Raw genomic sequence first — 67,980 nt, 5'->3', positions numbered from 1 at the left:
TCTTTCCCTCTCTCTCTCTCTCTCTCTCTCTCTCCCTCAGACCATTGGGAACGTGCTGCTGTCCTATGCCGACATCATCTCGAAAGACTTCCACAATCACGTCAACAAGGAGAAAGTGGTAAGTGTTTGAGATGGAGTCAATCCTGACTGCCACAGCCTTGTTTTCAGCCTCTGTACTCGTGATTGTGGATTGTCTTTTTAACAGCAGCTCCCCAGGTCTGCAATCAGGGAAAGATATCAAAGACGGTCATTATTACATTTTGTATTTGAAATACGCAGGGCTAAAAAGCAATTAAGCGATGCGGATATGTTTTATATTTTTCCTGGACTCACCTCGTGTTCCCCGGGTGTCTAAGTGGTTCACAGTGTTATGATTAGCAGAATTTGCAGCTGCAGAGGCCGCCAGGTGAGGGCCAAACACCCAGGAGACCGGAGCGATTAGCATTAATCCATTATCTCCCCGCCTCCAGAGCAGTACAACAACTGTAGCCAATGCCCTTCTCTGCCCTTCCCTCAGCCCTGCATCATCATCAACAACATCCAGCAGCTCAGAGTTCAACTGGAGAAGATGTTCGAGGCCATGGGAGGCAAAGATGTAAGCTTTCTAAACCTTTATGCATATAGGGCTTAAGGACTTCGGGACTTCACATTGCAATGACTGCCTCCATTTTGTGGGCTTAGGTGCATTGGAACTTCAGTAATTATGTTGGTGTTCATGGTAATCTGGTCTTTTTTTTTATAATAACTCGTGAAATTATTCTGCATTATGGGGATGTTGATTCAGGATTTTACAGTCGTACAACTCTCTTGAGTCCACTCCATATGGCGGAGTATCCCCAACCAAGACTCCCATGATGCATTTTGATGAACAAGCCCCATGATGTATATATATATATATATATTTATATGTATTTATATACACATACACATATATGTTTTGATGACCTGATGCAGCTACCTATCCTCACTCACTTTCAGCTGAATCTGGAGGCCAGTGACTTCCTGAAGGAGCTGCAGAACAAGCTGAATGTCGTCATGGACGACCTCAGCCACATCTTCGCCATCAGGTGAGCATGTTAGCGTGTAGCATCGCAACACGTTACCTTCGTCATGTGCTCATGAGTCAGTTTTCTGATAGCGAAAAGGGTTACAATAGGCCTTTATCATTGTGTGTGTGTGTCTCCATGCAGTTTCCAGCCCCAGATTGAGGACAACGTGCGGCAGATGGGGGACATCCTGGCCCAGGTCAAAGGTCAGACAGTGCCAGCTAACGGCAATGTTATCCAGGAGGCTGACAATGTCCTCCAACCCATCATGGATTTCCTGGACACCAAGTGAGACACACACTCTCACACACACACACACACACACACACACACACACACACACACACACACACACACACACACACACACACACACACACACACACACACACACACACACACACACACACACACACACACACACACACACACTGTGACATTTGCATGAGTGTGATTCTATTGATAGTACGTTCTTTGAAATGATCAATCATGTGTTAAGATGTTGTGTGTGCGTGTTTGTGTGTGTGTGTGTGTGTGTGTGTGTGTGTGTGTGTGTGTGCGTGTGTCCCAGCCTCTCACTGTTCGCTAAGATCTGTGAGAAGACGGTGTTGAAGCGTGTGCTGAAGGAGCTGTGGAAGCTGGTGATGAACACCATGGAGAAGACCGTCGTGCTTCCCACACTCACCGACCAGACGGTAAACAACACACACACAGACACACACACACACACACACACACAAATGCACACACATTATCCAATCTCCCACATCTTATTTTGTCTTGTTCGAGGTTGGTCTCCCTAAGCCTTTCTTGCAGGAGTTCATTCAGCCTGTGAAACGTATTTTCGTTGTGATAATGCATACAGTAGAGCGCTACTATCTTCTGTGGATCATCTCCATCACGCCATGCTTTTGCTTTTTCTTCCTTTTCTTTTTTAGGTGATTGTAAGTATCATAGTGTTTATTTGTGTGTGCGTGTGTCTGTGTGTCTTGTGTGTCTGTGTGTTGGTATGTGTCTTTGCGTTTTTTGCGCGTGTTTCCCCATGTATGATAGAAGCATGAACGAATGCTGTGTTTCGCTGGTTACGGTGGTTACGGTCTCTCTTTCTTTCTATCTCCCTCTCTTTCTATCTCTCTCTCTATCCCTCTTTCTCTTTCTCTCTGTCTCTCTCTCCCTGCCACCACAGAGTTAACCAGCCAGCCCCTTCCTGTGTCGCATATACTCCCCCCCCCCCTCCTCCTTCACTCTCTCCAGAGGTCCCCTACCCAGCATAACCTGCTGTCCGCATGGTGCACGAGAGACTGCATACCTGACCTGTCTGTGGGCCCCATCTCCCTCCCCCTGTATACATTACAGCCCAATAGAGATCCCAGATACGCTCCCAATATCTGTGTCATCTGAGGAACCGAGACAGCATCTACCCATAAGACACAGTAGCCATCTCTAGGTGATATCCAGCCCAAGTGTTGATGTTCTTGTATGTCATCTTTATGTTGGTATGCCCCTCTCCCTCCGCCCTGCAACACACACACAGCACACAGGATCCTGATCTCTTCTGGTCTTTGTTCCTACAACACCCTTAAGTTCCCAATCCGCTCTGAGAGGTCTGCTCCTCCCTACCCCGTCCCCGTCCCCGTCCCTCCGTCCCCACACCCTGCGTTCTGCCCATCTCTCTGTCTCCCGCCCCTTAACTCCTGTGTTCACTCACTCACTTCTCTCCTCCCCCCCCCCCTCCTCCCACAGGGCACACAGATGATCTTCAACGCAGCCAAGGAGCTGGGACAGTTGTCCAAGCTCAAGGTAGGACCCGGTCTAGTACTGTGGCCACAATATCCCAAAGGCCTGGTCTTTACAACCATGATGCTGTTCAATCAAGGGCGTGTTTGTGTTCACTTGGACTGACCTCCGGGGTGTGGTCTGGCTTTGCAGGAGCACATGGGGCGAGAGGAGGCGAAGGCTCTGAGCCCCAAACAGTGTGCGGTGATAGAGCTGGCTCTGGACACCATTAAGGTACAGTGGGTGGACACATGCACACACACGCAGACACACACGCATAAAAACACACACACACACACAAACATGCATTTACATATACACACATAAAATATATACACACACATACACATGCATACACACTGACACACACACACAGACACACATACATAACCGGTGCATGATTTTAGATGATGACTACTGTAGCCTGTGTTTTTAACAGTGTGGGATTCTGAATAACAATGGACAATTTCAGCACATTGACAAATATGGTTTGAAACTGAACCTATTTCTTTGATTCACGTTACAAGTAGACCGTAGCACATCAAGAACAATACAAGAAGAAAGTATATCTTCATGAGAACAACCAATACTGTGGTGTTCATACTGAAGCCGTCCTTCCAGTTGGGTAGCTTCCGCTGCGGCTGTTCCCCACCTCAGCACACAAGGACACAAGGCCCCAGGGCTGTATAAACCCCATGCTGTGAAGATGGGCTCATTTTGGTACCTCTGTTGTTCCAACGCACCTTAAACGCTTCAACCCAGCAGGTTACTTCTACAGCGTCACTATACTTTAGCTTGGTCACCAACTTCCCCTGAACCCACATGGTTCTTACCTGTGTTGTCCTTCCTGTCTGCCCTCCTTGCCCCTTGTTCCTGTATCACAGCAATACTTCCATGCGGGTGGTGTGGGCCTGAAGAAGACGTTCTTAGAGAAGAGTCCCGACCTGCAGTCCCTGCGCTACGCCCTGTCCCTCTACACCCAGGCCACGGACAAGCTCATCAGGAAGTTTGTCCTCTCACAGGGTGCTCAGGGTAGGAGATCAGTGAGATCACAGAGAGAGGATCTCTCTCTCTCTCTCTCTCTCTCTCTCTCTGTCTCTCTCTCCCTCTCTTTCTCGCTCTCTCTATCCCTCTTTTTGTCTCGCTCTCTATGTCTTTCTCCCTCTTACTCGACAACCAAATAAACAAAACAAATAAAAGTACTCTGAGTTAGTACTCACCTGTTGAAAAGAAGATAATTGATAACTTTTACAATGTCCCTTCATCATAACATGTTCAGATTTAGAAGACGGTTATAGTCCAGATTGTAATTCCTGACCCAATAGCCGTCAGCCTGGACAGAAATACAATCTTATATAATATACTTCGGGAAAGCTGCCACCATGGTACCATCTAGAACCGTTTAATGTTACATTCTTGCAGTCCTTTTCATGTTAAAACGCTCATGTGCTGTTCTTTTCTCCTCAGTCCATTCAGGGAAGGGGATGAGGTTCACGGCCAATGAAGACACTGTGCCAGAGAAAGGTACCCGCCCATTTCCTCCACCTGCTTTAGTTCATAGTCGGCTTCGCTGTAATGTGCTTCACAGCTCTGCTGCTCCTCCTACGCTGCTGTGTTCCACGGGACACAAGTGACCGCCATGGTTCACACACACAGGCAGCGGGGATGCTCTGCAGTTTGTCCCCGTTGACACACGCTCCTGTCTCTGTCCTTCAGCCTCAGGGGTGGACGCTGTGGGCGAGGTGCTCATGCAGGTAGACGTCCAGCCGCAGCCCAACGGAGAGTACAAGATCAACGTCAAAGGTACCGCATCAACAACCAAAACGCTTTTCTTCACTTAGTTTGGAACTTTGTTCTCCCTTTCCCTTGAAATGACCTGTCCTTGACGCCTTGCTTCCTTGTCCCCCCTCGCTGCCTTCCTCCTTCAGTGGTGTCTGCTAACGACCTCAAGTGGAAGGCGCAGGGCTTCCGGCCATTCGTGGAGGTCTACATCATCGGGCCGCACCTCAGCGATAAGAAGAGGAAGTTCGCCACCAAGTCCAAGAACAACGCCTGGTCTCCCAAGTTCAGCGAGAGCTTCCAGTAGTGAGTGATCCCTCTGACGTCCTAGAGTTCACTCCTAGTGATCAGCACCCATTAGAACCGTTTCTAAAGGTTTTCTAGGTTTATATTTGAATGGGGTTTAACCCCTCTATGGTGGGGATGGAGACAGAGAGAGGCACGGGCGTGTGCTGGGTGGAGAGGGTGAATGACGTTGCGTAGAGCTACCAGTCAGTGTGAGTGGAGCCTTGGGAGGGAGGCTGGCTGGCTCCGGCCCTGCAGCGAGCCAGCCTCCATCCACACTACGGCCCTCCGCTGGATGTCGTTCGCCCTCTCCTTCAACCCGCTTGCTGTCCCTCTTCACTGTCCTGCCAACAAAGGCTACAAAAAAGCTCATCAAATAAATATCCTTTAAGGGTCCTGGTTGGCTAGGCTATCTGGCAAGACTAAATAATCATACACATTATTTCCATATCTTTGTGGATAAACAAAAGACATGCAGTTTCAAAACATAATCTCGAACACATAATGCAAAGTGTGTACAGTGTCAACCGAACGATGCCCTGTAGTCCTTCCAGGGGATCTCTAGAGCCGTTGCTATACATAGGATGACATACAGCCAGCGCTTCACCAGCACCATTAGCCAGCACAGCTCTGCTGTCCATCACTGCCATAACCCTTTCATCAACCGTAGACAAACTACCCCCCCACCCCGAGTCTCTGTGACCTTTCCTTTGATCTCCCCCCCCACCCCCCCTGCAGCTCCCTGGGCACGGAGGTGGGGCCTGAGAGCTACGAGCTGCAGGTGTGCGTGAAGGACTACTGCTTCGCCCGCGAGGACCGCACGGTGGGCGTGGCCGTGCTGCAGGTGAAGGAGGTGGCCAGCAGGGGCAGCGTGGCGTGCTGGCTGCCGCTGGGCCACCGCGTGCACATGGACGAGACGGGCCTGACCGTGCTGCGCATCCTGTCGCAGCGCAACAACGACGAGGTGGCCAAGGAGTTCGTCAAGCTGAAGTCGGACCAGCGCTCGGCCGAGGAGGGCCGCAGCTGAGGGGGGCACCGGGGGGGAGTCGAGGATCGCAGGGGAGGGTGGGGGTGGTGCGGGAAAAGAAATAAATGATGTGTGCACAAAAAAAAGACATTTGAGGACAAAATCCCGCCGATTGGTTTGGGAGTATGCATCTATGCAAGGGCGTACATTTACGTGTTGAGTGGGGGGGGGGGAGTTGTTACACCACCCACCCACCCACAGACAAACCCTCCCCCTCGACCCTCCCCTCTCCCGCCCACAAACAAAAATGATGTGAGGGCGGAGTCGATCATGTAGAACGCCATCCATACAGCGTTCCATTGAGTGGAAGATGAGTCCCTGATGCCCCCTTGATTTACAGATGACCGCCCTTGCACTGATGTATACCCTGATGTATACGCTGACGTATACACTGCCGCCACGCATTCACAAACGTGACGACCGCGGTTGCAATACACACACACACGCGCGAGACAACGCTATAGTGTACAAAGTCTATCTGCATACATTATGCAACAAACCCACTCGCAGTGTTCTCACAGGAACGCGCAGAGAGACAGAAGCATCACATGTTCCCTCCTCTTTGAGTTAGTGGTAGTTAGCCATAGATCAGCGAGCACCTGTCCATATGCACCCAATCCTACACAAAAACAAACGCACACACAAGCGTCATTATATCATACCCTAACTTTTATAAGCTGTACATTTTCAACAATGATGTATTATAATAAAAGACGATCGAGACAACGCACCACATTCATAGTTTGATAAAGACTACTTTGCACTTTTGCTTCTCTGACTCCGTAAGGGGACTCAGTACTTAACTAGCTATGCTGTGTCTATACGTCTGCCTGTCTGCCCCAGACTGATGGCTTCCCATAAGTCTTCCTCTCTGCCTCTCTCTTACTCTCTCTCTCTCTCTCTCTCTCTCTCTCTCTCTCTCTCTCTCTCTCTCTCTCATTGTGCCGCTCTCGTTCGCTTGCGCTCTGCCACTCTAAATCTCTCTCAGCATCACTCTCTATCTGTCTCTCTCACTCTGCCTCTTTCTCTCTGTCTCTCTCAATCCCATCTCCCCCCCTCCCTCTCTCTCTCACTCTCTGCATCCATCCAACATGTCTTTGTGTTGCTTGGTCATTTCCCCGATGTGCTGGGGTGGTCTTGTATCATAAGGACACACATTTCCAGATCCCCTTCCCTCTCCCCCTGAACTGTACAATAGACATCTACAGAGCGGACACCCTAGACCCCCCTGTGACCCCGGCACCAGCCCTGTGCCGCTCCCCGCCTGCATGTTGATCCCAAGAACACTGTGATTCACTGGCCAACACCGGGCCACCGATGTACAGACTCGCCGCCACCGCCGTCACTCTCAACGGCAGCCCCTCGTGTTCGTGTACATTGTGCATATATTCACTCGCTATAACAGGAGGTGTACTAGCAATGCTATAGCCCTCACAGCCATGGATCAACAAGGCAGGGGAACAGTGGTCTGGGGTGCAATGCTTTACATTTAGTTGTTGGGAGGTAACAAAGGGAGGTTTATGTTACGGCCATATTGTGTGTATAGACAGATTCTTTGGTGGGCCCTTTCTTTTTTTCTTTTTACGCCAACAGAGCAATATCACAGAGTGCCCCTAAACGACGGCATCCCCCTTGCTTGCTGCCATCCTCTATTACCCCCCTGAATGCACATTTTCTTCAAAAGGGCTACTACAGAATCAGTAGACTTGATGTCCGACGCCACCCGCTGGTTTATACTGACCATGGTTATGGTTGGAAAATCACTGCAAATTGTTGTCGATGTGTGTCCTCCTTAGACGCTACCTTTATCGAGATACAAAAACACATTGACCGTCTGCAGACGATAAAAGAGTTTAGCCAAGTGACTCAAGTGAGTGGTGGCAAGAAAGCCTTTTGTAGAAATATTAACATTTGCCGATGGTAAACATTGGGGGAATTCTGCGCTCCCTTCTCGAGGGGGTGTCTTGGCTGTGGCCCTTCAGTTGCTGGGCTCAGGGCCAGTGTTCGTGCGCCAACAAGCGGGGGCGTTCACCAACACAAGCAATACAGAGATACTAGCCCGACTAATGCTTTCTGGAGGGACACATCAAATGTGTTGTTTGTCCTGAAAACTGTCTCCACACTCCCAAATCTAAAGCCACTTCTCAAGGCAATAGCTGCATTTGTCTGTAAGTTCACCCAAGCTGTCGAGCCAATCCTCTGTGAGAATTGTTGTGTTGTTTGACATTGAGTGTGTGTGTGTGTGTGTGTGTTTGTGTGTATATAGGGCTGATTGTAAAATATGTGGGGGAAAAAAATGGCTCTGAGATTGGGAGCAATATATGGTACTTACGTAAACAAGTGTATGCTACGCCTATGGAGCATCAACTGCAATATTCAGATCCGTGAGAACTTTTTTAGATTGGTTTTGGTTCAAACGTTTTTCTTCCATGAACGGGTTGACATCACATTCCTGCAGTATTTTTGTCAGCCTGTTTCATTTCAGAGGTACGGGGCCATATCTTAGATGATCAGATCTTAGCTTTTTTAATCACCTAGCTGGAGTGGACCAGAACTTCTTACTGAATTATATTTAGAGAAAGGAGAGAAATAAAATAACTCATTATCCTTGCATCTTATTATGCACAGTGGTGAAACACGACCCACTGCGTCAATGAAGTGAACCAAACTGCATCGTTTTTAACGCCATCTTAGCACCTATTCAAAAAGATATGTTATGAGACAATTTAGGTGCGCAACGGTGCATTGTGTTTAAAGTATTCATCCGTTGGAAAATGTTTTTCTTTTGTTTTAACTGTACCCAAATAGAGTAGGCCTAGTAGTGTCTAAACTTCACTGAACTAAGTTGGGTTTGGACTGCTAGGATTTGTTGTACCTTTGGCTCGCTGAAAACTATTGAGTTTGACCAAATAACCAAGGATGAATGTTGGTGAGCCTTTTCTCTCAGATCTGAAAGAGGTCCCCACTCAGAGATTTCTAGCCATGCCATAGTCACATGGGTCTTACGTTTGTTCAATTCTGGGTTTTCTGGCAGATGAACCTGGCCCTTTAAGTGGATGCAACGGGTTCATGTTCCTCTAACATTGAAAACTCCAGGACACCCTCATCCTCCACCCACCCCCGATGAGCAGACGTACCGTCTCAACACAATCCCACCATGTCATCTGAGTTCCCCAAGAGGCACACTCGGTTTTGTTTTGTACACACCAAACTAAATGTCAAAACCCCATAATGTATCAATCTCAACCCTCATAGGCCTATTGCATACGTGGACCACTGCACAGGCCACGGCAATCACACACGTGCGTGTGCACACACACACATACACACACCAATCTTTATTCAAGCACAAAAGGGCACATGTAAGACCAGACGCATGCATGCACGCATGCCGACTCATCTCTACTGAGCCCATGCAGCGACGCCCACCCTGTGAATAGAAATAACTACAACTGCATGACGGTGAGTCTTTATTGTGCCAGCACGTGTCTCTTTGATGTTACAAGTCCCGTTTGTCCCGTTTCTTTTTTTAAGATTCAAAGACTATGTATTGACTACTCATTGAACTTTATTTTTGAACAGCTTGTGTTACATCTGCAACCAATATGAATGTAGTGAGAACACAGAATTTGCATGAGAGAGTTATTTTCTACCGAGGTTGTTTCTTATCATTAATTGTACTAAATGAGGAATACGTGGAGCTGGAATGCAGCCTGATTGTGACCGGCTTCCTAATAAAAGGACATATCTGCCACAAACCGTCTGACCACGTCATTCTCACTGCTCATTTTTGTGTGGTATCTGAGAATTTGGATAAATCATGAGACTATTTCGATGTCAACCTATTTTGTAGCAGGGCATAAATGTATATAAATATATACATAAGAAAAATATTAAAACAAAACTAATTAAATTCAATAAAGTGAACAGTGTATAGAATTTAGGGGCATCTAATAGGGGAATATAATATTTATAAGTATTTTTTAATAAGTATAATCCGATGCAAATCGTTACCTTAGAATGAGCCGTTGATAATTACATATGGAACGGTTCTCACTCCCTGGACCGCCATGTTTCTACAGTAGCCCAGAGCGAAATAACGGCTGTGGAGAGGACATGTTTTTAATTTAAAATCATAATCGTTTTTCAACTTGTAAACTATGACCTAGAGTTAAGGGCCTTTGTGACAAGTAAAAAAACGAGTATCCACAGTCTCAATATAAATTATAAATCCATCAACATCACTTGACACTTGACAACTTACTGGCCCCAGAGGTCAGGCCACCGCCCACCCTAGCTTTAAATGTATCGTCGGAAGAGGGGGGGGGGGGGGGGGATTCAGTTGGTTGCAATACCCAGACCCACGACTAGAGGCCACTAAACACTGCGCCTTAAGAGGGCTGCCTGCTGTGCTGCTTAAGGGGCTTACGAATAACAGACTTTTTGGAGACGAAAGCATTGCCGTTTTAACTTGATTTTTTTCTGTCTCTTAGAAGCCTGAAGTTCTGGATGGTTCAAGGTCTATGGGTTAGTCGCTGAAAAGGTTAAAAAATTATAGTTTGTATCATCCAAATGAGATCAACTTTTTGCAAGTTGGTTTCAGGTCATGTTCGGCAAGCCACATTATTCAGAATTATGGATTTATTTAATATTCAAAAGGTAATTCAGCTACAATGAGCTGCAAATATATGCTAATTTCATCAACAAAGAAGTAAATGTAAAGGTCCAATTCAGTTGCCAAGTCATATGGCTCTAGGTAGAATATTTTCATCAAGCCAAAAATGTAATCTGTGCCTCAAGTCTTTTTCACATTCAGCCTAGGACATGATTTATAAAATGCTAATGCTGTGCTCACTTCGAGAGGAAGGCATAGTAGGTCACCCTTCAATGGGGTGCTTCCAAGATGCTCATATACTGCCATCGTGTGGTGATATGAAGTACTGTAGCAGTGCAGGGCTGACTATTTACATTTTCTTTACACCCAGTACGAAATAAAAGACAGACGCTTTGGTTATTGTTTTACAGTAAAAAATGAAACCAAAAACAAGACTTTATTAAAGAAGCATAAAAAATAAAACTCTTGATACATTTCTTATAACCGTCAAGTCAGCTCAAATCATATGATTATACAATTTTTCCAGCTCACGGTTAAAAGGTCCATAAACTTTCAAATAAAATATATTTCAATTTTAAAATTTCTTCAATAATTTTTTCTCATTTTGTTATAAATTGCCTATAGGTTGTACACAGAAATAAGGAAAATAAAAAATGAAAAATAAAAATAAATTTGAAGTAATAAAAAGGGTCACATTATTGTCTGGGATATTCAGGTAAGCAAATAAATTGTAAAAATAAAATGTGTAAAAAGTTTTTTTTTTCTTAAAAATCATTTGCCAACGCCTGGTGGCTTTAAGACATGCAGATGGTTAACTTACAAATAATGATACATGTTCTTTAAAAACTACACTTATCGTCAATTAAGTCCTTTAACCTTTCCAAAAATGAGATCCCAATGATTGTATTCAGGGTATATACACAACGCAGGTCAGGCCTGAAATCTAGTTTGCTAACATGTACATTTTGGTAATCTGCATACAAAAAGAATTAAAGCAAAAAGGAGCGTGACGGGGGGAAGGGGGGGGGAAGAGTGTATTGCCCCTCACTGGCATGGCTCTCTCTCTGCATCTTTCTCTTTCATGAAGAGAGAAAGACAAAGGTTAGAGGTCGCTAGTTAGCATGCCTCAGGAAACCCTGTTTTCAAACCTTCGGGAAGGGGGAGGGGATACTTTCAGTTAAGATAATAAACCAATAAAGAAACAGCCATCAATATGAGAATATTTGTACCTTTTTAAAAACAAGTAAGGCTCTGTACATAACCAAAACATTCTCCCATTGGCCAAAAGAGATCCAGGTGCAACAACAGAATTTACATTAGACCCCACACGGCGCTAAAACAAAACGGTCTCTCGACAACGCTCCGCTGGGGACTTCTCGGAGAAGAAGGCCTGACAAAAGGCCTCAACACAGACACATACAACAGTCATTATTTGCCTGTTTGTGTAGACACATCACACCCCCCGCCCCAACCCCTCCCCTAAATCCTGTCTAAATAAGTAGTGAGAAGAAAAAGATGCCAGAGTTTAACATTGGACCCCGTTTGTGGGAAAAGGGTTGTCGGTTGTAAAACATACGAGCGCTGCCGGGCACGAGGGCGGCCGCCGAGAGGAAGGAGAAGGCACCAGCGCTGCAGTGCAGTGAAGAAAAAAAAGACGCTGGTGGACCTACACCCCTCCCCTCCCTCCCTCCCGGATGTGGAACTACAAGTGTTCCCCTCATTCTTAATGCGTTTCAGTAGGGCGGCACACACCCCGAGCACCATAGGCTAATCTCGAGCGCGACACTAGTACAGCTGCAGGGACCACCACCACCCCCCCACCCCACCCCTGGACAAACGAGAACCCATTCAAGTCAAAGCACGCCTCGGTCGCTGTAAAAAACCCCTGGACAGTAGGCTGATGGGATTATTGTTGGGGCCGCCGCGAGTCCTCCGTGTCATAGTAGTAGTGTAGAAGTAAACCGCCGGGGAGCGTTCCAGAGCCGGCACGCAGCGGCAACGCCTGTAACATCTGGGCTGCCGCTGCGTGCGCGTCGACCCCCGGCCAGCACTGCACGTTACGGTGTGTGGCGGCTCACACTGCCCCGGGACGGCCGGGGACAGTGTCCCGCCTGGAGGAGTGGCTGGAGGAGGAGAGGGGAGATGAGGACCCGCCCGTTTGATCCATCGTTACATCGACGCAGTAGAAGTTACATTAGTACATGGCCCCGTGCGTTCTGGGGGGACTGCAATGCCTCCTGTGTTTCCAGGGCATGGCAGGGATCGTCCAGTAAGGAAGTACGATTTAAAAAAACGACAAAAGCAAATAAACAGAATCTGCAGCTGTTGGCTTTTTTTTTTCTTTTAACACGCCGGTGTCTGGAAGCCCTGGATGACCTAGCTACTAGCTGCCGGTTTAGAAGGGTTAGCGGGTGGTCGTTCCTTCTGATGCGTGAGCCTCAATACAAGGCTGGACGCAGCTGCAGAGTCCCGTCTGGAAGCCCTTTTGCATTTGCTTGATTCACTTTTGCGTCTGCGTCATGGCTTGTCTCGCTCGGCGGGCTGATTCTCAGGTCGTTTGAGTGACAGGTGTCAGCAACACAGAAAACACTTTTGGAGGCGGTTACTATGAATTCACAGTAAACACAGGAAAATAACATATACAAACAGAAACGGAGACAACTGCCCTTTAAGGTGTTGCTCAATAACGTTGTTTAAAGTACAAATGTCAAAGGAAATGATACGCCATTTAGTGCATAAAACTTGGCCATGGAGCTCTATACCGGAGTCATAACGGAGTCATTTCAGAGTGCCATACAGCTTTGCTGCTCAAGTGGGGGTGGAAGACCAAAACATAAAAAAGGAACTCAACTGTATGAGCCGTGGTTTTCCTTTTTCTCTGGTTTTTGTTTTTATTTAGAGGGGCTAGGCGTCGCAGTGCATCAGTCTAACTATATCCCCTTTTTACTAGTCTAAGTGGGCGGGGCACTCGCCTCCACCGAGGCCCCTATTGGACAAGTCAATCAATGGATGTGACATCACAAAAAGCCCTATCTAAAATCCTATTATTTAAAAAATACGCCTTGCATACAGCCTGACAAGTCAATAGTCACAAAAAATATTATAAAGAACACTAAACACCCCGATCTTGTTGTAACAGAGAAGAGGGTCTGAGCGAGAGGACTGGCGAACATGGATGGATATCACGGATAACTTCACTACGTTCCGAGGGTCAAGGATTGGTGAAACAGGCCAAAAAAACAGACTTCTTAAAAAGCCATAAGAAAGAGTTTGACGGTGGAAAGAAAGCCCAAAACACAACCCATGGATGAGACCTCGTTCGCATCTACTCTGAACCACATTGAGAGAGAAGAGAGATCTATCATCAGGCACAACAAAGGACATAAATGGAGCTGGGACACATTCTTCAGTGCCAATATGACTTTCTCTAAAGGGGACTTATGTCATATTGCCGTATACATGGTAAAAATGGGGACACGTACAAAATAAAGTGGCATTCATTTAAGTTAATTACGGTAACGCTTAACATTAACGTTCAGTCATTAGTTATCTACAAGCCTTAAGTTAATGACAAACGTATCATGATCAAAACATTAATATCAATTAGATGGTTACTAATTGCTATGTTAAAAGATAATGTTGACTAGCCCTTATAAGCCATATCAAAATTGACCCTTTAGTGACATCACAAGTGGGAGTGTCCTCAGAGGTGAGATCAGCCTAAAACTTGGAGCAGTAAACCGCATAGACTGTTAGGTTGATCTATCCATAGCACCCATCAACAAATCAATATTAATGTTTTGTTAAAGGCTAATAAATGATTTATGACTGAACGTTATATAAAGTGTTAGCTAATTCTGTTTTGAGAATGAGTAAATTCATTCAGAGTCAACAATGCATCATTTTGAGGGTTTTTGTGCTGATTAAGAGGGGGAGTTTCATTCGGGTTTAAAAGGGTTCTGTAGCTGCGTTGGTCGAGTTAGTGCCCGACTACATGCAAGCTTTCTAAAACAAGCTCTGAGGAACCACATCCCATAATGACACAAACACTATGGATGAGAGCGCAGCAGCGAACCAGAGAGGAAAATATTGAGTCTTTTGTTTCAAAGAAGCTCGCGTCCCATTCAGGAGCACGAAGAGGGGGAGGGGGGGGGAAAGACTAGAAAAAGTGTTGACAGCTTCCTCATAAAATATCTTGCGTATAAAAAGTGTCAAAATAAAGGCTGTGAGAAGCAGGCAAAATAGAGATCTTAAGAAGCGGGCATGAGGAGACGTAGGGACGAGGAGCAGACGGCAGAGACCCTGAACTATGGCAGCGCTTCAGGGACTGCTCACAAATGAAGGCCTGAAGAAAGATAAGACACTGGTTTCCTCCCACCTGTTCCCACTGGGAGGCGGTCCGAGGCCTGGCTGGCCGCCACCACCCAGACCGCCCGCAGTTCGCCTCACGCAGACAAAATAAGTCTCTTTAAAATTATTATTATTATTATTATTGTAGTCGTTATTATTATTCATCTTGACAAAGAGTTATCAGCAATAAATCAAATCCTTATATTATGGTTGTCTATGAATGCAGTTGTCCATCCTGGTCCATCCTATGTGTGCGAAGATCCTTAAGAGTGACTCCTCCTCCTCCTCGCTCCTCCTGCAGTTTGTCCATTTTTTTTTGTATTTTTTTAAGATAGTAAGACAACTTGAGTTATGCTCCCACCCCATACAGTAGCCCTACCCGCCCCCCCCCCCGGGACCCTCTTCTCGCTGCTTCCCAGGCCCTCTAGGAGAAGATGCGGATGCACTGTGTGGTGGGCGTGTGGCAGACGGGGCACTCGGGGTCGGCCGACTGGCAGATCTGCCCGGCGCACTCCATGCAGAACAGGTTGTGTCCGCACGGCACCAGCGCCGCCGTCACCTCGCTCTCGAAGCACACGAAGCAGTCCCTGTTGGCCCCGGGGCCCAGGGCCACCAGCCCCGCCACCCCGGGGCCCGGCGTGGCCTTCAGCCGGCTCAGCATGCCGGCGCTGAGGCCGCTGCCGCCCTCCGACTCGGTGGGCGAGCCCCCCGGCAGGGAGGAGGCCGAGCAGGAGGAGTAGCCCGTGGACGAGCCCCCCGAGCTGGAGCTGGACGCGCCCGAGAAGGAGCCCGCGCCCGCGCCGCCCGACTGCAGCCAGGACAGCGTGCTGAGGGGGTCGCTCTGGGCGCGGCGGGCCAGCGGGTGGTCCATGGGGCCTGCCGCGGCGTCCTGGGGCAGCGTGGGGGACAGCCGGGGGGTCACCGCCCCGCCGCTGAGCCCGCTGCTGTTCCGACGCAGAGGCTGCTGCTGCTGCTGGGCGGAGCCGGAGGACTTGCCGCCGCCGCCGCCGTTGACGAAGGGCGCCCAGATGTTGGCGGAGCTGAACTCAAAGCCCAGCTCCTCTGAGGTGGGCATGGTGGCGTCCCCGCCGAAGGTGAAGCCCCCGGCACTGCTGGAGCCGGTGCTGAAGGGGCTGGTGGGGCTTCCCCCGTCCTTGGCCTTGCGGGCGGCGCTGTAGCCGTCGGAGCTCCCGCTGCCGCCGGGCCCGTGGTAGGACGCCGTGGAGGACATCTTGCGGTTGGAGGAGGACGAGGACGAGTGCGGGCCGGACATGGGCGGGGGCGGCGGCGGCGGCGGCGGCGGCCCGCCGTGGTGCCCGGTGGCCTTGGACCACAGGGCCGCCCCCAGGCCGGCGCTGAGGGCGCCCAGGCCCTCCAGGCTGACGTCGGTGCCATTGGTGTGGAAGTCGTTGTCCCCCTGGAGGTCCACGAAGGCGCCGGTCCGCAGGGTGATGTGGGTCTCGATCTCCTCGCGGGCGCGGTCCACGTTCTCCGGCATGCCCGTCACCTCGAACACGGGGTCCTTCTCCCGGCTGGGCGTCACGATGTAGGTGTGGGTCTGCTGCTGGATGCGCTTGATGGTGGCGCCCTTGGGGCCCACGACCAGACCCACCACCCTGTAGGGAACCCGCACCTGCGCCACAACCACCACATGTTACCATCACGCTCACACTCAAATCAATCAAGACAGCTTTCATGCTGGATGGAGGCGATGGAAGGCGACGACGGCGGCGGTGAAGGCGGGCTGACCTGTATAGTGGTCTGCCCGGGCAGGTGAGGGGGCCCGGGGAGGGTGCCTCCCCCGGTCCCGGTGCCGGCCTTGCAGCGGGACGCCCGGATCATGGAGAAGTGCTCGGCGGCTGATACGATCTCTCGCTTGGCCATCTCCACGTCCTCGCGGCGGCCCGTCACGATGAACACAGGCTCCTCCCCGCGCACGGGGGTCTTGATGTAGGTGTTGGTCTTGGCACGCAGGGCCTTGATCTTACAGCCTGGACGCAGTAAGAGAGGACTGGTTACTAATGAGAACTTAGGTAAAAAATGTATAAAGAAATGAAATAATTTAAATGATTGCAACCATCATGTCAAATGATATCAATGTTTGCTTATTTGATCAAAAAGAAATAACTAAGACATGTTATATTTGTCATTATATTTTGGATGCACAATTAAAAATGTGTTGGTCCACATCATCCTTTAATCAGTAGACTGGTTTTATTTGCTTATCTACCATCACCAACATCAATTTTGTAGCGCTGTTGCTTTAAATGTAGACGGTATATCGGTCACAACCAATAGGGCGCACGGTGCGTGATGTCATTCTGGGAAGCAGAAAGCATGGCTTTTTCAAACAAAGAGAACAATGCCATAACGATAAACATAATCTTTCTTGGCTGCACCAAATTTACCAATTGAGTTTACTATATAATATGTATTTCAACCAACTAAGAGAATTAAAAAATAAAAACTCGAAATAGAAAAATGAAATATTAAGAGACCCTGGCAGACGGAGCTGGGCGCAGGGCGTAACACCGCCCAGCCCCGTGTTTGCTCGCCTGCCCCGTCTTAGCCTCAAATTGGCTACCAAAATAAATTAATACAACCCTCAAAACAATAAATGGCCACACAAAACTTAAAGAGGTTCACGGTGATTATTTTAAAAAACGCGGTGGGTTACACACAATTTCTTCGGTACGTTTCTTTTGTTTGGTGCAGCCTGCTAGACATGTCCAGACTCCGACAATCTGCCGCTTTGTCTGACCCTCTCCTACCCCTCCCCCCTCCCTCCTACTTATGATCCACATACACAGAAGCTCTGCCAAGCCATTGTCTAAATACGGGTCTAAACCACATGCAAATATGATAAACATGTTACTTCAGCGCTGTACATCTTGCGGGAGCAAATTAAGGCAGCGACATTGATTGCAGTCACCAGCGCGAACTCCCTTCATTCACACCTGGTGGGCTGTAAAACTTATGACACCCATCAGTCACCCAAACAAAGAGCCGCCTGCATGCTTCTTACGGAGGCCGTTTATATAATCAATAAAAACGACCGCCTTGGTCATAAAATAAACAAGGCTCTTACCTTGTCGTCCCACGATCTCGGCCACATGTTCGGAGCTGGGGACGGGCACGCACTCGGTCATGTTGACACTTCTCTTTCGGTTACAGAGGACGCTGCTTTGTTCCCCGTGGAGCATGGAGTGGGAAGCGGCCATGTGGTACCCGCCTGAGCCGTAGTACTCTGGGGACGGGGAGCAGGACGTCGGACTGTCCCGTGAACCATTGGGGTGTTCCATCATTTGTAGGTCCACGTAACCTCCCCCGTTACAGTTCTCGGAGCCCGGTCCCTGGGTCCCGTCGAGCGGGTCCACCAGTCCCCCTCCGTTGCCACCACAGTCCACCTTCTCCAGGGCCATCAGTGACAGCTGGTCTAGGGCGTACCGGAGCGCTTCTTGGTGATCCTCATCCCGGGATTCTTGGTCCGTTTCTCGGGGCAGACCAACCCCGTTGTGCTGACTGCTGACTACCATGTCGTGGTCCATAATCTCGGGGTGGAATAATGGGCTAGGCATCTTCCCGTGGAAATCACATCAGATCCCAAATGGACCAAGAAATGAGTTGAGCGCGCACTATAAGAAAAAAACATAAATAATATAAGTGCAAATTGTATTACATAAACGGGCAAGTGATAAACCATTTATGGTTTGTTTGTTTCACACAAGGAAGACCCCTTAACAGTCATGTTTTGTGAGTCTTGCTTTGTCTGCTGTTTCTTTTTGTCTGGCAATCCAAGTTGGATGTTGTTGTCTCCCCAGGACGGAGTGCAGCCCATGGAACGCCGTTCAAAATGTAAATGTAATCTCGCTATAGACCATTCACCTATAAATCGTCACATGTGTAAATCAATTTAAATAGATAAGAGCTGTTGGTTGCTTTTGCCAGCCACGCTAGCTAGTCCCACACAGTAGGTTCTCAGTCACGTTGCCGACCCCTTTGTTTGGGAGTACTAATGCTAGCTGGTTAGCTCTGGGCTGATAGTCGAGCTAAAACCAAGTTCTTGTCAAATTCTAGTCAGACAGCACTTAACAATTACAAACATGAGAACGGCATTAACTTATTTACCTTGAGCGTCTTGCCCTTTCGCTTTGATCCCTCTTGCGTCTGGTTATTTCTTGAAGGAAAGATGAGAAGAGCCAGGAGGCGACCAGTTTGTCCTGTGAGCTAGCAAGCTAGCTAGCACGCTAAATTGGGGGCGTTGAAGAAAATGTTTAAAAATGAAAAGAGGACTAACTGTGCACAAGATCTCAATGAGGTCGTACGCCAAAGCATGCAGGTGTCCCCCGCAAAGCAAACCGGTTAGGTGACAATCATTTGAATTCCATGCAGATAAATTACCTTTGAGTAAGACCCAGTTTCTTGCTCCTTCTCCCTCCTGTTCCCTGACCCTGGTCCACCGCCTTTGTCTCGCCGAGCGCACGCCGCTCAGACTGTCTCCTCCACACGGGACTGACGTCACCCGCGACACAACAATGGGTTCAAAGGCCATGGAATACACGGAGCGCATCACAGCTAAGCTTATTTTGTTTTTGTCGCTCGATATTGTTTGTGCGATTTTTAACACATGTTTTTAGATTGCAAAATTAATACCATTTTGTGAGGTATTGATTGTTACGTAATATGATGTATTCTATTTTGTCATGGTAGGGTGTGTTCATCATGGCTTCGCGAGGAACGGTTTTTTTTGGGTGGACCCACAAAAGAATGATGCTCATGATGTAGGTCGTGGTTTATTTTGATAAAAAAATAACAGGTTGGCTATGTAAATGGTTAGTACTTAAGACATGTACTGAGATAAATGCACAAAGATTCAACCAAGACGAGTTAGGAAAAAGGTTACATTTATTGGAGTGGCATAACGTGGTACAGAAAATATTTGTGAAAACAAATCTTGGGGGGGGGGGGGAAGGGAAAAAAAAGGTGGTGGGAGGTTCAATCAAAAATAATATCAGTCTTCTCGGTACACATACAAATTATAAATCCCTGTTTAATTTATACAGGGACGATGATCGTACATTTACAAACATGTTTGGTTTATCCCATAAAAATGAACAACAGTAATACATTTTGAACACAAAATAAAACCGTGTAAACAGGTTTTGGGGCACAACGAAAAGAAAGGGAAAAAACATAAAGAAAAACAACTTCTTCCCGTGTAAACATGTTAAACAATCATCACATCAAAACACTTATTCACAGTAACTGGAGTGCTATACGCACGTAAACATACCAGTTAAACACTTCAAGGGCACTTACACTTGCCGGAGAAGGTTGTAAAACAGCAAGACATTCGGAGAGAGAACAGTTAAACAAGCTTTTCAGCTCACACTTAACTGAAACATTCACATACAATGCAAAGTCTCCCCCCACATAACTCGTTTTAGCTTGAGTTCCCCAAGAAAGCATCAAGTTGAGCACCATCTGTAACTGCCACCATTCTGAAACATGAATAGAGGTAAACGGAATAAAATGGGACTGGCAAAAAACATTGAACTGCAACTATCCGGTCAAGGATAAATTATCTATTGTCAAAATAAAATTAAAAAGGAATAATAAATTGAACATAAAAACGGAATATCTTGAATAAAATGTCAGCTTCACCGTTACAAAAGTCTGAGGTAAATCTTGATGGTTGCAGTCGTTTGAAGTCCTTTCTACGCAAGAGAATGGCCCTTTCTATGCAACTCCTTGGGAAAAAAAATCCTGGAATTAAATAATGTTATTACTGTGGTTATTCATTATACATTTCTTCTGATAAATCTCATTCACCAACAGGTACATCAGTATTTGATCCGAGCAGCTTTCGGCTGGGAGTCAAACACCATCTCCACGAGGCTTCCCTCACCCGAATAAAGACTATGAACATGCAATGCTGTCGCACATCATATGCACGTGTAAAGCAGTACCCGATTTGAATGCTTACCTGTTTCATGGGAATTTCATCTGAAGGCGTGCTATTCGTCCACATCCATGGTGGTACTGGTGGTTAATGATTTTGATTCAGCCGTTTTGTCCTCCAAGTGAGCCAGCATGTCCGCCATCAAGGCCTTTTCCAATCTCCTCCTCACGTTGTGCACCATGTCCTCCTGTTTCCTGTCACAGTAGAGAAGATGATGGATGGTTCTCTGTTCTTTATTTGACAGTTTACAGGTACAGGCACTTGATGGCAACCATCAATGCTTTGAATGTATCCCCCTCACAGGAAGTGGTTCCAACTGAACCAAAACAGCTGTTTTGGTTCTGGACACTGGACACAGTATAAATTCAATCAATGGTTACATCGCACATCTATCACAAGTATCTAGCAGTGCTGTGGAGGCGTTGATATATGGCGTGTGGATGGTGCCAGACATACCCTTCCTCAAGCAGCAGGCTAACCCCACTCTGCTAGACACCTTTACATTTGAGTCTGAATGGATAGGACTGATGGAGCACTGGGAAAGCCTTCCTTTCAACTTTGCCAACTTTGGCACCGCAGCATTACATAAATAGAGTATACATAGCTCATTGTACAGCATATTGGACCTTTACTGTCATCTGGTAGTTGTTATTACACATTTAATAATCTGTTAAAGGGTTTCCTAACCCGGCATCTGCCTCAATGAAGGCTAAGAGGGGCCTAATTTCTAAAATACAAAGATTGATGGGTGCACATTTTACACTGAAATATGCTCAACAATTCTGTCAGAGTTGTATGAACAATATAGTATTGTGCTTAAAGCTATGGTGAGCAATACATTAAGAGGTTTTTTCTGTCATTTACTTGTGAACATAACCGGACCGTTCCTCAAGACAATGCAAACCAATTGCTAAGCTAGTGGGATGATTTTTCAGAAATGGCCTACCCTAATTTTAACTCTGTAATTCTCATGTTACAATTGGTATTTAAAAAAATAGCGCCAGTCTGGTAAAGGTCTTCAATGCTCAAAATCCAACACCAATCTGCTTTGACAGGGAATCCATGGCCAAATTAACATCCCACATTTCAGGAGTCAATGCGTATCCTACCTGATATCGTCATCAGTCACCATGAAGGCCTTGCAGAGTGGCTGTGTGGTGTTCAGCCACACCCCTGGATTCTTCTCTACTGCGGATGTGTGCTGTCCTGTGACAGGCTTAGGACTGGTGTGAAGTGCACTGGTAATGGCGGAAATTAGGGACCTGTCTGAACACACAGGGCCAACACCTGGGGAGAACAAAGAACAGGCCCGGATCAAGCCAAGGGAAATTACACGTTACCTAATTGTATCAAGTGCAACAGAGGAATGTATTCCCCGTCTCACCCTGTAAGCCCTTGGGAAGATCCATGGACTTCACTAGCTCCTCTGCAATGTCGAAGGCATTGAGACCACTCAACTTTTTCTCCCAGAATAACTAAGGAAAAAACAATTAGAAAGGGAGTGAACAGTTTTCTTCAACACAAAAGCTCATAGTTTGAGGAACCTTCCATGAAGGACATATTCCACATAAATATCCCCAATTAAATAAAGACACAACTGAACAGATCTTCACACGTCATTGAAAAATGTATTGCTCTGTATCCGTTACTGCACTCATCTTTATAACTATCTTTATTCATAATCGCCCTTTCACATATGCACTGTAAGACAGACATTCTCTAGATTACACCCGGAGGGGCTGTGTGTGTGACGCAAATGTCCGAATCCACGCCTCAAGAGTTTACCTGGCCAGGCCCCTAGTGTAAAATCCAGGGCATCGGAGCGCCAGAGAATTCCCAACGAGCGAGTGGGTGTGTTTGCGGACATGTTGATGACGTTTCTATCATGTGGCTGGCGCGAAACCAGGAGCATGGAGTGTAGCTGCTTCCTACTTTTCTCTTGTCTGCATTTTGCCTTCTAACTTCTTTCTCCTTTCCACTATTCTGTTGATATTTCATTTAGGTCTTAATAAATTCAGTGTTGATATCACTGCAGCATTTCCAAGTTGGAAGCCTCACCCGCAATCGTTGCTGTGTTGTAAACAAAACACTGCGATTATCAATGCATACTTTTGCGTCACATCCTGCCTCCTACACACTCTGCCCAAGCGCCGCCCCTCGCCTAAAGTATCCAGAGTATCTTCAATATGCATGAACACGTCTGTGCGGCTTATCTCCGGCTGTGCGTTTCATATGTGCAAGGGCAACTCCGGATCATCCCTCGACCCGATTCTCCAGAGATTATACAGAGTTCATGTGTCAAAGGCCTATAGTATTCATGAGCTAAACTTTGAGTTTAGCTCATGAATACATTCCAAAAAGGACTGCCAGGCTTGCCACTCTATGAACTTACAGTAGACAATGCACTGGACTGTCTGGTATTGCTGGAAAATATTACAATTCACTTTGTCTATGTCAGCTATATCCTTCCAATTGCAGCAAGTTGCATTCAGTAAATACAAGCTCATTATTAAACCGTAGAAATGTGAGTGCAACATGTAGCATTTTGACTCACCTGTTTTGGCTGATCAAGAGCCTTATGCGGATCTGTCTTCACCTTGTTGGTTGGATGATTTGTCACCTTGGTTACAGGCTGTTTAAAGATTGAAGCTGTCTGTCTGACTGGCAGGGTTGTGTTAAGGTCAGGCTTGGACTTCAATGAAAAGGTGACAAAGAATATGGTTAAGAGGTTGGCATTGATCCATTTCTTCAAAGCCAATACATTTTACAAAATAAAAAATGATCCAGAAGAAAATTACTGCATCCACCAGTTAATTATATATAGTATCTATAAAGGATATAACCTCCTAATAAATTATAATTGTTTTACAATACGGCAATAGTTTCACAACACTATTAATAGTCTCAATTTGAGAAATATCTTCCAAACACAGGTTGACACAAAATTATGACATAACAAAGGGCGTTCTCCGTTAACATTGTCCTTCATAAATATTCACCTTAATATGACTGCTGTGAGGAGGATGCTTATGCCGGTTGTGCTGGAGTTTGGCCGTGAGCATTCTTCCTGTGGTGGGGTCGATGGCATGCACGCCCGTGCTGTTGCCCAGACACCGGGCGATGTGTGGCTTATTCAGGAATCGCTTCGTAGGTATACTGTGGAGGCAGCAAACAGATCACCTTACTATCATTCAGCATGCTCCCTGCAGCGTCGTAATCGACTGTTGTGCGCGTTCGTTTATTCGTGTATTTAAGTAAACATCAACAATGGTCGGTGGTCTTTGACCGTCAATGCGTTGCAAAGGTCACGTATCCGTGTTAAGGCCTATCAAGTCAAACATTTGTAAACAATGAAAGTTAACTTGCTAGTCAAACTAGCCGACATTAGCTACAACTACCGGGACGTTAAGAGTTAAACAACTATTCGAAGCATGACTTTGCCTGCGCCTTCCGTCAAACAACACACATTAAGACATTAGAGACGTAGATTCGCTAACAAAGCTGCACTACTTAGCCCTTGAGCGGTGTCAGTGTAAGGACCAGGCAATGTGTTTGTTAGCTAGGCTAGCTGGTAGGTCCTGAATCTGCATAAAGTAGCCGATGCGTTCGTGCATTTATTGAAACAACAAAAACTCAAAGTATAACTTTTTACCCCTTTCTCTCCATCCTTTCAGTCTTTGTAGAAGATGTTTTTCTGATATAAAAAGTTGAGGTAGCGTAACTTAGCAAGATCCGGATTAGCTAGTGTTTAGGGTTTCCCGTGTTGTCAGCTGTCCTGCTTTCTCCCGTCTAGACTTTATTAGATCACTCCGCAACCACTAACGAGCCATCCGTCGGCAGCGCCTCTAAAAACTAGTCCCACGATTACAAAGGATTTTGCTAGATTGTGTGCAATGAACAGAAATGAATTGGCATGCATGTTTGTAAACATTATGGTAACGTTTATGAAATGCTGAAACTAAATACAATGCATTAATTGATAATGTATTAAGAAACTATGGGAAAATACTGTGCATTAAACAAATGTGTATAGCTTTAACCATAGGTTAAATACTCATAAGCGGACTTTGTTTAACACTACACAAATGCACAAAATATCCATAAAGATGAAATATAGACGAATGCTAAAGATATTCCTCAGCTTTTGCCAAAAAATAAATATGAATAGCCTAAATTAAATATAATAAAATATATACAATATCTTAACGTTTTATTTTAATTACTTTTTGAAGCCAATGTACCAATAAACAATGAAGACCAATTGTTTCTGTATTTTGGTCATTGCCTTTCAAAATGTTCGATTTTACTGTACAGGATATAAGCATTTTATGGAAGATTTAACCAGTCAATGCATATGTAGCCTATGTTTTAATTCATGCATCCCTCTCAGTGAGGTGACTCAAATGTCGCTGGGCCATAAGGCACGGGAACAACATATCACATTACACATGATAGATACGAAGAATAGCAAATGCCAAATATACTTATTCAAATGACTCTTTCACCGTCCCATTCACCGCTTGAGTTCATGTAAAAACAAATGACTATAACTAGGTTTCCTAAATAAAGGTGTCCCCAATTAAATGTCCCTATTCAAAAATGTAGTTGAGAGGCACTCTTGAAAAGCCAGTGAACCCAAAACCATTTTTTTGGTTTTAAACATTGTAATGGTTGTAACATTGAATATGATCATCAACACAGAGAACTATACTATTGCATCACTGTTACCAAAATAACATAAAAAAGGTCAAATCCTATGTTTTTTTCTCACCAAAGGACAATTTGAACGGGGCCACTCTGCTGCAAACACAGGTGGCGTTCTTTTAGTGACGTCTGAGTGCCCTTTCCAAGGCACTGAGACGTGACTAAAATAGCAATCACCTGACATACCTTTGGCATCACATTGCAGCATTTATTTTGGTCTGGAGAATGTATCCACAACACAATGTCTAAAAAAGTGCAATCTTTTGATTAACGATGGCGTGTAGGATATATCAATGGAGTGGTCATATAATTGTGTTACTCACCTCGTCAAACATTGATAGGAATACTTTTTTACTATAATTGTCAAAAGGAATACATGAAAACATACTGATAACATTTTTCCAATAGTATTTTCTTAAATAAAATACATCGCGAATACCAGTAGTTCACTTCCGGCTCAGTCCTGCTCATCCATAGCCTCTGCCCTGTGGGCTGATTCTGGAGCCAGCGGCGCTCATGGCTCCAACAGGTATGGTTGCAGGTTGTTGACCTACTATGTCCTATGGGCCGGGGACAAAGGAAGGAGATTAAAGGGGACAGAAGTCCTCCACCTCTTCTTTAATAATTCTAATTAATTGAATGAGGGATGTTTTTTGACAAAAACAATAATAACCAATCCCTCGATTAGATGCGTATGTGCTTGGAAAGAGGAAAAAGACATTATAGGGAGCAATTTATATTCTGTCACTTGCAGCCTTTTATGGAGGTGGAAATATTGCCACCCTGTGTTCATCTGGGGATACAGCAATTTCAGTGTAATTTATAGACTCAAACCCCTAGATCAGGGGTCTCAAATTCGCGGCCCGGGAGCCAATTGAGGCCCGCGTGATGATATTTTGTGGCCCCCTACTTGACATCAAAGTTTAGTGTTAGTGCGGCCTGCGCGTTGTTGTCAAAAGCACATTTTTGCTGAGTGGCTTGCCACGCTTTTTTATCACTTGTGATAGGGTGACCAGATATCCCGGTTTTGCCGGGACAGTCCCAATTTTGAGTTGCGTGTCCTGAGTCCCGACAAAAGCCAAAGGACGCTAAAATGTCCCGGTTTCCACCAACCGCTATGAAATGTCCCCTATTATCAGCGATTACATAGCCAACGTGATCTAATTATAGCCCGATCATTAACTTAGATTGGGTCAGTTGTGCCCCTTTTTTTGTGGAATACTTGATGCGGCCCAGCCTGACCCAGACTCTACCTCCAGCGGCCCCCAGATAAGTTGAGTTTGAGACCCCTGCCCTAGATATAAATGAGAATAAGAGAGTAATCGGGATGCCCTTTCGTAAATTCTAACCTTAACCTGGAGAGGATACTGATATAAGTATTGTCTTAATGATAGCATCACAGTCTTAGGATGTGATGCTAAGAATGAATTATAATATGTATAGTTAATATGGTGATTTTATTATAAAATAACTATACTATCATAATTTAAAACTTACTTTCACCACTTACATAAACTACTCGTAATTTCCCTTGAATTTGCTTGCTGTTGATAATCCAGTAGCTAAAGTGGACCACATCTCCCACCGTCCCCTTAACAGCCATGGAGGCGACCCTGCACAGAGAACAAGAGCTTGATTAGTTATTCACTTACTTCAGCGTACTATCAAATTAATATATAATGCCATTATATGTTAGTAATAATATATAATGTCAAACAAATGGGTTAAATCTAATGTGTACTAGTAAAACAAAAGTTGTCTGTAAACATTCTAGAACAGCTAAGTTATATTTGAGGACATCAAGCAATCTGGTATTTAGAAAGTGTAGAAAACAGACAAAATGTAAGGATGACTGGCAGCATTGTGAGGTAGGCAACCAAGTAGTTACGGAAAACGGCCGGGGTTGCCAGCTTGGGCGGGAAATCGGGCCCAATCTGGCAACACTGACTACGGATAGCCTGTGAGCGAGGTAAACCGACCAGCAGTTCAGGCTGGTTGGCCTACTAGCCGTTCATGGTCATTCATAGTGGGAGCTGACTGATCGAATAAGTCTTACCAGGATTGGCGATGTACACATTGTTCTTCCTGGTGAATTTAGAAGTCAATTTAGTTTGTTCCGCCACGTAAACAAAGCAAGCGAAAGTCTGGAAGGTCGAAACTCTATATCTACTAGCGCCCAGGCATCATTGCGCACGCGCAACAAATCTTCTGTAAACACTAGTTGGCAGTCACCGTTTAGTTTGATGAATAATACCTCGCAAAGGTTTATTTTAGTATTAGCTGTAGTATTAACATGGAACCATGTAAGACAAAAAATGGTTAGCTGATCGCTAGATAATATTTGTAATGTATTGGGATCATTTAACTAATATCCATTTGCGGTACTGCAGTTGTTTTATATGAAGGCCTATGCAGTGCAGCTCAGTAAATTAGAAAAACACAGAACCGAAATCACCGAATTAATAAAAATAACTAAGTATAATAGAATGTCAATTTACATATACCCTATACAAAGCAAAACATTACCTTTGCCGTTGTCCATAGCAGAAAAAAGCCTTATGTAACCATTTATTAGTATTTTTTTCCATTTAGCTCAAACAAGACATTGGAAAATGTATGTATTGTTATTAAAAATGGCACATTTATTGCTACATTACTGTTATATACACGACAGCTCTCAATATCTACTTTATATATAAAAAATAGGAAACTGGAGGCACTTTGAGGACATACCTTACATACATAGTGTCCCCAAATATGATGATGAGACAGTGGCTTGTGGAGCAGTGTATCTATTGTGTACAAGAGTAGGTTGAGTTGGTCTTCCCCCGCCAAAAAAATAACACAAAATATCTTGTGCGTCTTGGAACACAGAATATACTGTAGAAATCTTTCTCATAAAGGTAAATGAAATGTAGCAATGTGTAATTTCACTTTCATACATCTGACCAAAAGCGCACCCAGATAATTTGGGTGTGCGGGACAGGAGTTGGGGAGAATTGACAGCGCTGATCCATCGGGCGAGCATGAAACAAACGGACAAAATGACCAATATTTGTATACAAAACACTGTTACATATCAGTATCCGTTTACAATAAAACTGATGTGGACATACCGCTGTACATATATAATGCACTTGCCATCAGGGATGAAGATATATTTCTTAAATAAATTCAGTACATACTAGATACGTTTGAAATAGTCGTTAGGGTCCTCTTACCAAGTTAAAAACATGATGTAATCAGGGTGTTTTCCCCTCTCCTATAAATTCATTAACTATATCTTACTTCACGAACTGACAGAAATCAGTGCCATGAAGTGTCATTGTTCATTTTGATGAGCTGGGATGTACGTTTAATTGTTCATTTTGATGAGCTGGGATGTAAATTGAATTGTTCATTTTGATGTGCTGAGACAATGTCAAATGTCCTAAGTAAATCTTTTTTTTTTTTTAAATACATGTTTTTATAAAAAGGTACAACCTAGTAGTCTTTCACTGTGTAGTAGACAGGTATTCAGGCACTAGTGAGCAACCATTATCAAAACTCCCAAAGTCAGGAAAAGACTAAGGCCACCCTTTTGATTTGTTTATATGTTTCATATGCTGTCATAATGAAACTAGGAATATTAAGCAGATTGTACACAACAAACGCACCTAACAATAGTCAGTAATTGATATGGGCCGGGACATCAGTCAAAGGAAGAGTGGGGCTTTGGTGAAGAAAATGTTCCAACAAAAGTATGTATTATGACACCCAACTTGCAAACGGCAGAAGATTTCCACTATGCCTCGTGTTATAGTACATTTTTTGAAACGTATTTTGAAAAAGCATAGCAATTTTGTGCTGCTGGTAGAAAATATTGGCATTTCTAACATCCAAGCACCGGACACAAATCCATTTAAAATAAAAGGGGTACACCTCACTTTGTTCCTGGCATCTAAATTGAGCTTTCTTCAATTTAAACAATGTAAACAAACAAACAAAAAGCATTCCAAAAGTAAAAACTGATACATCTATCTTACAAAGTAAAAAATACAATACAAAAACTGAAAGATTATTAAATTCTACAAAATAAAGGAAGATTCTTACAAACATGTTTGCAATAATAATAAAAAAAACGGGAAGATGGGTTGGGGGGACTGGGGGAGATCGGGGGGGGGGGGGGGGGGGGGGGGATGGGGACACCAAATGCAACAACAGCCAAAATAAAACATGAACAAAGAAACAAATCAAAACAATGGCAATGGGGTAATACTACCAGAAGGTAGCGCAATAACACTCATGATCCCTTTCAAATCTTTTTTTTTTTCCCCCAATTTCCTGGTTAAATGCAGTTTACTAAAATACAGTTCGCTCTCAGTCCTACATTAAGTCTCCCACATCCGGGTGAGTGTGGCCCTGGCCACAACAGAAGGTTCTCCGCCGTACGGTTATGAAAAGTGTCCAAAGGTCCACGGCGGGCCCTGGGGACATGGCAGGAACACGGCGACCCGTCCGCGCCGCCGCCGCCGCTGCCGCCGCGGGTGGAGGAAACTCCACCGGGCCCCGTCTCCACGTGCCCCGGGGGTTGCCATGACAACCGGCCGAGGATGAATGGCGCCGAGGGCAGTGAAGGTTACGTTGCGTTGCGTTCGTCTCCGTCCAGCAGCAGTATCCAAATGGCGTGCGCATGCACACAACCCCACCCACCCACCCACCCACCCACCCCTCCCCCTCCCCCCATGTGATCAGCGGGAAGCTCCACTGGTAACGAGTCCTCCCTCTTGTCGCGGTCGGTGGTGTATCCCTCTCTGGCAGTCGTTCCATTCTATAACCATGGCAGTGACATTAAAAGATGGCCGGGACGTAATAGTTGGGGGTACCGATGGTTAAAATAACAAATACCTAAGTCCGTGACTGGCAGAGTTCAGTTTTTTTTATCTTAAAAAAAAACAATCTACAGCCAATAGTGACTAGCATACACACACGCACACAAAAGATGAAGCATCTCTGTCCAGTATTTCAAATGCTATTATGGCCTTGTCTCTCCAAACCTACATCCATATTTCAGTCATCTTTTAAGGGGGAAATGAAAATTATTGTAAATTTATCATGACCAAACACTATGCCTAAAATAGGCAAACATTACAACAGGTATTATTCAAACACATGATTTACTCTGGTGTCCTCTTTTGCCTGTAATGAATGTAAGACCTCCTGTTCCAAAGGGAATGCCGAATAACTATCCAAGGATACAGATCCCAAACTTGCTCAATTGAGCAATTTATCCAAAAGTACTATTTGATCCAAACACAATTTGCTCCCAACAAGAAACCAACTTTTGTTTTCTTTTGAAATGTCTTACAAAAAAAAAAAAAAACATAACCGGTAGACCGGACCTCATTATGTTCCGATTTCAAAAAGTCTCCAAAAAAATGTCCCTTCAGAGTTCACAGATTTGCAATTGTCAAGACTCCTAAAACTCTTTCGATGAATGTGCTTGATACTCTCTTATTCATGGTCAGGAATGTGGCCACTGGCTTTGCGGTAATGAGGTGTGTGTGTCCGTGTTTTCCATTTGTTTTCTGTTTTTTTTTAACACGCACTGTAATGCATGATAATAGGTTAAGGCCACATGTTTTAAGGGCTGTACAATCAACAGGAACTGCAAGGCAAGAAGAAAAAAAAACAGGATTAGTCTTAGGTTTTTGCCCAACATATACATTCTTTCTAAATTTGTGTAATAATGCGTAATGCTGCTTTTCCATGGCCTTGTTCATAAACAACGTGCTTTGAGCAATTGTGAACATACCCTGTGAAGGACAAAATACTTCTCTTACAGGTTGGCAGTCTAGTGAGTAGGTGGGACATCTAGTTCAGATCATAGCCCACAACCAAGAGTCATTATAATGGGTCAGCTACCTTTGTGTATAAAACTACACCCAGTGGCGGCAACACTGGAAACCAAACAAAGACAGCAAAATGACTGATCCTCTGGATATTAGTGTGAGGCCAACCTATTCAGCCGTGAACCAGTCAGCCCAATGGCCATACTGTTGAACGGAATTGGTTGCAGACGAGCCCATCGTTCACACAGCCTCCCCTCTGAGGCGCTCGCTTTTTAGTCACGCGGTGAAGCTCGCGGCACGGTGCGCCTCAGTTTAAGCGCGGAAAAGCAGCAGATCTTACGGTGGACGCACCTGAGAATCACATATGGTTCACTGGGTTGTGTCCATCTCCTCCTAGCCCGGGGTGACCGCCCCCCAGCTGCATCTGGGAGTCCACGCCCGACACCTTCTCCTCTTCCCGTCTCTTCAGGCACGCAGCCTTTGGGTTTAAATTACGCTCTTTGGAGAGAAGGACACACAAGGAAAAGTCAAGACACTGGACAGCGGTGGCAGCGCGTCTATAATGATCATCGCAGGGCTACGGGGGAGTGCTGGGACATGGCAGCACTGAATGAACAGAAAATGTGACAGAGCAAAAGAGAAGCGAGTAGGAACATAAGACGGTCAGGAGAGATGGCAGCAGAAGAGCAGAAAGGCTCATCCTCTCTTCCCCATTCGTTAGGCTTTTGTTCCTCCAGGTGAACCAAAAGAGAAGGGGTGGCAGAGGATGGCTCAAGCAAGTCAAGATGAGGGTTAGGTGTGGACGCAGAGCATCTCCTATTGGTAGTCGGATAGAATTGGGTGAGAGGGTGTGGCGGGGGAGCAGTCCGACGACTCTCTGCGCCCTTTTGCACGTCTCGCACACCAGCCATCACGAGATGGGCTGGGTGGGGTTCTGGGGCGATCTGGAAGGCCTTCCAGTAGACGGGGGCGGGGGACCTACCTCGCACCTGCTTCTCCAGCCCCAGTATGACCTGGACGGCCTGCTGCAGTATGATGAGCTTGGTCTGGGCCTTGTCGCTCTGCAGGTGGAGCTGACACATGCGGCCCAGCTCTCGGAAGGCATCGTTTATGTCGCGCACGCGCACCCGCTCCCTAGCATTGTTGGCCAGCCGCCGCTCGCGCTCCCGCTGCTCCTTCTCCTCGGCAGTCATGTTCTCGTCGGCCACCGAGACCACGCTGCAGCTGCTGCTGGGAGGAGAGGGTTGGTTTGGAAGGTCTGGTTAACAAACCCAAACCACAGCCTCGCATCTGCCCCCTTACCCGTGCGTCTTTCCCCTCGCCCGGCCTCAGATGTGCGCCCTTAATGCCGCCCTCGCTCCCTAAACACCGGCCTGCCTTACCATACTCCCCACCGCGACCACCACCACCACCCCCCACCCCAACGCCCGTCGTTTCTGTTTTTGTTGCTACTTGGTGCTGAAGAAACTCCCGTGTTGTTACTGGCTACGGATTTGGTCCTTTATGTCTAGCCAAGTATGACTCAAGCGGTGGACTCTGAAGAATCTGGCGGAGGCGTGCTGTGTGGCAGGAGAGCGGAGCGGTGGAAACTGAGGACATCGCTTCTTCGGCTGTACCTGGTGTGGAAGCGACAGACCAGCAGCCTTTTGCGACCAAAAGGTCCAGTTCTGCTGCTGTCGCGGACAAACACGCACACGCAATTGTTCTCGGCCAATACGTCTCTGTGTGTGATTTGAGGAGAGGAGCAGGCAGGGTTTGTTTTTCCCCCTCGGGCCTGACAGAAATATTCTAATTAATTTGGACCAGGACTGACACATTGGTAGTCGAGCCCAACCACTTTTTCTTTAAAAAAAGGTCAGCGGTTCTGCTGGTCGCCGAGGTCAGGACGGGAGATGGAGAAGGGCTTGTGGGCACTGTCAAAAAGGGCGGTGAGAGGGGATGAGGGAGGGAGCGAGGATGGAAGCGACACCCTCTGCCAGATATAGCGCACAGACAAGGCCATGAAAAGGAAGCCGAAGGGAGAGACTTGTGGTGTTGTGTTAAATACATCAGGGGGAGAGACGATGTATTTATTGGAGGATGAGGAAGAGGAGGAATCTGCTGCCATCTGCGAAAGGAAGATGAGGAGAGAGATGGGTGGGGGAGATGGATGAAGGAATGGAAATCTGTGTACCGAGTACAGGCCCCTGAGAGGCCAAATAAAAATAAAGGGAGGAAACGTTTGGAGAGTGCCAGGGCATGCAGCAAGGAGAAGGAAACTGCAGTTAAGGTGGAATGCAGGTTAACACACATGAGGACAAACTACTGAGTGACAACCCGTCCCACACGATGACCAGACACAGAGCAGTGCATGGTAAGGTTAACAGCCGCACAGGGCATAAAGCATGTGTACCGATGACAGACAATGGGAACACAAACGACTCTTCCAACTGTTCTAATAACACTAAACACTTTGCTATGATGTCTTTAAATGTTTAAGGCGTTGTTTGTTAGAAGTAGCACAATGAGACACATTCTAAGCGAAAGGGGAATGAGGGAACCGCGATTTAAGGAGAAAACAAAAAAGGTAATGTTAATTCAGTTAAGGGACAGACACATGGAAGCATGTTCACAGTGGAGACAGACCGTCCATTGTAGGGTACATGGACTCTAAGCACATACACCGTGTGAGGGCGGGCCCTAGCACTCTGCACCGCGTGCATGTGTCAGTTGGAAGAATGTAATCCTCTCGAAAGAGTGCACATCTCAAAACACCCACTCGCGGTTTCACTTCTTTGTTTCCCTCGTTCTGCTGCTCGTCTGGGGCCCCACAGCGGGCTTGAGGCCCTGCGGCCTTAATGAGGGACCGGGCCCCGGGTCAGACCCACAGGGACTAGTTCAGCCACTTCTGGTCTGAACAATGCTTATTACTTTGGCCCCTTCCGGTCGGCTGGAATGATATCCGGTGATGTCGCTTGTTATACAACAATGGCAAGTGACATCACTTGGCACAAAGAGTGTTTGTTATTGTGCCCTTTCCGTCCTCTGGTCACCCTTTTGAAGTAATATCTACCATCTAGAAGTACTTTAAAATTGACTAGAATCCGGGTTGGAGTCCCAGAGAAAGGATCAAGTTCCTTTAGGTCGGGTTGGAGTCCCGACGTGGGTACCAGAGAGACTGTTGATCTGATCTTAAATACATTGCACTATTCTAAAATGCTGATCTATTTTACTCATTTCTTTGCATATGTTTTCTTTTACTTATCTATTATTTTATTTTATTGTATGACAATGTTCATATGTGAAGCACTTTGAGTCTGCCTAGTGTATGAAAAGTGCTATATAAATAAAGTTGCCATGTCTTGCCTTGCCTAAAAAAGGGGCACATGTACTAGCATCTACTGAGCACTGAGTAGCGACATTGGAAGCGTGGGAAAAGCGTTGTTCTGTTCAACAAGGAGGAAAGCAAAGAAGTGAAGCCTGGCGGGGAGGTTTTGGATCGGAACAGCGCCCCCTTCCCCTCCTCCTCCTTCCCGGGACCCCCACTGACCTCTGACTTGCTGCTCCAGGTTGAGTATAACGTTTACGGCCTGGTGCAGTATGAGGAGTTTGGTCTGGGGTTTCTCATTGCTTAGGTGTAGCTGACACATGCGCCCCAGCTCCTTAAAAGCCTCGTTGATGTCCCGCACGCGTAGCCGCTCGCGAGCGTTGTTTGCCACCCTCCGCTCTTTCTCCCGCTCAGCCTTTACTTCCACCGGCAGATCCTCGTCATCGTCATCCAAATCCACATCGTCCCCGCTGGCGGAGCATTAGTGGTAGAGGAGGGGGAAGGAAACAATAGCAGTTTGTACAGTTGGCCAGGAATGGGCGACTCTAGGGGGTTGCGTTACGGGCAACTCAAGACATTTTTTATCTGGTCAACTTCGAATTATAGCAAAATGGATGACTCTTCACGTTCTAGTAAAAGGTTCTACTTCGAGTCCCATAAAAGTATTCAAAATTAATGACATTATACTTTAACTACTGCTTTAGGAGGCATACTAACTTATATTCATCACGTCTGTGGGGCATTTTTGTACTGGCAAATGTTCCTGATTTGACTGTAAACGAGGCATGCTGTGTTTTTGCTTTAGAACCATCTACTTATTGAGAGGGACTTACGATTCTGTTGCACGGGTTAGCCTGGTTAAGAGTTGGGATATCCGAAAATCACCCACGTCTGAACTAACGGGTGACACACTCATCTCATTTTATTCAGATGTACTGTCAACCAGATTTCGGAATTAAACCCCCTTTTAGATCCATGTAGCCACGCCAAGTCTAACTAGATTTAGTGTTGGCCTGTTTCCAGATAAGTCAACTGAGATTAGCACCCCCCCCAGTTTAAATATGTGTAAAGTTCATTAATTATCCTTACTTCTTAAACAACAGATCTAAGCTAGCATCACTTATTACAGAACAAAGAAATCAACTTCTACAGCAAACATTAAACCAAGAGCGATTAACCATACAAACAACTTAAATAGCCCAAAAATAATATCAAAATAAATAGCTCTGTGAACTTCACAACGGGCGGACTCTCTAAACACCTGGATCGGATGCGAGCCTTCATGTCCTTCCTCTCGTCGTCCGACTTGTCGTTCATGGAGGAGTTGTCGTCGTCGTCGTCCTTGTCCTCCCGCTTGAGGTCCCCCCCGCTGGAGCGGGACAGGCCGCCGGGCAGCCCTAGGAGAGAGGTGAGCAGTGAAGACACTGAGCAGGCCGAGGGAAGGCCTGCTGAGGAGCGTTATACACAGGAGTCCTACAGGGCAGGGCGTGGATACAAATGCAGCGCACAGTGTCGCGTCCGTCGCGCGAGGCTTACCGTTGAAGCCTTCGGCCTGAGAGCCCGGCTGGCCAGAGGAGGCGCCGTGCTGGCTGAGCAACAGTCCGCCACTAGAGGGCAGTCCAGGAGAGTCCTCGTGGTTGCCTCCTGAAATCTACAACGATGGAATAAAAAGAATGTTGTTTTGTTGCGTACATTTGTTTTCCGCACAAACATCAATTTGTATATCCCCCGTCGTGTGCATTAGTAACGACGGAGACGTCACGGCGTCTCGGCCGTCCACGTGGGACTGTTCTCAAACATATCGTACGCCCGACCCACGCGTCCTCGTGTTTGTTTAGCTCCGTTCATTCATTCATTCATTCATTCATGTGGCCCGTCTCCTCCAGCAGTCCATTATGTGGGGGTCCTCACCAGTCCCTGAAGGCGACTGGCCATGCCCAGCCCCGCACTGCCGAAGGTCTGTGCCAGCCCCATGCCAGACGAGAGCAGGCTGTGCATCTCTGCCAGACCTGGCCCTCCCTGGCCACCGGCGTGACGCTGGAGAACATGGATGGCTTCTTCCAGACGGTCCTCCATTTTATTCTGCTGTGGAGGTGGTGTGCAGAGGGAAGACCGTTTACCATGGCGGCCATTTTTTCACCACCGCACACAACCTATAGCTGAGCGTCTGGGATGCTAGGCTCGCAGTGAGCAGTGATGGATGTAAATAAATATTAAAGCTTGTTTAGTGTGTGTAATCATCCACACGTTTTTAGATTCAAACCGTCACTACAGCCTTATTTTAATACACATTGATTACATTAAAGGTTCAGTGAGTTAAAAAAGTTTAAAAAATAAGCGCTTGTACCGGGCAGACAGATGACGGTGCTAGCCTGAAGCCGGAGTTAATTATTTTAATTTTTGGGAGTAAAACGACTTAATCATTGAGTCGATTTACACATTGGAATTTGAAGCGTTTGCATTTCACAGTTTAGAATTCTAATAGTTTGTGTGAGTGTGTTTGCGTGCAGGGGTGTGTGTGTAGAAATAGCAATATAGACTTACAAGAGCTTGAATTCCTCCCTCAAAGTTGGGGGAGGGTGTGGCCTGGCCGGAGGACCGGTTCCACTGAGAGGCGGAGCCTGGGGACAGCAAGAGTTCAGTGAATGCATTTCATTGGCCGGGACCAACATGCTTTGGACCCATAACTTGCTTGAGAAAATTAAGATTAAGATTCATATCTCCAGCCTTTATTGCAAGTCGTTTTTTGTCTTGGGCTTATTAGCTCAGGCTACATATAATGGCACTCCAACAACTCAAAAGAATGGTTTCTGTAATTGAAAAAAGCATTTCCATTTCCCCTTATTCTCGTATGCAAATCGGTTTGTTCTGCTTCGGTGCATTGCCAAGATGCCTTCATGACTAAATATTTATTTTGGAGAGCCGAGAAAAAAAAAAGAAGAAAAAAAAGAGCAGATCCGGATGTGAATGTGCTCCTCACAGAGGCACAGCCAAGCTGGGCTGGATCCATGTTCCCTCAGAAGTTACTTATCATTCAAATATACCGCTTATGCCAACGTCAAACAGCACTGTTCAGAGAGCATAAGGACCATTAACACACTATTAACCACATCTATTAAAACATATATATTTCACTGGTCCAAACCCCTTTGTTAATCCTAATTTACCCATCAGTGTCGGCCTCATTTGCTTACTTTGGTTGTAGAAATGCAACAAAATTAAACGGTAGGCTAGTAGATTGTCAATTACTGCGTAATGACTCCAAATGTTTCAGATGCTTCCCACCGGATCCGATTCCAACAGCGCAATTTATGGCACACAGACCGAAGAGCACCGGAATCACACCGCCACCAGCACTGATAGATTACCTCATCGCTGTACAATTCACCAGCAGCTGCCTTTCCAAACAACTGCAACATTTTGCATTTTTCTCTTGAAAAACAAATGCCCACTCCAACAACCAGTCAGAGTCGCTCTCCCAGGCGACAAGGGGAGCCATGGAGGCTGATGGGAAACACAGCCCTCCTAACGCCGTAAAAACGTCAGATCCACTTCCCATCGACTCCTCTTATGGGGGACTTGGAGGAACAATGGTGAGAGGCTGCGAAAAGCGGCGAGGCAGCCTGGAAGTCTCCTTGAAACTCAGTGACCTTGAGGCTGCATATATAAGAGAGGTGCTTGTGGGCCAGTGCTCACCTGAAATAGCCTGGGGCGAGCCGGCGGGGGGAGACGGAGATGAAGGGAAGGCGCTGCTGGTTGCGTCCGAGGGATAGATCTGCAGAGACACGGTTGGAAGAAAATCACTCCGTCACGAGGAGTTCTACTCGAACAAACAAAGTTGTCCTCGGATTCTGTGCCTTTCCTATACTGTTTGCGTTTCAAAGTCGGGATATTCTGAGGCTACTCACAGATGCCAGGGCTTTCCCGATCTCGTCGCCTGAACTTCCGGGAGCCGTCCCTCGGTTGGCTGCCAGGGAAAACAGAGCAGTGTGTGCATTAGAAACACCCAGCACAACTAATCCCACACGGGACAGCTCTGCAAGTAGGGTACTCTCAAAAAAATAAAAAGCACACACACACACACCGCCAGCCAGACACACACAAACGTAAGATACATACGCACAAGACAAACACAAATGTAAGACACAAACACACACAAGACAAAGACACATGACACACAACCCACACAAACGCAAGACACAAACACGCAACGCACAAGACAAGCAAACATGACACAAAACATGCAACGCAAAAACACACACAGACACACACACAAGTCAGACAACACAAGACACACAACCAGGACGAGGGCGGGGGGGGGGGGGTGGGGTGTTAGCTGTACCCATGATGGCGTCGGTGCCGTTGAGCGGCGGCGTGTGGTTGGGGTGCCCGTAGCCGCTGGAGGCCGTGTGGAAGCTGGGAGGGTGGCTCCCGTTCACCTCGCTGCCGTGCAGCGGGTAGCTCTGGGGGGACAGGGGCAGCGGCTGCCTCTTCTGCATCCACAATGACAAGAGAGGCACGACACGGCTTTAGAAACAGGTGCTGCAGGTACCGTTTAAGAGTGGGGAGGAGAGCGGGGGAGCAGGAGACGGGTTTTTGGAGATTTTCTTAATAAATGCTCCTTCCCTCTCTCCATTTCCCAACCGTTGAGTGTTATATTCGCTCTGCCATGTGCTTAACCGTGATTGACAGGCAAGATGGATACCCCAAACCAATCAGGGTCAGAGAGGAGCCAGAAGCGGTCTTAAATCCAAATGGACTCATACAGAAGCAGGCACACAGTCGACCGGAACTGATCGTCTCACAGAGCATTTCACTCACTAATGGCTGACGGATGGCTATGGCATTTCTAACAAATTACACTCAAATGATAGCTCTTAAATCTTGCCTACAGCGCCCGTAACCACACAAAAACAGAGATCGACGAATCCTCCCTTTCGCCTCCTTCTTCCTCCTTGCTTTCTAAATGTTGCAGCGGGTGCCAGGGCACCGGAGACCTCCCTGGGCACCAGCCAACAGAGCGAGCAGAGGGAGGGAGAGAGAGAGTCCCGGCAGCGCTTACCAGCCTGTCCTGGGGTTGGATGGCAGTGAAGGGGGCGTGCTGGCCCAGGTGGGGGGAGTTGCCCAGCACGGCAGAGTAGCCAGGCTGCACCATCGGCCCGGCGGCCGCCCACGGATCCGAGGAAGGATGGAGGCCTTCTGTTATGGGGGGGGGGGGGGGGGATGGTGGTTGTGTGGGAAGAGAGAGAGAGGAGGAGGAGGAGGAGGAGGGGGATGAGGTATATAAACCAGCCACAGGAGATGAAAGACAATGAAAGCCGCATATGAGACATGTCACATTACGGTGATGACTTTATTCAACCATGAGGGAGTCATTGGGCACGGGGCTGTGCTGGGTGCTGCTGGGGGTGGCCCAGGCCTGGGGCAGCGGCACCCAGTCCACTGGCTTACACATATGCTTAGCAAGACAACAAAACACTGTATCTCACCGGCCATCTGCGGCAGAGAATTACCATCACAAACTGATTTATTTATTTATTTATTTTTCAACAATTAACAATTCTTAACAATTTTGTCGAGTATTGATGACTAAATACCAGAGGAAGGAGGACTTTTAAAATAGGGGGCACAGCCCGGGCGTGAACCCACCTTGCATGTAGAACGGTGCCTGGTAGGCGTTGCCCCCCTTGGAGGGCGGGTAGCCAGCGCTGTCCCGGTTAAATTCCTCCCCTGAAGCCGGTGCATACACCTGAAATAAACACACACGCACAAACACACATTAAACCAAAGCAGACCTTTCACAATACAATTGTTACGTAAAGCTAAAAGCCGTAACAAACAAAATGCCCCCGCATTCTTTTAGCCAACGTTTTGTAGATAACCTCAAATATTATAATGTTATGTAAAGGCTTACATATACACTTATGAGCATTTAAATAAACAAACAATGCAAACAGGACAACAGATTTGCCATCACTGGTTTCATGTCTTATTTATAATTTTTTTAAATGTTCTACAAATGCACTACTCTCTCAGGGTCGCGTGTCAAACTGAAAGTACAAGAAAACATCCATCCCAATGCCTTCCACACTTTCAACGGGACAAGTGCTTGCAGTTTATGGAAACATCATCATGGTCTCTGGGACCATGAGCAGTACCCGTTGGCCCTGGTCCTCCCTAGTGGAGCCCACCTGTGCCACTTCCCCCCGAAGCTTGGCCCGCGATACAGGGCCAACTGCAAATCCTTGACCCAGGAGGGTTTACGTTTTTACAAGCAAACACTACAATCTGTGGCCAACCTACTATGCCACCCCCCCCCCCCCCCCCCCCCCCCCCCCACACACAGGAACAGAATTTGATTAGGAGAAAATAAATAAACACGGCGCTCCCACAACATGCCCGATTCACCACGGCTCTCCTCTTCCCTGCGTTCCTGGCTGGTCTGGACCTACTACTCCATTCAGCAGGCCGCGCTCTGCTCCAACTGTTCGGCAGCAGCGCGGCCCCAGCGGCCCGTATCGGATGTGCAGTGTCAGGTTCTATTTGTCGGACTCTGCCTGCTGCCTCCGAGCGCCCTGCACCTATCCCACCCTTAAACAAACACCAAGTTGGAACGCTTTAGCAATAAACAACCCGGGGGCCGTGCGCCACCGCCACGCTCCGCCGTGTCCATAGAAACGGGGACATTTTGTCAGCCTTATCGCCGCCGAATAAAAAAAACTGAAACGAGTGTTTTAAAAAAAATAACTGAACGCTGTGCCCCCCCCTCCCCCAAAACCCCCCTTTAAAGCGAGACCATTCTGAGAACAAATAAAAAGTATCAAAACTATGCATGTGAAACCTGGGATCCAAACCAACTGAAGTTTTTCCTCTGCAATTTGATTAAACAGAGTGAGAGAAAGGAGAGGAAAGAGAGGGGAGAGGAGAAGAGGGAATGGAGAGATGCACTCCTAATTACTGAACCATCTGCCGAGGCCTGGACGGCAGCCAACTTTACTGGCAGCTGGGATAGAGGGATGGGGGAGGGAGAGAAAGAAAGAAAAGAAAGGGGAGGGCTGTTGTTGGTGGGAGGGAGGGAGGGAGGGGTGGGGGGTTTTCAGAGGGGGAGAGGGAGGAGCGGGAGGGAGGAGAAGAGGGGGAAAGGAAGAGACGGACAAGGGGAGGAAATAGACTTCCCAGAGCGAGCAGGAGAGAGAGAGGGAGAGAGAGCGAGGGAGAGTTGGGTTCTTTCGATGCCGTGGGGGCGGGCGGTTCTCCTCCCCACCCCCACCGGTCCCTCTCCTTCGGGGACCCGGCGAGGGCGCCCGGGTCGACGGTGGGGGGGGGTGCGGGGGAAAAATATGTGCCTATAAAATAAAGAGGCCGGGACTACGGCAGTCTATAAATTCACATGGCGGTTGACTGAGAGAGTGGCTGTTCCCTTCCTCTCCTTCCCCCGACTGGGCCGGCACACAGCTGGAGCGGCTGCCTGGCTGCTCGCAATGCCTCACCAGAAATAAATAAATAAAAGAAAAGAGCAAAAAAAAAACACAAGGAAAGGCTTAGGATGCCAAGTGGAATGTGAAAAGGGGCGTAATCCCGTGCGCTGCACGGCGCTCGGGCAGGGAGCGACTGCGTGGAAGGAGATAGAGCCGGGGCTGTCTGTTAGCACTCACCGAGGACGGCAGGCCAGGGGGCACCTTCCTGATCTTTTTTGGCTGGGGATCTGAGGAGAGGGGCGAGAGAGAGAGAAGAGAACAAGAGTATAGACACAGCCGCTTTGAAACATGCACACGCCTCACATTATGACGGCGCGGCCCACAGCCGTGAATGGGTTTGTCTGTGTAGAGGCCTCCCCTTCAGCCCCGCTGGAGGAATCTCCATCCATCTGCTTTTAATTCATTAGCGCCTAATCAAGAAGGCATTTCTAACGCGACGTGTCCGCTGTTTACCAGATAGCAGGGCACTCTGCTGCGCTAAGCAGAAGTGAGACTTCTCGGGCCTATATTTATAACCTCTGTAGGAGAAGTGATGATACGCGGCGATTTAAATATAAACCAGAACAAAGAAAAGTGCGCCTAAAAGGAAACTGAGATGGAATCGGTAGTGTTGCAGTCGTTCTGAAACCCATCTTTTCTGCAGAAAGGAGTTGGCCGGATTTCACCTCCACACTCATATTTACATATGTTTTAAAGATATATATCTTTGAAAAACATTATTAAGATCAATGCATTGATTATAAAAATGTAATACAATAAATCAAAAATCACCTACATTTATCTACGTAGAAAACATTTGTTTACATCTAGATCAAATTAAACACTCAAAATATATATCCAACTATTATAATTTTTTTAATAATTATAGTAATTATTGGAAATTAAGATCATTCAATAATTATAGTAATTAAATAATTGTATATCAATTATTCTATTCATCAAATAAGAAATAGAGATCCATTCAACCAACGCTGGCATTAACACACACACACACACACACACACACACACACACACACACACAGCCCCCACCCCCCCATGCTGTTACAGCCGTGTGAACTAAGGGCCTCCGTGTGTGTGTGTGTGTGTGTGTGTGAGTCAGAGAGAGAGCGGTACGGTAACACGTGGTGGTTCTACGTTCCCTTACCCATGCTGTCCTGTGGGGTTCTCCGGCGGGGGTTCCCGCTCTGGTAGGGAGGGTAGAACTGGGAGCCCGACTTGACACTGGACGGGGACAGGGCGTCGGGGCTGGGCATGGGCATCTCGCTGGGCATGAAGCCCGGCTACGCACACGGGAGAGCACGGTTCACGTGGGCCATCCCATAATGTAACGCTACCTACATACGACATTAAGAGCGGCCCTGGTGGCTTGGGTCGTGTGGATGCTTATTATTTTTACCTGTGCGGTGAACGAGGGATAGGATCCTCGCTCGGCCTTGCCTGGTGGGCGGCGCACAGCAGAAGAAACAAGAGAGAGAGAAAGAGAGAGAGAGAGAGACGGGGAATGAATAAGGTCATCATGGCAGAGAAATTGGGCTTTAATGTCACTATTAAAACACAATCTGGGTGTCCCCGTTTCTTTGGTTGGGCGCCTCCCATCTGCCGCAGAGAGCGTTTATGATGTGTACTATTTATGACTTTGGACGGCGAAACAACAACAAATTGGCCCATCATAAATGGTCCGCGGCCTATTACGCCCACCCCCCTTTTCTCCCCGTGACAGTTCATATGAGGAAATCTATAGGCCAGAGTAATCCCCAGGGGTGATCCTTGTTTGTGCATGGGTGCCCTTTACCCCCCCCTCCCCGATCCCCCTAACAAACACACACACACACAAACACACACACACACACACACCTCCCTGCCGCCCCCCCACCCCCTTTTTCCCCATCACTGCACAAACTGCCACACACACACACGCAAACAAGACCCCTCCCCCCCAGCTCATCCCTGATTACCCCCTACTCCTCACCCATCGCTACCTAAGCAGAATTGCGCACTGCCACAATGAGCTGCATTAGTGGCTGCAACCTGGAAAAAGGTTCATTTGCAATGTCTCTCGTTCGCTCTCTTTCTCACACACACACACACACACACACACACACACACACACACACACACACACACACACACACACACACACACACACACACACACACACACACACACACACACACACACAAAGTCAATGGTGCAGTCACAGCATCGGACAGCGCGGTGGCTTTGGTAAGCAAGTCCACTCTCCCTCCCGCTCCATGCATCTTATTATCGGCGCCAATGGTCGAAACATTTGCTCCTCGGCTGCTTAGCGCCGCGCCGCGCCATCCATCAGCGGCGGCCGACGGCTCTTAATCAGGTTGAAAACAAACAAACAAACAAACAAACAAACAGTCCTTACCGACGATGCCCGAGCCGAAGGCGGGGGCCGAGGGGATGCCCTCGTGCTCGTTATAGACGGCCCCTTCCGGGTAACCCTGTTTTGGGAGCAGAGAGCGGCGTTTAGAGGGAGCATAACAAACAACGGGGCTTGGCTGCAACTAATATAAAAAAGGTGTCCCGCCGTCCTCCATCACACACGGCGAGCGCCGCCGCACGAGGGGGGCCGCCCTCCCGCGCGCACGCCGCCGTGCGTGTGTTACATGTGTCCGGGGCGGCGGGGAGCCGGCCGGTGCTTACCCTGGCCTGGCTGAAGGATGGACTGCTCTGCTCCGCCGGCCCCCAGGGGCCCGGCCCGGTCCGCTCATCCACACCTGGAGGGGGGAGACAAGAGAGGGAGATGGAGGGTAAGCGGTTGAAGCGTTGCCACTCAACCCTGGTAGGGGAGAGGGGAGGGGGTTAGCGATGAGCGTTTGATAACCGACGCTAGCCGCGGCGTTCCATGGGAGCCTGAAAGAAGGTGACCTGCTCGGAAACATGTTTAATTGGAGAGCCCCTCCGCCTTCACGGCTCACAGGGAGGAAGCGCGGTGACAGCGCTGTCACATCGCATGGATATGAGCTGTAGGAAGTTTGAATAATTAACACCCAGTATGAGGCTTCCAGAGCCGTCCTCGACATTCTCCCTTCTCCCACTCTCTCCTGAACACTCTTGTTTTGTTTTTTTTCTCCTTCCATGGCAACAGTCATTCACTAGCCATCCGCTCTCTCGCTATTTTGCCCACATGTTCCACTTAACGGAGACCAGAGAAGGACCCAACCTGACATGCCTGACACATGTTATTCCTGGCCAGTGCGCCGCGGCTCGGCAGAGGGCGGGAGACAGGGGGGAGAGATGATCGTGACGGAAAGGAGGGCGATTTTAAAGATTGGTGAGGCAGAAATCCCTGCCTGTCCCCTTTCTATCAGTCTCCTCTAGCACCGCATCTCGGCGTCTCCAGGGGAAAGCTGAAGCTTAATTGCGTGCTGATTTGCATAATTGTGCATATTAATGAAGCTCCGCTTTATGAATATTCATATTTTTGTTTTGTTGTCTAATTAAAAAGCGGAGAGGGGAGGGTGGGGGGGGGGGGAGAGGAAGAGAGTGGAGGATGGGTGGAGGTGGTATGGGAGGGCTGGGGAAGGGGGGAGCCAGCATCATGACAGGATCAGCAGTAGAACAGACTGATGGGTCCAGAGCGCAGAGAGCTGCTAGATTGCCGTGACAACTGTGATCTATACGCACATGACACCAGCGGAATAGGAGATGAAGGAGACAATGTCTTGTTCCCTCTATATGGCTGGCTGTCACTCGGCATGTCAATCACGCCGGGGAGAGAAAGGACCCTGCCAGGCCATTCACTTGAGCTGTAAATCGCGGGTACACAATCCTCAATTAGCTTAAGAAAGAGCACTCCGTGTTTCCTGACTTCTGACTATTTCTGTGCCTTTGTTTACAGCCACACGGCCAAATTTACAATTCCTGTAAATACGCTCAGGTGGTAAAAGCCTTATCGTGTATTTTAAAAGAGGCCATTTCGCCTATTCCGTGAATGTGTCTGTCGAGGGGTACGATATCTAGGTTATACAGGCTAAGTGAAATCTATTTAAAAAATGAGTTTCTTTTGGACACCGGGATAATAGAGTTAAATGCTGGGCATTCTAAGCTGCAGCGTATCCACCTCCCCAAACTCGGTTTCATTAACGGCGCCACTGAACTGAGCAATAGAAAGAGTGATCCACCGCTATTAGGTCTCCTTTGTGCTGCTTGGGTTGAACTGACAGGTGTAAAGCACACAGATAGAGACTGATACCATTCAGGGCTACAATAGCAAGACATTGACCACAGGGAGCTGAACTGCCACGCTGCCTTATCAGGCGTGCTCTATGTGTGGAGGGGTGGGGTTATACTGCCAATACATGAGATGTATAATCCTCAAATAGGCCAACATATCTTTAACGCATACAGCTATTGTACACAACTACACACGTCATTATGATGCAACCTCGCTTTTCTCTTATCCACTTATCCATATATGAAGAAATGTGTTCTAAACTCATACTTGGCTGCTGCTGCAGTTGGTAACATTTATATTGAATATTCAATGTTAATGTGTTGAACTTCCATGAGTCGAAAGACAAAGAAAACATTGTTTACTATGGTCGTTAGAACCCAGTCTCGTTATTTACGGGTTGGTACTGGTAGGACTATAAAAAGGTAGGTCTATATTGTCCAGCGATGGCGGGGATGGGGTGGGGGGGATTGGGGCAGGGAGGGTTAGGCAACGCAGGAAATCAATTCCATCTTCTTTTACATAACATCAGCATAATTTTCAGGTATAACATATAGCTTATTATACGATTCAAAAACAAAGAGAATGGGGAAGAAATCTTTACCCGATTGCCATTTAGTATTCACCAACAATTACCTACAATTAGACAAACCAATGGCAGAAATACCCTAAACATTAAATCACTAAATGCCTTATTTGCTTCAAACGCTTTTGTGTGGAAGAAGATTTCACATGCACAACCTCAAAGCAACATTTCAAACCCAGTGCCAAATGATACTCATTATTGCTCAGTTTTGGCAGCGATCCTCCCAAAATCTAATGGCCCTGATTTGGGAGCAGGAAAAGCACAGGGCTCTCCGGGAGAGGGCCGTGACATGGAAGAGACGGCGGGGGAGAGCAGGGTGAGTAAGGCCAGACAAATTCTCTGGTGAGCCCCAATGCGCTTCCCCCCCCAGCTACGCAACGCCCCTTTAAAACATGGCTAGTCTATAATTACACAGGAAGATATACTGGAAACAGATAGTCAGCCTGAGTCATAAGCTACATAAGCACAGCACTCACAGCACATACATTGGCTGAACTTGCAAACACTTTCTTCGCCTAATTTTTTCTCTTTTACTGGGACAGTGCCCCGAGCACCTTTAACTTGAGTGTGTCATTTTGTCTACACACCTTCCTTCCCCTCTCTCCGGTGAAGTGAGTCACAAAAGACACAAAGCATGATGTCAGATGAAGTCTCGAGAGAGTGAACACGGGTGATTGTTAATGCTGAACAATGTACAATAACCTGGCCGCTGAATGGTTCAACTTGTGAGTCACCAGAAGCGTCAGACTAAACAGAAAACACAATATAGGCCTAGAGCCCCACAATGGTGATAAACACACTTCTTTCTGAAGCTAGCTGCACGACGAGGCCCGGCTCCATGCATCTTTTGTACAAGGGACTGTCAAGGTTTTAAGACTATATTATGTAAAGCCCAAACAGCATTGCCAAGAATTTCAATTAACACAGAATCATCTGATTATGCCATGTTGCAAATCTGTATGATTCACATTAGTGCAGCTTTTCTCCCTCAGAAATGAAATCTGCATGCAAATGTTAAACTTGGCATTGTGTAAGATAAAATCCATTTAGAAATGTAATTTCAATAGAGAATAACGTGGGAACTCCGCTTGATAGTAAACTAACTTTTGGTTCACTGTTGTGTTATAAATCGTCAAGATGTTCAGGCTGTACTTAAAGTCTAATAAAACTCTAGCCGCAGTATAGGGAGAAACCTGGTTTGCGCACGGCAGATACAAACAAAACTAATGATGCATGTCCATGGCATACTAAAAAGAAACGAGACAGACAAAAAAAATAGAAAAAATACATAAAACACTCGGATTTCACTCCAACACACTGGCACGTTTTCAGGCCCAACGTCAACTTGGAACAGCACTCTTCCACAGCCGGGACGTTTGAAGGCGTGGGCTTCTTCCACGGTGAAACCGTATGCCGGGAGCCACATATGCTAGCTGCCTGTTGAGCCTCTTCTCTCTGACCTATCCCCATTGTCTTGGTGTCCAATGGCTGGGAGCATCCCGGCCCTGCACCATGAGACATAATCCCAGGAGCAGCAGTTGGATTGTTAGCAGGAACGTCCCTCCTTTGTAAGCAAGCACCTTCCTTCTACAAAAGAACATTTAAGTGGCCCTCAAATGAAGAGGAGAAATATAACTAATACGTCCCCTGCACCTCGCCGCACTCACCAGCACCCCCACACCCCACGGCCAATCGACCACTTGTCTTTCATCTTAGCCCCCCTTCTTTAATTTCCTGTTTCATTTCCATTGCTACCTGAACAACCTGCGCCACTTGTAGGTATGACAAGCAGCCAGGGGAAGGCCTATGAAACACTGCAGGAAGGGGTGAGGACGGTAGCCTAGGAGATCCTTTCTGGAGAGGACCTGAGCTAGGAGGTTTTATGTATAGGTTTAGGGAGGTTGGGAATTAAAGAAAACACCAGATCTGATCCAGCGCCGACAAGGGACTGTGGGGTACTGTGGCTGAGGGAGGAATACACTGTACGTGACGCAAAAGGCAGGAATGCAATTTCCCGGGACTTAGAAGAAGGCTGCATTGTCGCCATGAAGTCCCCTCCCCGCCACCACAACCACAACAAAAACCACATGTATTGAGATGGAGTGGCAACAGCTGAGGAGGTGAGGGAAGGGACACCTATGGAAGGAAGAAGGGGGTGGAGGGTGTGGGCGCGCTGTTGACCATAACATACCACAGCGGAACAACACCAACAGCCCCACCACCTTCTGAAGGATCGGCCAGTACGTGTGATTTTTGTTTGTTTTTTAAAGCCAGTGATCAGTAGCTAAACAGGTTAGGGGTTACAGGTTGGGATAGGATCCGTTTCCTGTTATTTGGTCCCGTTGGGGAAGTGTAACCGGTGTGAAAGAGAGAGAAAAAAAAATACCAGAGGCCCCTTACTGCCCGGCTTTATGGTCGGAAACTTTACTGGGGTATAATTGAAAAGCAATAATGGCCCTGAAACAGCTGCTTCAGGTGGTGGAAAGGGGAAAAAAGGGAAATGTGGGTTTTTACACCCAGCCTCTCCCTGCGCTGGTGTGCTTTAAAGTCACAGAAAATCACATTTACAAAGCATACGTGGATCGAAGAGAGGGACCCCAGTGAACCAGGCGGCCGGTAAACAGACATGCGTGGCAAGGCGGACTCAAGGCTTACCTGAACCTCCAAACTGACTGCTGGCGAGAGTCGTTGGGCGGTTCTTGCCATTTGATACAGGCGGTGCAAACATCTGAAATGGAAGCGTAAACTGTGAAAGCAATACACTTGGATGTTAACATCTCTGTAAGGGCCGGTTAGATACGAATGCAGAACAATCATTACAAGTTATTACTACTATCACTGCTGGGAAGCAATGTACACATACCAGCCGAGGCTGCATAAGCAATTAGCCAATGGTAATGTGAGTCACAACAGAACAGTCAAATAAAATGGAGGTTGATTTACAACCATCCAAAACCCCACCCCAACATACTATCCAATTCCTGAATGTGATGACGTTTTACTTTTACAAATGCTTTTTAACAACTCTTGGAAGGTTCATATTGGAAAAGTAACTTGAAAAAACTGTTTGTTATGAATTAAAATAATGTGTATGTTTGTGTATTGGACTGGAGTGAAGCATTGTTTAGAGGCATCTTACCGCACTGAAGTCCAGCAAGTCGCTGAGCTCCTTGTCTGTTCCCACAGCAGCAGCCATTCTGTGCTGCTATTCGTTGGCCCTTTAAGTCTCAGTAAGTGACTATGGGCAGAGGTGAGTAGGAGAGCATTAGTAGGACCCGTTTGTGAGCTGGTTAACTCTACCCTGTCTTCAAAAAAGGTATATACACACACACCACATATACACACATATAAATAAATATATATGGGTGTGTGTGTGCGGGGCGGACACCTCGATTACATCCACGGTCGTCAGTTTGAGAGGAGCCAGGGGGTAAGCCAATTAAATTACACCGGTTGGTAGTACACAAACAACCAACAACCACTCCAGCTATGAGGGCATAGGTCATCTGTGTACCAATGAATATGCCATGAATGCATAATTAATGTCTATGTTATAAAATAAATATGACAATCGGTGGTGGTGCTTCTTCTCTGCTTTAAAAAAGGAACATGGCGTGAGATTATCTCGTGGGGGGCTGCTTACAAGGAGGGTACACAGAGTTTAAATTGGAAAACAGCTCTCAATGTACCTTACTTTCAAGTGTAGCCTGGCCCTCAAGTCCAACCAGGATATATATAGTTTGTTAAATAGTGTTACCACATGTATTTGCTTGACAGATCAACATCATTGTAATTCACCAGTGATCACCTTTCTGTAACCATTGAATTATTCAACTAGAATACAGGTTGATTGTTAAACAAAATATAAAGAATGCCCTAGTCTTAAATCAACGACAAGTCGAAATGTCACACAACACCCCTTTAAAAACGAACCATGATGTACTGTTGTAGAAATGACATACCTCAATTTGTTCATAAATCAGAAAAAGTGCCCTCTATGTTAACCCACATTTGTAACAGTAGACGGTTACAGCCAAAGGGGAAACACTCCTCTCTTGTGCTCATTCCCCAGGCCAACTATGTCTCTTTCCTCTCACAAGCAAGCATATTTTAACCTTGCTATTATATTCAAAGAGGCGGAACCAATGCAATAAGATGGCATAATGCTTGCAATAAACCATCCATATTCATCCAGTCAAACTTATTACTTGTAAAAAAAAACGTTTTACAATGATAATTAAGGTAAACAATGTATGCTTGATAGGCCAACAGATTCACAATACTAAAACTTTAAGAATAAGGTTTAGATATCCATCACTGGATCACACACAATAAATTATGTATACCACTTCAATCAATCCTTTTGAGGGGGTTCAATTAAATAATTGAAACCCATGCAGCTAAAGTTGTACCAAATCAAGTAATTAGTAATAAGCGTAATAATATCATTGAATAACAGGTCTAGCATTTAAACCGATACTTCACTAAAATCCAACTATAGGGATCTGGACATTCTTGATCAATAGTTCCTCAACTTCCCTGTCTCATTCAACCGAGGTCAAAATGGGGGAGAAGTGTTTAGCCCCTCCTAACAAATGGAACTTCCATTTGCCACCCCCACCCCGTCTCTCCCCTCCCTGCCTCCTCCGGCCTACCCCGACTGGTAAAAAGTTTTATTGCTGAAATAGCAATAATGCGGCTAGAACAAAGACCATGCGTTAAGCAGTATGTCATTGTTTATCAAAAGGGGAATGCGTTTATGAAGCACCGTTATGTTAGCGAGGCTTCGGAAGGACCTTAAAAACCTGTTGCCCGTCCACACACCGAGGAGGAGGAGGGCACTAGCGACACACAATTAGCTTCATCATTGATGAACACAAAGACTCAGTCCACAAAAGTTTAAGTTGGGGGGCCAAAAAGGAATCAAATAAGACATGTATTTCTATATTTACCCCTTTGACCAAACCGGGGATACATGTGGTGGACGACGTAGATATAAATACTGGCTAACACATTTTGTTTACTGGCCAGGATCGTGGTGAAAATAAATTAACACCCGCTTTTCCATTTAACTGGAACTACGTCGTACACCACCGTAGATTGTTGAATCACACAAACGTAGTATCGCCATACAACATTAAACCACAAAATGTGATGAACAGGTGTAGGCGCGTGTCCTAAGCAGCGATCGAGGACTAAACCCGTCCAGACCAGCGTTATATCTCCATAACCACCACGCATCGCTCGCTTTCACTAAACCTAAGTGAGTTGGCAACCATCCGGAAATTTTCAATTCGGATCAGGCTGCCGATTTAATAAACGCTCACATCGTTATGGCCTCCGAACAAAGAAGTCTTTGGCCGTACAGCGAAAACGCTGCTCAACCAACGCGAGGTCTTCCTCCTCCAGGCCGGACCGAAATCCAAGAGCCCGCTTCCCCCGGCGGCCCCTCCGACAACTTGGGCGCTGCGCTTAAGTTGAACAATAGCGTGTTAAAAACCCGACCGGCAACCTATGTTTCACATGCACATGCTTGATATAATTTAGTTTCTAAACCACAATTACCTGGACTTAATAATCGGGCATCCAACATACAAAATGAGCGCCTGGAGTAGAGAAAAACAAAGTTGGGGATAGGATCCTTCCCCGTGCTCCGGACCGTGGGTTTGATGAAGATGAGCAAAAACAATATCAACCTCCCCTCTACCGGATCGGCTTGTTGTTGTCCTGGTCACGAAATCGAAACTGTCTTTCCGGGTGGAATTACAACTCTTGTGTTAATTCCGATTTTCTTATTGTTACGATTGTAACGATTTCATTTTCCTAGTAGACATTTTAACAGCCTCCACATTGTCGGTTCCAACAACATATTACTCCGCAGCGCAGCCTACGAGAGGAGATGGACGCTAAAACATCAGCGGTGTCCGATTTCAAACGACTTCCTACCGAACGAAAAATATTTTAAAGATCACTTAATCATACCACGTGTATCTTAAATAACACGGAGGGTAACTTGCAGAGTCTCAGGTGGAATATTATATTCCCATAATGGCAACCCGTGGGGATCTATGTAACCTTGCGGAAGAGGACAGCGCAGAGCTCAGCAGCCTACTGACAGACCAGTACAAGATGGAATGATAATATCCAAACGTGGGACCAATTGGATAAAGGGAAATTTTGATCGACACGAGGGTTGCCCAAATACATCTCTACGATATCCTTTGGGGCCACCTTATTTTAGCCAACGGTTGTTTTTTATTTTGCTATTAAAGCGCTGTCTAAGCTCCAAAAAAAAAAACAATGGTGTGGTGATATTCTAGTTGTACACATGCGAGGAAGTGAGACGTAATGCCCATCGTGCCGAATTAAGGAGAATGGTAGTAATACCATATCATAGATGACTGCGAGGGAAATATAATGCATTTAGAACTACAGTGTCCATTGGGGTTAGCGTGCTTGTGACCCTAATGCTTTAACCCTAATATTTGAACGGCTGTATGACATTGGCTGTAACGTTAAATTTGGAAGAAGCGTATGGTTCTGTTTCAATGGCTCATGGCTAGTCAACAAATGGTTCAGGTAAACAGTCATTGAATGGATTTGGAGGACAACAAAGAACTGACAGCTGTGTCTGCCATGTTGAGTGGACCATATAGACAAGTGTGTGGATATACATGCATGTGGGTTTGAAAACAAGAATAAAATAATGGTTGAGTAACCTACCACTGCCAACGTGTCAATGGCGATGTGTGATCAGTGAATTCTTAATTCAAACCCAGGACATGGCAGAACCCGAAGCACAATATATATAGGCCTTGGGGTTCAAAGAAATGCACCTTGATGGTAAACATTGGTTTGCATGTTTACCAAGTATTTGCTGTTATGTTGTTGGTTTTGGCGACTTCTAGAGAAAAACCTCAACTGGTTAGAGGGGAAATAACCACGGTAGCATCTGTGCTGTCTTATTCACAAACAGTGAACCATGTGTGGTTTGCACTAAGACAATCAATTTCAGAGCTACACTTAAGCGTCAAGCGCATCTCTTTAAAATGATCCTCCCAAAAAAAAGAAAATGATTTGAGGAATACTACAAAGCAATTTCATTTACTTAAGACATTTGTCACATCTAATGTTTGTCCTCAGGAGCTCTTCATGGTCTTATCTTAGGTTTTAACTTCACACACTGTGTTTGGCCTCTGTTGTCTATGGCGAAACAAGAAAGAAACATGTATGAATAGCCTGACTGTAAAGAGCAACTTTGACCCTAAAGAGGGACTCCTTATGGCAGAGAGTAAAATCATTCTGTCTGCAGCACAATAAGTCAGCTCTGAATAACGTCACAAAAAAAAGGTGAGAGCGCAGAGACGATGCGAGACCCCATTATGACAAAACCAGTCTTGTACCAGGGATTGATGGCGGTGCGTGTACACCTGGGGAAAGACGGGGAGCGTGTCTTCTACGGCAGTGATCATATCGGCTCTCCAGATGAGACATCAAACAGTGTTATGGTTGTTCCTTTAAGAAAAGTAGGACAAGCAGCAGGCTGCAAAATAACTTCAAGGTGCAGAAGACGCATGAAAAAAACGACAAACTATTTTTAGAGTGGAACTCCTATTTACTCCAACCCCAAAGTGCAACCTCCTCGACATGCATGAGCCTCATCTCTGTTTCTTCCTCTTCCTATGCCATACAGAGCATATGCAATTTGGGTTCCCCCAAATGAAGCCACCCACGCATCAGGTACAGTATGAAAACCTGGGACTTCCTGTTATGACTTTTGGTTTCCTGTTTCCTGTTGAACATTCTGTCAGGGCCACCGACACACACACAGACACAGACAAACACCGAGCCAAACACCCGCACACACACACAGGAACACACAGAGACGCACACGCACACACACACAAACACACACACATACAAACACACACACATACAAACACTCAAATCCTCCATAGTGACAGCCAACACTCACACTCCCCTGCCTGGTCTCAACGTGCTATACTTGTTTGTCAATGATTCTTTCTTAAACATTGGTGACAGTTATCAGGAGCATCTGGGTGTGTCCTCAATGGACAGTAAAGATATAGTGCCATGCTTTCGTCTTGAAGTATTCTCTCTGAAAGATACATACAGTAAAGCAATGGATTTTATGGGGTGTGAATTGCAGGCATGGGTGCTGTATATAATGGGTTCTGTCCAGCCTTGTCAAATGTGTACAAAACAGAAGCGTATCAAATAAATCATTAGCCGACAGAGGCAGCTGCCTTCGACGTTCTTCATCAAAAATGTTATTTATTCCATGTCTCCATCACACCGTTTAATGTTAAAGAGAGCAAGATGGATACATATCTGGGGAGCACTGAAACGGCAGTAACGCCAGCAAGTGCCTGTGTGCACCATGCAGGCAAACCGCCCTTTGCCAAAAATATCAGAATACCGTTGTTTGTGACACATGACATGCTGCCGCTGCAACCCCCCATTGAGATACCTGAGCCTGATGCCTGATCTCGGCATTGCAGCCCCCTGCCCCCCACAGCCACCCCTACACCCACCGTCACCTTTCCCATCGCTCACACCAGGGGTCAGCCCCCATCACTCTTAACGAGCACACGTCTTGCCCCCTTCCTGTGTTGGCTCTAGCTTGTCATGCTGTGTGTTCACTGACTGTGTGCAGGGTAAATCATCTAGCTAGACCCCCCTCCCATACCTCCCCTGTTGTCCCTTTCATGCAATGACACTCGTCTGAGCAGGGGGAGAAAAGGCATCTATAGGGAAAGCATTACATCACATACATTGAGTGCATTACGCATACTCTATCCTGTCGTGTTCCTGTGCATGTGTAGCTTGTCACCATCGTTACTTTATGGTGGACGATGCAAGAATATATTTTGCTGCGCTAATGAGTGCATTTGTATTCTGTGGACCACACGCCATACCACGGTTTTATAACACGAGAGAAGCACAATACCGTCCCTCTTTTTTCCTCATTTTCAGCTTATCTTCCCCTCCCCCTTTCTTGCAGATTGGAATTCATTAGCAATCAAAGAGAGACTGACAAACGCCCAATCTTAATTACACTCTCATTTGCATATTTGCATATTAATGACTGCAGACTTTGCTGTTTCTCTCTGCTGCTGCAGCACAGCCCCCCTGCACGCTTGCCCATTACTACCTCTTAAACTTAGCGCACACTGCAACGCCATAGCCGTCTCTCCACAGCTCAAGGCCTTCTCCTCTCAGCAGTTTGACACATTCAAAGCAGACATTACATCCTCGTGATAGAGACAAGCAGACTTTGGTGCAGATGAAAATACACAATAACCTTTGTGCAGGAGCTTAAAAGGTACAATGCTTTCAGTTTTTCAGTTCGGTCATCCCACACTGCGTTAGACTAACTATAATGTAAGCAAATGAAAATATATTCTTACATATTTTTCTGTTCATAGCCAGGGTATAATATCATGGTATGACAACGTTTTTCGATTACAAAAAAAAGGCCTCGGTGTGGTGTATTCTAATGTGCTTCCTCCTTGTGGTGAAATGAGTGTACAACAATTAGCCATTTTACATTTCAGTGAAGGAAGTCACCTTGATGAATATCACCATACATACACTTTATGATTTATGTATATAAAAAGGCAACTTGATTTTTTTTTGTCATAAAACATATTTATTTAAAATGTTATTGAGAAGAGGAAATACACAAAGAAAAAGACTAATGGCTGAACAGAGGATGACATTAAACATAACATTTGTCCTAGGCTACTGCCATGAATCAAATCTTATTTTCAGAATTACATCAGTCTCTAAGGGGACCAAGAGATACCAAAAGATTGAGGCTTTAAGTTACGGATACACAGAAAAAAAAAAGGTATTCTCCTTGATGCAGTTTTGAGGTTCATGCCAAAGCGTTTTAAACATTTTGCTTCACCTCAAGTCATTCCAAAACTGGTAGCAGCAGCAACTAGAGTAGCGTCAACAAAAGCACAAACTGCAGCAATAATGAGTTACACCACCAACCTAAAAGAAGCCCCTCGTTTAACAATAGAAGAAGAAAGGTCACCACTGAAGCACCTTCTACAGTCCCCCTGACATAAGTAAACCACCAAAAAACAAAAGGCCTTATACCTAAAGTGAGGCAAAACAGAGGAAAGCCAACCAAATGATGTACCAATTTATACAAATTAACCTAGATTTAAGCATTATCAGAATATCTGGCATGAAGTACGGCGGTGTCTTTACACCTCAAAATGTATCTGGAAAGAAATATTAAGTGAATGCACCGTATTCTTATGATGCAGTTTTATCAGTGATTAAATATGCCTCTCTTGGATTGGCACCAGTATTCAGAAACACGCCCTATCCCTTTGCAGTGTAGCAGTTGTAGGTTCAAGCTTCACGATGTTCAAGAGCCATGCATACACAAGTGTCTGGCAGAATAGCTTCGACATCCTGCACAAACTCAGCCCACCAATCTTTCGCGGATTCCATCCAATCCAGCAGATAAACTGCTAAGCCACAAATTAGTGATTAAATGGCTCCATGAACACAGATAATTGAATAATGGCCAGCAGTCCAGTGTGTTGCCAATCTTACATTGTGGAAATAGTACAATCATTTCAACAAAGGGTTGGGAGCCAACATGGAAGTCATTGTACAGTGAAGATTACAAATATGTTTCTCTCATCTCCCCCCTCCCCCCTCTCTCTCTCTCTCCCTCCCTCTAGATCACAATGGATAATCAATAGGCTAACATGTTGATTGATGTAATGTATGAAGCCCGTGGAGGTTGGACTGGGGGAGCGTGTGGTTTCCGATGGGTGTAGCCGCTCGCCTAGTTCTCTCGTGCACGCACAGAGTGGGAGTGTGTTCTGCTGCGCCTCAGTCTGTCGTGCGCGTGGGAGTGCTCGGTTGGTTGAACCCCATCGTTTTACAGAGCCAGCCGGCAAAGTCCACCTCCTCCACCTCGGACCGTTTTATAAACGTGTGGTTCTGCAATACAGACGACAAAAAAGAAGAAAAGAACGACAGTTAAAAATAGCTGTGAGCGTTAAACCCGCCCGCCACAGGGTGATCTCTGGGCGCCTGCTTACACAGACCTGCACTTGACGTAGACAAATAATCTTCAGCAATTCATTGACCAATGTTCTTTTGAAAAGGATGCATTAACTGCACATGCACATTTAATCCCCTTCACGTACAATAACAACTCAGGGAGATTAGTCTGCTTTGTACAGACTTAAAAGGCTGTAATAGGTTTTAAATGGACCCAACGTAAAGCGTCTCCAGTTCACATTAACCAGATCACAACCATCATTACACTGTCGGGCACAGAACAAAATCTAATGCGGTTTCCTGAGGCGTTTGGTGTGGGCGCAGTCGAGTCAGATTTCGACCTGCACATTCAGATCCCATGGATCCTTTTGCTGGTGTGCTTTCTGGCGTGTACCCATAGCACTTTAAATATTAGCCTATGTGTACAGCCCGTTATAATGACATTGTTCACATTAATGGTCACCACATTGTGAATGAATTGATGGAGAAGTAACTAGGTGGACACCTTATTAAAAAGCAGGACTGCAACTTACTTATTTACTTTTAGTTACCAATTATTTATTTAAATGGCGCATAAATAATGGTGTTATCTGAATAGTATCCAACAACCAAGTAAAACGTATACATACAAATATCTCAGTTTCTGAAGCTACAAGCTGTGTTTGGAATTTCTACTAAATTAATAACAAAACCATTGGATCATCGGTCGTATTCAAAACACTTTCGGTAAGTCAATGTCCTGTTCTGAACAGGAAGCTGCGAAACTAACTCACCATCAACATCTTCAGATCAGCTCGGTCGGCCGGGTTTTTCATTAGACTGGAAAACAGAAAGAAGAATATGAGCAGTTGTCCAAGTGACAGACGTAGTCACACGCACGCATACACACTCGCACGCACGCACACAAACACAAAATACTAACATGCACACCACAGAAAAAACAACCCTGATCCAACATTGCTTGCAGACAGCTTGAGTGCACTGCAAAGGCGCATGTCTGATGTTCCCATGCGGAATGTGACTCACCACTTAGTCACAAAATCTTGGAAATCAGACGTAAAGACTCCATGTGGCAGTTTGGGAGGAGGCTGCAATCCAGAAGAGACAGGTTAAAGGTGTCGATTGATTCATAGCGTTTGTTTCTCTACAAGGCATTAACCACTCTGTGCATTCTCCCCGCGGCCCACTGTGTGCTGTAACCACGGGACATGAGCTCCGATAATCAACGCATCCTATTAGTTTCACAACCACTCATCAGCGACAATAATTATCTTATGCGAGCGAAAGGCTATGCTGCCGGTGACGCCATTATCTGCATCTTTTGATACCAATGCATCTGCCTCCTACCTCGTTGACGATGTAATCCAGGAGCTCAAAGATAGCCATGACGGGGCCGTGACCTTACAAAAAAATACAATAAAGATTAGAATACATTTTGAAGTTGTAGAGGAACAAAGTTGCCACATGCTATTATTAATTTTGTCATTAAGATAAGACACCATTTTATTAATCACCAACGCAGAATTCAGGTGTGACAGCAAATCAAACCAAAGAGGATTAACTAAAACTATGACATAAGACCCATTTACAAGGTCTGCCCAATAGAAAGTGCCTTTGTTTGCCTCACCGCTGCTGACAGGCCGGCCCGGAGGTCTGGCCCTGGGTGAGGTGCTGTGGGTGTCCCCCCCACCAGCCCCATCCAAGATTGATCGTCCGAATATGGCCTCTAGTTCCCTGGGCTCTGGTGGAGGGATGGGGTAGCGGCCGATGGAGAGCTCGACCAGGGACAACCCCATGCTCCAGACATCCGACTGCACCGAGTAGTGGGTTCCCTGGAGCCTTTCAGGCTGCACCAAGCACATGAGGTAAGAAGACAATATCACAACGTCAATGAAGAACGCATAGGCAAAATGTGAATTTATTAGTAGAATTATACAGCTACGGGTCATTACGGAGATGCTAGGATTCAAGCATCTAGTTCTAGATATACATAGACAAAGCTAGAACCTTTTTGGCTGGTAGTTGAATACCATAGCCACTACACTATCCTGCCCCCAATTTAGAAATATCCCAAATGTCATTAGTTTGGTTAGTTTGGTAGAGCATGTCTGCCCGTAAAGATCTCTATCACATTGATATTCCCCGATAGAGAGATACAGTTGCATAGGGCCGTCACGTACAGCACAGCAGGGTTGGATGAATGCCTTGGCCTCAGAAGCGCCAAGAACGTACCGACATGTAGGATCTGGTTCCCACAAACGAGTTGGCCATGGAGTCAATCAGCTGGCCGCTTACGCCAAAGTCACACAGCTTGATCTCCCCGCGGGAGTTCACCAGAATGTTAGAGGGCTTCACATCTAGATGGAAAAAAAACAAAAACATGGAAGAAATATAGAGTAATTTATTTACCACCGGTGAATTAAGTATCTAGCTAGCTATCGACCCGAAATGTGTTAGTAACATTACATTTCATGACCTAACAGATAGCAATCAACTGTGTGCATATCTGGCATTATTCATCCCAAAGACTGGCAAACAACTTTGCCATCAGAGTGGCTATATATAGCTGGTTGCTAAGTACCCAGCCAGGGCAACGTCAAGTCTACAGACTTCTTTTTAGGTGAAGCACTCTGCAGAGAGCTCTTTCAAAATATTGACAATGGGATACCGACTGAATATACTGTCTTATAGTTGGTTACAATATTGCTGTAAATATAATTAGTATTATAAGGACAGACAGAAAGCAACCAGACAGACAACCCAGTTTATTTTTTGCCCAGGATCACAAACACACACACACAAAAAAAAACATAAAATAATAACTAAAGAATAATGAGGATTCTCCTTTTCTTTCCCCAACATTAGCATGAAGATAAGATATTTGTACTATTTATAAGTAAAGACATACCTCTATGCATGATCTGGTGTTTTTCTCTTAGATAGGCAAGACCCCTTAGAACCTGTTTCAGAAAGATCACAACACAACATCAATGACAAAGAACGACCAACCAATGTATCCCATATCTAATAGATACAAATCTTGTCCTAAAACTGAATGATACACTCACAGCAATGCTGACTTTGCCCAGGATCTCCTCTGGAATCCTCCTGGCTTCCTTCAACACTTGGTCGAGAGAGCCTCCATCCTCCAAAGCAAACAAGGATATAATATTACTCCATGTCGTTCATACATCCCTGCTACACAATCTCAAATTGGGTTACAATGGGGGCTCATCGTCCCCATAGGTAGTTATAAAACACTAAATGTGATCAAGTCCAATTGTATATGTACTTCACAGATAACTAGTTGCGGCTCAGATTGTGAGAGTTAACACAATATAACACTTTTGTAACCACATTAAGGCTTAACTTGATTTTCACATAGAGGTGTGAGCCGCACGGGTAACCTTATCTTACCATGTGCTCCATGCAAATGCTGATCTCTCCGTCGCTGTAGAAAGCTCCGTAGAAGCCCACAATGTAGGGAGAGTTACACTCATGCAACACCTGCAGCTCTCTGATAATCTGGTTTCTGATAGCAGGTTTGATCTCTAGATGGATAAGCTGGCCGGATACAAGGGATATTATTGGCATGGGCTCAAATCTATTTTGATAATGTCATGTTGAACAAAATTAAATGAGAAGCTTTTGATTTAATTTTTAACATGTCACTTACACACCCAGAAATACAACATGTCAACACGAAGCTCAAATTTAAACAATAAACATTGTAAATTACTGTTAACCATTTATGTGTTGCTTACCTTTCGGGCCATAATATAGCCTGATGGTTTGTGGCAAACTTTGTTCACGACCCCTCCGTTACCAGCCCCAAGCTCACAGATGCGATGAAAGTCGTCATCTTTCAGCTCTCCTACTTTGGCCTTCTGGGTGAGGAAAGCCTCCAACCTCTTTTTCTGCTGATCATCTAGATCCAACTCCTCCAGTTTCTTTTGAAGTGCTTCTAAATTAGCTCTGAAGAAATTAAGAAATTAAGATCGATGGAGAAAGAAAGTATGTGTCAAGACTATAGTGACATTTAACTGAGGAGAATGGATTCAGGAGTTAAAGATTTAGTGAGCAAACCACTTACTCAGATGCCAACACACTGTTGTTAGAGCTTGACATTCCATCCCCGGAGGTCGCGATGGTTAAGGGCCCGGGTCTCTTTTTGGGGGCCATAGCTCTCGAATACGAAGTCCAGGCAGAAGGTAGTAATTAATTTTCCCCCTGCTAAAATAAAAAAACATGCGGGGAATCATAAGTTTAATAATAACAGTGATTTGTAGATTATAACTGATGTGTTGTAAGAAAGGTGCATTCTGGGAAATTACGTTTAGAAGACTTAAGGACGCATGTTAATCACTCTGCAGGACATAAAGTATAGCTCGTCAATACCTTACAAGACAAACTAATTGGCCAATTACGTTTGTGTCGTAAGTACATAGTGTTGATACATACGGTCGAATTGCAAAGACGGATTTAACAAGGTTATATGAAATTTCTGCTAATTCAATGAAAGCTGAGATTCGATTGTACGCGACCCCTACCGTATTAGTAAATGCCAGAAAGGGGCTACTGTTAGCTGGTAGGCTAGCGCTGCTCAACAGCTGACTGATCATTAAGCAGGAAGTGGGTCGTTACACGCTGCTACTAAAACAAACGAGACAGTGTGCACCGTGATAACCGTGCACCGTGTTCCTGTTTTATAAAACGCACACGTTAAGATACACCACACAAGAAAACTGGTTTATAAGCCAGAGCCATCGCCTCACCAATGCCATTAAGCAAGCTAACGTCAGCTAGCTAGCTGTTGCATGATAGTCCAACTGTTACACCATTTAGCAAGATCACCAGCCAATGTCCGACTGCACCACAAATGATGCCTTTAAGACTTGTTTTTTGTTTTTTAATACTACGTCTGTAGTCTATATGCTTTGCTGGTTTATATATTCCAATGGGCAGGTGTGCACTAGCTCTTTAGACAGTGCCAGGTAAAAGGTTAGGGGCGCGGCGAAGTCTCGTCCGAAACCCAGCTGGCAAAACGGATAAACCTCGCGAGAACAGGTTTTTGATTTAAAAAGCACCGTTTTAAATTAATATTGGATGTATTTACAGTAATCGCACGTTTAAATTATTTAATAGAAATAAGGCAGATACGTTACCGCCGTTCATTATACTGAAAACAACTAGAAATGGAAACATTATTAAGCCCAGTTTTTTTTTATAACACCCTAAACCATTATACTATATCTAATATTCAAGTGAACGTATCGAGCCCAGTTAGTAAAGCATTAGTAAAACACAAACTTGTAAAATCCACTATTAATGCAATGGGGACAAAAGTGACTGAAGACCTTTGAACGTTTCCTATAACCCAATCCATGAATCATCAATATATAAGATCACTATTTTAACTTTATATAATTAAAATTAGCGAAATTCTCAGAGTGCAACTTAATCCTTTTGCTGTATACAAATCCAGCTAAAAAACAACATCCTTTTACCACTAGATGGCGAAAGAGGATTGGAAATGACCCGATTAGACTTGACTCCGTGTAACTCCCATTCTATGTACGGGTTGAAAAATATTCTAAGTACGATTTTTATATAGTTAACTTTGAAAGATCATATTAACTTAAAATCTAAAAAATAAGGAAATCGCTGTTGTTCCAGATTTGAATAGGCCAATCAAAATAATTGTCTATGTTTCTATGCACTATATCCTCTTCATTAGGATTCAACCACCACAACAACCATCCTTTGGTCAGTGTGGTAACCATAGCAACGGCTCTCTGTCCAGTGCACTGTAATGGCCTCTGACCCTAGATTGGTGACCTTTGATCCAAGGGTCATAACCTGGGGTCAGGAGGTCAACTTTGGCTAGAGGACAGTAAAAGCACTTCACTGATTGGCTATCATTTGCCCTTTTGATACCCTCATCTATATAATGCTGTATTGACCACCAAAACCATCTCATACCGTCTAAAGCGCCCTACCCACTTGGCCAAATACTAAATAAATATGAAACCACAGTAGTCTATGTGATTTTTTGATTTAGCCTACTGACCCAAAACGTACCGTGCGATGTGAGTGTAATCAATATCTTCTTAACCTTACAACAAGCCTTTACCTCTATTGTTAAAAAAAAAAAGAAATCATGAAATAGGATGGACAACCACAGACCAAACCAACTATCTAATAAAGTGCTAACTAGTCTCCGATCATCGGGGCAGCACCCTTAGCCCAGGTAGGATCATCCTCCACTCCCACCCCCTGTTGTTCTCACTGAAGGAGGGTGTGTGGCCGCCCAGATCCGCGCCCGTGTTCCCTCGTTCCCCTCCATAATCTATCACTCCCAGCAGCACGACCTGTCAATATATCTACATTCATTAGAGAGGCTGCGCGAGGGCCAGGGCCTTGCGGTGGGGGGCAGGGCGAAGCATAGCAGGTGGAGGTAGAGGGTGACGAATATCTCGCCGCGAAGGACACAGGAAGGAGAGAGAGAGAGAGAGAGAGAGACAGACAGAGAGAGAGAGAGAGAGAGGGAAAGAGAGAGAGAGAGACAGACAGACAGACAGACAGACAGAAAGAGAGAGGGAGAGAGAGAGAGAGAGACGGAAGGACAATAGTAGAAAAACAAAAGCGGTGCAGTGAAAGATGTGTGAGTAAAAGGAAAGCGGATAAGAACGCGAGGTTTGTGAACATGATAGATGTCAAAATCTATTCATTATTTTTTGCATATATTATTCAATGAGCATAAAGCCCTCTGCTGTGTATGCGGGGTTGTGTGGTTTGACGTCAGCGCTATCCTTAATGGTAATGGCTGTTTGAGTAGTAGTCCCTGGTACAGGAACAATACATCATTCCCTGCCGGCAGATTGTTCAAGCTCTCTACTGAGGATTTGCTGCAATGGGCGGTGTGCTGTGCTAGCCTTATTGTGCAGACATCACCACCTCACCTCGGCCCAGGCTCTCCGGGTACATCAGATGCTGCTTTACAAAACCCTGCTCTCTAGCATGTTGTGTTTAAGAGCCTGTTCAGTCTGGTTTGTGGAATGAGGCTGAATGAGGGGGAAATACACAGGTTGTTTTATGACCATTCATTTTGGAGTAGCCCTTGGGCTTCCCTGGAATGTGTGTGATTTGCAGCAAAACTTGTGATATTATGATGCATCAATATTTTTGCAATTATTATCCTAAGCTAGTATACACCTGGAAGGGGTGAGGGACATGATTTGTTGGTGGATAAATTCATGTGTAAAGGCCATGGTCCACTAGGCAGTCATACTTTTTTGTGTAAATCACATCCACCTTTACATTATTATAGGGTATGAAACAAAAATAAATATAAGGCCACACACACATACCCACACGCGTATGTTGTTTTGTATAATTAAATATGTTATATTGCTATGCCCCTAATAGTTGAGTAAAAACATTCAAAGATATATAGGGTTAAAGACATGTTTGCCTTCTCTACGTTTCAAATACAACTTAATAAAAAGCATGCAGGAACTCAGGTTTGTCCCTCATCTAAACATAAATCTGATTTATATAAACAGTCTGACATCCATCAATATGAAGGGATCAGAATAAAGGGAATCAGCTTTAAAGAAAAATATTATATTATGCACACTGTCCTACTTATAGAGTTGTTTTATTATTACTTTTTTTGCAATCCATAGATCTCCTTTATTGTCTCTTATTTAATATAGTTGATTGTTCAGAAAGGTAGCTTTGAAGTGTTTTAAATATGTGGAAGATATTGAGAGGTCAGCTGCAATAAAAATCCATGCTGTGTTTCTTATGCTGACTTTATTAAACACATTAAATCCTACAATGGGAACATGCCATAGTCATTCCTATAGCTATTGCTATCATCCAAAGCACATACTCGGGTGGATTCCATTCACTCATGCTAGTATCATTTATTTCCAAAGAACGATAACCCCTCAGCCTCACACAAAAAACCCTGGCCCCAATCGTTATTTAATTGCACAGGCGGTAGGACTGTGTATGCATCGCACACCACGTCAGTGTGTTTTGGTTTTTGTCCTCCATTTTTTAATAGACTGATTGCTAAACCATTTGAAAGACTTGAGGGGGAAGTATTGGATAAGGCTGGCTTCACTGAGTTTCTCAGCCCTGAGGATCACTTGTGAGCAACAGTCTACTCAGGAGCTATGCTGCATATAACTCAATAGCCTTCCCTCCACACTACTTACAGGAATGATTTTACAGCAATACCTGCAACATGGGCCATATCATTGATATTGGGGAAAAATGTTTGCTAGATTCAGATAAAGGTGTGCGTTTGTGTGAATGTGTGTGCGTGCATTTGTGTGTGTGTCCGTGCATATGTGTGTGTGTGTGTGTGTGTGTGTGTGTGTGTGTGTGAGCGAAAGAGCAAGATAGAAAAAGACAGTGTGTGTATTTGTGTGTGGGCCTGAAGTGCAGAATAAATCAACAACTCCCACAACCAAACATCATCTCTCTCAACTCAATAGGATAAATGCACAACAGCAAAACCCAAAGCACAACAAAAGAAAACACGAAAAGCAAACTACAAATAATAAAACTACACACCCAACCGCAATACTATTAAACACTATCAAAAAATTGTTTCTGTTATTCTGTACTATGGCCAGAATATCTTTGGGTTGGATTGCTTTGCAGAATATTAATAAATCAAGCACCACATAATGGGCAATATTTGTTTAGATTAATGTTTGTAGACACTGTGACCAATTGGTGACAAGGAAACTTTGTCACTATGGGCACACACTCTTCCCTTTCTGTTTTGTTTTCTAATTTGCTGTTAAGTTGTAGGTTTTGCTATTGAGTTATGAGTTGGCCGTTGTGTTGTGGGGAGCTGTTGTTTGTGGGTTGGCTATTGCTAATTTGTTTTGCACTTCAGGGCCACCGTACTACTTGTGTTCCAGCTCTCTTCCAATCTAACGGGTTATTTGTCATCTGCAGAGTAAAGGATTTTTAAAAGTCAACCTAGGGCTTGCTCCCTCCCTATCCTTTCTTTCCCCCCCCCTCCTCTCTCTCTTTCCCACTATCCCCCTGACACTCACCAGGGGAGATCAATAGGTTATTGATCAACTCTCTCTATCGCCAACCCACCAGACTAATCACCTTAACACCATCCCATCTCTCTCTCCCTCCCTCTCTCTCTATACCTCTCTATCTCTCTCTCTTCCTCTCTCTATCTCTCTCTCTCTCTCTCTCTCACCCTCTCTCTCTCTCTCTCTCTCTCTCTCTCTCTCTCTCTCTCTCTCTTCCCTTGGTTTAGTTTCCTCCATTTCGTTTCTTTCTGATACTCTGTTTCCCACTCACAGGGATTAAACATCTTCTCAACAGTTTGAAAAGTTATTTTCAGATATTTGGATAAGAGTCTAGTGTGTTGTAGCTATACAGAACCCTATCAAATCAGGAGAACGCCAGCCTGCCAGATCTCTTTGTTCCTAAATATATTGGCCAGTGATTACAAAACAGACATTTTATAAATGCAATGCATACTGGATTTGAAAGGGGGAACATTTCTCATTGGCCAGCTATCTTCATAGCTCATTTCTCTCGCTCCACCTTACCTTCTTCTTTCTTCAATCTCTCTGACTGTCTTTGTTCGAGGGCAAAATCAATAGGCTGTATGAAACCAGCATATTTCACTGCCTGCTGCTGTAACCGACCTGAGGGGGAATGGTGAAAGAGAGGGGCCCACATCAAGAATAAGGGTTACATCTGCAGGTCTTTTCCAATTGCTGGTTGGCCATAATATTTGGTACTTAAGTCATTTTTAGGATTGCACTGATTAATGGTTGATCGTCAAGAGCCCTCACAGAACAAAATGTGTTTAATACCATGCCCCCTCCCTGCATTGCAATGGAAAAGGCATATTTAAATCTATGGTGGATGATGACATTTTTTAAGTCAACAATGTAGCATACTTTACATTCAATGCA

General features: G+C 45.7%; 5 protein-coding genes across 13 annotated transcripts in view; 1 reads left to right on the top strand and 4 right to left on the bottom strand.

Annotated features, from left to right (window-relative positions):
• LOC307085773 (protein unc-13 homolog A-like) overlaps positions 1-5,912 on the top strand; it is a gene marked incomplete at both ends in the record, with an annotated part of 30,959 nt that extends 25,047 nt beyond the window's left edge. The window contains 12 exon segments of the mRNA XM_079750634.1: positions 41-118; positions 518-595; positions 979-1,067; positions 1,191-1,334; positions 1,617-1,740; positions 2,789-2,845; positions 2,975-3,055; positions 3,706-3,853; positions 4,289-4,345; positions 4,538-4,624; positions 4,750-4,906; positions 5,624-5,912. Coding sequence (XP_079606760.1) covers positions 41-118; positions 518-595; positions 979-1,067; positions 1,191-1,334; positions 1,617-1,740; positions 2,789-2,845; positions 2,975-3,055; positions 3,706-3,853; positions 4,289-4,345; positions 4,538-4,624; positions 4,750-4,906; positions 5,624-5,912 — 1,389 coding nt within the window.
• A 9,368-nt stretch (positions 5,913-15,280) lies between these two features.
• Positions 15,281-19,344, bottom strand: LOC307085460 (RNA-binding protein MEX3B). The gene is made up of 5 exons (XM_079750266.1): positions 19,279-19,344; positions 19,006-19,124; positions 17,966-18,512; positions 16,627-16,868; positions 15,281-16,510 (listed from the first exon to the last, which is right to left on the bottom strand). The coding sequence occupies exons 3-5, from the start codon at positions 18,453-18,455 to the stop codon at positions 15,302-15,304; spliced, it is 1,941 nt and encodes a 646-aa protein (XP_079606392.1). The 5' UTR covers positions 18,456-18,512; positions 19,006-19,124; positions 19,279-19,344; the 3' UTR covers positions 15,281-15,301.
• A 420-nt stretch (positions 19,345-19,764) lies between these two features.
• Positions 19,765-24,627, bottom strand: LOC307086313 (methyl-CpG-binding domain protein 3-like). The gene is made up of 7 exons (XM_079751471.1): positions 24,492-24,627; positions 23,839-23,995; positions 23,394-23,531; positions 22,224-22,314; positions 21,949-22,126; positions 20,864-21,033; positions 19,765-20,643 (listed from the first exon to the last, which is right to left on the bottom strand). Exons 1-6 carry the CDS (start codon positions 24,503-24,505, stop codon positions 20,895-20,897), a joined length of 717 nt encoding a protein of 238 aa, XP_079607597.1. The 5' UTR covers positions 24,506-24,627; the 3' UTR covers positions 19,765-20,643; positions 20,864-20,894.
• A 5,639-nt stretch (positions 24,628-30,266) lies between these two features.
• On the bottom strand, positions 30,267-53,017 carry LOC307086175 (transcription factor E2-alpha-like). Of its 9 annotated transcripts, XM_079751293.1 has the most exons (21): positions 52,517-52,999; positions 52,279-52,422; positions 50,091-50,189; positions 49,607-49,679; positions 44,835-44,908; positions 44,558-44,632; positions 43,558-43,614; positions 43,306-43,441; positions 42,337-42,386; positions 40,331-40,430; positions 39,744-39,880; positions 39,024-39,174; positions 38,590-38,648; positions 38,378-38,456; positions 37,226-37,302; positions 36,593-36,766; positions 36,218-36,332; positions 35,943-36,126; positions 34,904-35,151; positions 31,726-31,872; positions 30,267-31,190 (listed from the first exon to the last, which is right to left on the bottom strand). In XM_079751293.1, exons 3-20 carry the CDS (start codon positions 50,145-50,147, stop codon positions 31,733-31,735), a joined length of 1,986 nt encoding a protein of 661 aa, XP_079607419.1. In that variant the 5' UTR covers positions 50,148-50,189; positions 52,279-52,422; positions 52,517-52,999; the 3' UTR covers positions 30,267-31,190; positions 31,726-31,732. The 9 variants fall into 9 exon arrangements, with proteins under 9 accessions (XP_079607419.1, XP_079607421.1, XP_079607425.1 ...); XM_079751295.1 differs by lacking the exons at positions 34,904-35,151; positions 52,279-52,422 and adding an exon at positions 32,357-32,601 and having other exon boundaries at positions 52,517-53,017; XM_079751299.1 differs by lacking the exons at positions 34,904-35,151; positions 52,279-52,422 and adding an exon at positions 32,357-32,601 and having other exon boundaries at positions 35,943-36,078; positions 52,517-53,012.
• Positions 53,018-56,601: 3,584 nt separating this feature from the next.
• On the bottom strand, positions 56,602-63,017 carry LOC307086393 (dual specificity mitogen-activated protein kinase kinase 2-like). The gene is made up of 12 exons (XM_079751584.1): positions 62,785-63,017; positions 62,103-62,242; positions 61,774-61,984; positions 61,427-61,573; positions 61,078-61,155; positions 60,918-60,969; positions 60,242-60,366; positions 59,637-59,856; positions 59,357-59,409; positions 59,036-59,097; positions 58,783-58,828; positions 56,602-57,946 (listed from the first exon to the last, which is right to left on the bottom strand). Exons 2-12 carry the CDS (start codon positions 62,189-62,191, stop codon positions 57,836-57,838), a joined length of 1,194 nt encoding a protein of 397 aa, XP_079607710.1. The 5' UTR covers positions 62,192-62,242; positions 62,785-63,017; the 3' UTR covers positions 56,602-57,835.
• Positions 63,018-67,980: the final 4,963 nt, after the last annotated feature.

The sequence above is a fragment of the Pollachius pollachius genome (genome assembly GCF_949987615.1).
Source record: "Pollachius pollachius genome assembly, chromosome: 14".
Classification (NCBI taxonomy): domain Eukaryota; kingdom Metazoa; phylum Chordata; class Actinopteri; order Gadiformes; family Gadidae; genus Pollachius; species Pollachius pollachius.
Note: the sequence above shows the minus strand (reverse complement) of the source record. Positions and strands in the feature narration are given on the sequence as shown.

Coding starts and splice junctions, on each gene's coding strand:
- LOC307086175 (XM_079751293.1), bottom strand. CDS start 50,147: ATGGCTGCTGCTGTGGGAACAGACAAGGAGCTCAGCGACTTGCTGGAC. Junction 39,175..39,743: donor TCCAACCCCAGGACAGGCTG/GTAAGCGCTGCC, acceptor TTGTGGATGCAG/AAGAGGCAGCCGCTGCCCCT. Junction 31,873..34,903: donor CCTGGAGCAGCAAGTCAGAG/GTCAGTGGGGGT, acceptor TTCTCTCCAAAG/AGCGTAATTTAAACCCAAAG.
- LOC307086313 (XM_079751471.1), bottom strand. Junction 23,532..23,838: donor CTCACAGCAGTCATATTAAG/GTGAATATTTAT, acceptor TTTTCATTGAAG/TCCAAGCCTGACCTTAACAC. Junction 22,127..22,223: donor TCTTCCCAAGGGCTTACAGG/GTGAGACGGGGA, acceptor TGTTCTCCCCAG/GTGTTGGCCCTGTGTGTTCA.
- LOC307086393 (XM_079751584.1), bottom strand. CDS start 62,191: ATGGCCCCCAAAAAGAGACCCGGGCCCTTAACCATCGCGACCTCCGGG. Junction 60,970..61,077: donor TGGGCAAAGTCAGCATTGCT/GTGAGTGTATCA, acceptor TTTCTGAAACAG/GTTCTAAGGGGTCTTGCCTA. Junction 58,829..59,035: donor CAAGATTTTGTGACTAAGTG/GTGAGTCACATT, acceptor TCTGTTTTCCAG/TCTAATGAAAAACCCGGCCG.
- LOC307085460 (XM_079750266.1), bottom strand. CDS start 18,455: ATGCCTAGCCCATTATTCCACCCCGAGATTATGGACCACGACATGGTA. Junction 16,869..17,965: donor CGAGATCGTGGGACGACAAG/GTAAGAGCCTTG, acceptor TACTGCGTCCAG/GCTGTAAGATCAAGGCCCTG. Junction 16,511..16,626: donor CCGGGCAGACCACTATACAG/GTCAGCCCGCCT, acceptor GTTGTGGCGCAG/GTGCGGGTTCCCTACAGGGT.